The sequence below is a fragment of the Rutidosis leptorrhynchoides genome, chromosome 3 (genome assembly GCF_046630445.1).
Source record: "Rutidosis leptorrhynchoides isolate AG116_Rl617_1_P2 chromosome 3, CSIRO_AGI_Rlap_v1, whole genome shotgun sequence".
NCBI classification, from domain to species: Eukaryota; Viridiplantae; Streptophyta; class Magnoliopsida; order Asterales; family Asteraceae; genus Rutidosis; species Rutidosis leptorrhynchoides.
In genome coordinates, this window is record NC_092335.1 from 129,369,277 (window position 1) to 129,441,365 (window position 72,089).

The 72,089-nt window shown below is 34.4% G+C and overlaps 3 protein-coding genes and 2 pseudogenes across 3 annotated transcripts; 2 read left to right on the forward strand and 3 right to left on the reverse strand.

Annotated features, from left to right (window-relative positions):
- Positions 1 to 27,579: 27,579 nt before the first annotated feature.
- On the reverse strand, positions 27,580 to 27,703 carry LOC139903723 (U6 spliceosomal RNA; annotated as a pseudogene).
- A 476-nt stretch (positions 27,704 to 28,179) lies between these two features.
- On the forward strand, positions 28,180 to 45,178 carry LOC139900377 (putative HVA22-like protein g; annotated as a pseudogene).
- Positions 45,179 to 46,747: 1,569 nt separating this feature from the next.
- On the reverse strand, positions 46,748 to 47,164 carry LOC139900378 (uncharacterized). The gene has a single exon (XM_071883152.1). The coding sequence runs from the start codon at positions 47,162 to 47,164 to the stop codon at positions 46,748 to 46,750; it is 417 nt and encodes a 138-aa protein (XP_071739253.1).
- Positions 47,165 to 48,905: 1,741 nt separating this feature from the next.
- Positions 48,906 to 49,884, reverse strand: LOC139896808 (NDR1/HIN1-like protein 3). The gene has a single exon (XM_071879449.1). The coding sequence runs from the start codon at positions 49,838 to 49,840 to the stop codon at positions 49,133 to 49,135; it is 708 nt and encodes a 235-aa protein (XP_071735550.1). The 5' UTR covers positions 49,841 to 49,884; the 3' UTR covers positions 48,906 to 49,132.
- A 1,572-nt stretch (positions 49,885 to 51,456) lies between these two features.
- Positions 51,457 to 54,333, forward strand: LOC139900379 (uncharacterized). The gene is made up of 6 exons (XM_071883153.1): positions 51,457 to 52,300; positions 52,460 to 52,603; positions 52,704 to 52,849; positions 52,931 to 53,005; positions 53,532 to 53,794; positions 53,997 to 54,333. Exons 1-6 carry the CDS (start codon positions 51,457 to 51,459, stop codon positions 54,331 to 54,333), a joined length of 1,809 nt encoding a protein of 602 aa, XP_071739254.1.
- The last annotated feature ends 17,756 nt before the right edge of the window (positions 54,334 to 72,089 follow it).

Genomic DNA, 72,089 nt, shown 5'->3' on the forward strand with positions numbered 1-72,089 from the left:
ATCCCTTCCATCCACCACATTGCCCTCTTGACGAAGAACCTGAAGCACTTACCGGCGAACCTGTCCGAAACACCATTTTCTCGCTCATTTCCAGAGTATCTCGTCACGATTATATATTACATCAAATTTTAGATTTTATTTATTCGCTCGTCCGAACCGACAATCACCCCGGTGTAATAGAAGAAGTCAACGAGCTCGCGCTCGGGTAGTGGCTTTGGAGAATATGGTGCAGAGATTACAAACACTAGCAGCAGCATCAGCAGCATAACCAGTACCACCATCATCAACGCCAACAGTACCATTACCACCTCCAACCACAACCGCGTCGTAAACCTCAACTTCACAATCTGTCCCACGAGCATCAACGTCATACGCACCATAGATACCAAGGAGTACCAACAACAATAACTGACGAAGTATTAATTCATAACTTCATTGGAGAAACATTCCGCGGCGATTATGTAATCTCTAAAGTCTTAGAGATTTCTAATCTAGCCCTAACCATAAATCAGTTAAGCGAACCAAAATGATAGAAGGAAGAGTAGAAACCCTGACAAAAATGGTGTGTGATTAACAAGCTAAACTTGCTTTACCAACAGCATCAACAGTACAGTCAGCGTTACCAGCATCGTCAGTGCAGTCAACATCCGAATCAACAACACCGATAACATCACAAACTCCGTCAGTTCAAGAATCACTGTTGGCATCATTACGAATCAATAACGTGTATATTGTATCAACGAGTTATGAAGAATTAACTCATTCCCTCTGAAGAAATTATATGTATATTATATATATATATATATATATATATATATATATATATATATATATATATATATATATATATATATATATATATATATATATATATATATATATATATATTGAAATAAATCTTTCTGTGCTAAGCTATTGTGTGTGAATCTTAACTACTCGGTTAATTTATATTACAAATATGCAATAATGTACGTCCTTCGGCCGCAACTTAACCAGCGTTAACTACATTCTCTGTCGCAATTCAACAAATTCCAATTCATAATAAATCAAGTATATATTTGATTTTACACTTTCATCATCGATGTACCCGAAAATTTTCAGATAATATCATTCGTACTTTGCGAAATTCATAAGAATTCCATGAACCGAACATCATACATCAACAAATAACGAAGTATTGATTCATAATTTCAATGTCATTAAAGAAATACTGCGTAAAAGTTATGTACTTTTTAAAGCCTTTAGGAATTATTCAATTCTAGTTTCAACCGTAAATCAAATGAGTTTAATTTAACATTAACTCATTAAATCTATGTTACATCTGAAGAAAATATACATATATATATTTTCATAAAGACTGTAATAAAATTCTTTTGTACAAAATATTAATTGTGAAATTTTTTTTAACGGGTAGGTAATACCCGAGAGATATATAAATTCACAATTAATATGTTACATTCTTCGAATCTGATTCAGAAAATCATCCATTATACTCCCTACTTTCACAACAATATACATTTTTTTATAGAAATCAAAACAACTATACTCATTCAAAATTTAATTACATATTCTGATTTTGAAATCTCAAAATTCAACTTGAGATATGACCAAAATCATCACTCTTAGATCCTTACATCTTTCACAAGCTATATTTTGACTTCAAAAATGTGTTAGAACATCAAATGTATGTTAACGATTACAATCTGTGTTCAAACCCTTTGAAAATTTTTGAAGACACTTCGAATGATGAGCAATCGAGATAATGATCCAACCACATGATACCCACAGTTATGTACCCGAAAAACTCTTGAAACCAAAGTAAAAGTTTAAACAACGTATCCGCGTCAGATTCTTTGGCATTTATTAGCAAAAATAACTTTGCGACTCCTATTCAAAGTAGCCAGTTTTGTCACGGCTCCAGCAAGTCAACTTCAACTTTTCAATCAGACTAACCTTATTATAACCTTGAGATATACACCATCGTTACCAGGGAACCTTTTACATTCCACCACATTATTAGCAGATGTACCAACAACTTCATTACCCTTTGACTTTAGCCTCTCCAAAAAGTCATTATAATTATTCATTGAAACCCCATCATTTACTCATTCGCATCTTGTAATGAGAATTGCCATACGAATCATTGGGAATTAGCAATCAGTATTTTAAAATCTCGCAGGATGTCTACGCCAACAGTTATATGTTTATATATAAAGTCTATCTTCTGGACTTAATTTGAATGTCAAGTTTCTGAAAAACACTCCGAACTACGAATTGGTTCTCCGAAAATAAAAATAAAAAAAAATGCTGATGAAGCAGTAAAAACTATAAACGACTTTAAACGGTAAAAGCTGGATGATAATGATGAAGTGTGCTGGCAAAGCGCAGAAAAAGAGAAGTTTTGGAACTGGAAAACGGATTGAGCAAAGTAGGAAGGAGGCTGTGGACAAATTACAAAGACTGAACCTGACTTCAAAGGATCCAAATGATTCAGTACCTGCTGAAGTCATTAACGAATACCTTGCTCCTGACTCTAAACCCCTGCGGACAATATTCTTCATCATCCTCTGATATTAGAAATTCTAAAATATCATCATATCTTTCATTATAAATATCCTCCATATTTCTGAAGATATTTTCTTAATTTTTCTTATTTGAAATCATTTACCTCTTCGCGCTATCTGTATTACATCATAAAAGAAACTATTTTAGTGTCTAAATTCTGAAACATTCAAGTTTAAAATAGGAATATTTTGAAGTAGTGTTGGGAACTGAAGCATGAATTAGTATAATATAATGACACTTGATCAATGTGATTATATTACAGTAAGTCATGCTGAGTTTCTAAATGGAACGTGATGATTCACAGATCATAACATCATCATGTGCCATGTTATACGACTCTTGTATTCTATTTAACCTCTAAAATATCAAGAAAATATTTCTTGATGATTCGGCCTTTTCCAAGGTATTCTAGTAATTTGACAAGTCAAGATCGTGCCATCACAATTTCCTTTCTAGAACATTAACAATGTTCATTCCGAAATTCATATCTGTGAATTCTGGACCATTACAAGCGGTGCTTAATCGCAAGAAGAAGAAACGAAAGGACAAAACTCCGAAATAGAAATTGAGGTATAAATTGCAGCAAATAAAAGAGAGCATTAACTGTGAATGATAATAATTATAAAAGACAGAAGCAGAGACTTTGAAATATAAAGGAACATATAAACCCCAACGACAAACCAGAAATTATAAACCATATATATCGATGCATATAGCAATATAAAGACACGGAAGAACTAGAAACACTATAAACCCAAGAGTATAGTAGAAGTAAATAGATTCTTTTGGCGGTAGATGAAAAAGAAGAATGACCGATATGAAAGTTAGAAGTATATCGAGAATCAGAACTGGATGGAGCATGTTGATGAATACTTTAAAATATGAGTTGAGGGGGAAAGAATAGAAGGTGATGAAACATGACTAGGAACTTAGAAATCAACAGATTTAACTCACACAATGGCGGAATAAGTGAATCAAACCCTCTAGTGAATAGGTTAAGTTTTTTTGATTAATTTAGTCAAACCACAACTAAATCAAGTGTGATTAGATCAACACCTAGAGCTATTATTCACCACCTGGGTGATTTGGACTGAGAGAGAATCGGAGAAGCTCACTAGATCTGAGTGTAAGACCCGAATATTTATTTTGTATACTTGTTTATAAAAGACATACGAGAACGGGCTTCGTTTAATATTTATATTTAGTTAAAAAGCAAAAGAACCTGAAACTGACTACTTGCGCGCCGCGCGGGTCTGGTGCGCGCCGCGCCGAATCGCGCTGACAGAATCCTTTGTTTTAAATTGGTTTAAATGAAGGGTATTTGGGTAATTTCACTTGGGGCCGGATTTGTGAGCCACATTAGCTGGTTTGGATCAGTTTTGGATCATTTTCACATCCATTCATCACTCCCAACTATCTAGAGAGAGAGAGAGAGATTCTAGAGAGAGATTTAGGGTTTTGGTGAAGAAGGAGGCCGAATTGATCAAAAGCTCGAGTTCTAAAGTTGTTCCTTTCGTTCCTAGCTACGTTATGGTATTATTGGTAAGCTCAAACTCCGAATTTCATTTATTGGATTTGTTATTCAAGTTAGGGTTTTGAGTTAGTTTGATGAAAAACCCTTTTAGATGATGAAATGGGTTTAGTGATGCTAGTAATTGGGTTTATTGTTAATTGTTGGTGGATTTTGGGTTGGTGAACTAATTGGCCATGTTTAGGACTTGAAATTGAGTTTAATCACTTAAGTTAGTGATTAAGGAAGTATTGAAACCCATTTAAGGTTAATTGGTTGACTAATTGTGACTTTGGGTCAAATTAGGGTTTGGTGGTGATTATGACCCATTTGGCGATTTAATGAGGTTTATAAACTTGAAATGGATTAAGTTGAAGGATAAAACCAAGTTAAATGTGTTTTGGTGTCAAAACTTGTAAATGGTGAGATTTTGACTTAATGGGTCAAAATTAGGGTTTAAGTGTCAAAATGGGTATGACACGTGTTTAACACTTGAGTTCGGGTTTAATTAGCGTATTAGGACCATTCTCACTTGTGTTAGTGATTATTGGTTAGTTTTGGGCACGGTTTGTGCTTGGAAGTGCATTTGGGTCGAAATTGCACTAAGTGACGAATTGGGTTGATTTGTAAATCCACTCTAAGTGTATTGTTGTAATTGTGATAATGGAATAGGTACTTTCCATTGGCGAGTTGCGGATTACTTGGAAGCATTCTTCAAGACTTCAAGGTGAGTGATAATATCCTATGTGCATATGTATGTGTAGGATGGGTGCGGGTCGGGTGAAGTGGTTCTCGGTTATAGAGCCCCCTTCACATATAGGTGGATTTGATAGACTTGCGTTTAGATCCAATTGGCACGGTTGTGCGTTTTGGTTGACCATATTTGGCGAGGTACACGTTTTGTGTGTACACTATCACACGTGATTGTGATGTGGATGATATAACCCCAATGGCGAAGGGTTTTGAGTTGGAGAAGTGAATCGCGTGTAGTTCGGATTCACGATGACGCGTGTAGTTCGGTCATCTTATCAAATGAATCTCGTGTAGTTCGGATTCATGGTGACTCGTGTAGTTCGGTCATCTTATCAAAATGAATCTCGTGTAGTTCGGATTCATGGTGACTCGTGTAGTTCGGTCATCTTATTGAGGTAGTAATCTCGTGTGGTTTCGGATTACTAAGGCTCGTGTAGTTCGGCCAACCTCGATGTTGTGAAGATAGTAATCTCGTGTGGTTTCGGATTACTAAGGCTCGTGTAGTTCGGCCAATCTTCATTGTGGTATTTGGTTCTCGGTATTGGGTTAAGGTGTTAACCTTGTTCGTTTATATTGTTATATATTAATGTATTGTTGTGTTGTATCTAACCCTCCGGGTGTAGCTATTTGGCGTTGTTCACATCGTCGTTGGTGAACTTATATTGTTGTTGTATCTTTAGCTCGTTGCTTAGAGATCGTATGGTATGCTTAGTGTAGTGCCTTATATGGATTCTTCGGTATGCGGTATTTGATATTTGTGTGGCGTGTCCATTTTATACATATATATGTATGTAGTATATTATCATTCACTAAGCGTTAGCTTACCCTCTCGTTGTTGACTCTTTTTATAGATTGCATGCGGATGGTGGCTCGGGTAAGCGTGAGGATTAGAGGACTTGCATAGTTTGCGTAGAAGGCTTGCTTTTGGATTTATTAGGATTGGGTAGCGTATCCCCAATCGCCATGCTCGGCTTTGTTTTGTATTAAAAGTCTTATAATCGAAAATTGTATTTTGATACTTAAAGGGTAATTTGGGTCGATGTGGGCCCCGCTTCGTAAACATAATTTTATTAATAGAACGTGCTAGTTTTTATATATAGAACATGGGGTTAAAAGCGTTACGCCTAAATATGTCGGAAACTAGTCAAACATTTTCGCATTTAAAGACTTTCCGGACAGTCAGGTTTGGCGCGCTGCGCGGCCTATATGGCGCGCCGCGCCAGGTGTCAGTTCAGCAAAAAAAAAATTATTTTGTAAATTTAACGCGGTTTAATGCGGGTTGGTTTGGGTTGTTACAAGTGGTATCAGAGCATGGTCTAAGGGATTTAGGTGACTTGAGATAGGTGCCTAGACTTAGACTTGTGTGTGCTTAAATTGTTGCGGGACTTGTAGGATTACGGGTCAGAATGGGTTTGGTTAGTGCCTTGGCTATAGGTTGACTAACGTTTATATTAGTAATGCGGATATTATTAATATGTTGTTGTGTAGTGATAACAATTCTCGCGTGTGTTTGTACCGCGTAGAATTTTGGTTGTGTTTGTGTATATCATCGAGCGAGACGGTCGTTGTACTAACGAGTCGATGCGGCATGTGTGCGTAATAAGAACTTGCAAACCTTATTACGGGTGCAAATCGTGTCTAACAAGTGATGTACGATGAGTGTTTAGCAAGATGGGGCTGTGTCGTGCTTACGGTTTTACACGTTCGTGGACTAATTGTTTTGCATTCTTTAGAATGACGACGCGAAACGAGACCGAGGCGAACGACGTGGAGTTTAACGCTAGGGTTGCGGCCGCCGTTGCGGAGCAAATGGGTGCGTTAGAAGAAAGAATGGAAAGGAGGTATTCCGAACTTCAAAGCAGTGGTGAAATGGAGCGTTATCTTAAGAGCTTCATGAGGACTAAACCCCCGATGTATGACGGAAAGCCGGATCCTTTGGTAAGCACAACTTGGATTTCGGACGTCGAAGGGTGTTTCTGTACTATTGATTGCCCTCCCGAGAGAAAGACGAGACTCGCTACGAGTTTGTTGCGGGGTAGGGCAAGGGATTGGTTGGATGGTAAGATTGATCTTGTCGGTGGCGAGACGTTTATGGCTTTATCGTGGGACGACTTTAAGGAGGAATTCTTCGAGGAGTTCCGGACTTCGGCCGATTTGTGGGAATTGCGTAATGAGTTGCGAAATTTGCGACAAGGATCTATGGATTTGAGTACTCTCAAGACGACCTTTATGGCGAAGGCTCGTTTTTGTCCGGAGTATTTGGGGAATGATCGTTTGTTGATGGGAGATTTCTATCGGACCTTGAATGATGACTTGAAAAGTAAAATTAGCCGGGGTCAAGCGAAATCGTTTTCGGACTTATTCGACTTGGCTAGAGGTTTCGAGTCGTATTCACGATCTAAAAAGGGTGAACCTTCAAGTGAGCGAAGGGTCGTTTCTTATGGTGCTCCGAGTAAGAGGGCTAAGGGTCCGAGTGTGAGCACGGGTGGTACGCGCATGGGTATGTCAGATTCTAGTGCGGCTAGATGTTACAATTGTGGCGTGAGGGGTCACAAGTCTTGGGAATGTTCGGTACCAAAGGGTGATGGTATGGTGTGCTTCAATTGCCAAAAAGAAGGACATCGTAAGTCGGAATGTCCCAAGTTAGCGGGGACGGGTGCGGCCAGGAGACGTTAAGGTACGTTTAATTTTGATAAATATGTCTTTTGATTATTTATTAAATGCCGTTTGAGTTTGAGTTGCGTGCCTTTGTTGTGCATGTTATGCTATGGGTGACGTTCCTAATGGAAGTACCCTATGTTGATGATTGATTGACGGGCGAAGGGCGTAAGACTTGGTGCAACCAAGCATTCCTTAGTATTTGGGAAACGTTTCTACCAAGCCACGGAAATGGTTTTGGTGTTTGGTTGTTAAGCGCGTGTTCGCTTTGATGTTGAAGTGACGAATCATGAGGTTCGTCGGTTGGTTGGAACCCTTGAGATCGAGTGTTTTAAATCTCGATGTGTTTTGGTAATGGAGTCTTTATGACGCGACATTAGGTGCCTCTTTTATACCTACTAGCGTGGTGTTCGACTCCGATTGTATTGCGGTGCACTTTTCGTACAAAGTGTTTAAGGGTTGGTTAAAATCCTTCGTGTGCTCAAGGTTGGAGCAAGATGTGGTAATGGGTCGTGTGAGCCCAATTGTTGGTAAAGTCTACCTGTGGTAGCATTGTGCGGTTGTACGAGTTGTGGATATGGAACGTGGTTCTAAGTGGGAGAGTTACACTCCCGCACGAGGAAGTTTTAGTGTGAGATTTCGGATGATGCTATTGGTAGATCCGGAAAATGTTGTCGAGACCTGGTTGGGTCGATTTGTGGTAGAGTACAATTTCGGATAAATTGTACTTATGGTTTGGATTTGAATCATCACCGAGGTGGTAACGTGGTAAATCTCGTTGAGAGATAATGGACGTGTTTGGCGAGCAAGGTGAAATCCTCCGATTAAGGGAGGTGTGTGTCGGGTTCTTTTGTGGAGAATTATTATTTGGTACCTATGTTTGGTATAGGTGGTTCTTGCTCGATTATGGTATGGTTGTTTGATGAAGCATGATCTTTAGGGTCCGCTGACTTCATCATAGGAATACGTGATTGGTGGAGCATGACCTTCGGGGTCCGCTGACTTCATCATGAGCGTGGTGTTATATCGGTGAAGCATGATCTTCGGGTTCGCTGACTTCATTCGGTGTTGTGATTGGTGGAGCATGACCTTCGGGGTCCGCTGACTTCATCATGAGCGTGATGTTATATCGGTGAAGCATGATCTTCGGGTCCGCTGACTTCATCCGGTGTTGTGATTGGTGGAGCATGACCTTCGGGGTCCGCTGACTTCATCAAGGGAGTAGTGTTATGTCGGTATGGTGTAACACTATCGGGAAATGCAAAGTACCGGTGGGAAATGCGAGTACCATTCCTATGTTGAGATTGTGAATCGTGTGTGGTTTCGGATTCACGATGACGCGTGTGGTTTCGGTCATCTTAACTAAATGAATCTCGTGTAGTTCAGATTCATGGTGACTCGTGTAGTTCGGTCATCTTATTGAGGTAGTAATCTCGTGTGGTTTCGGATTACTAAGGCTCGTGTAGTTCGACCGACCTCGATGTTGTGGAAGTGAATCTCGTGTAGTTCGGATTCACAAATGACTCGTGTGGTTTCGGTCATTGTATTGAGGAGTGAGTCTCGTGTAGTTCGGATTCACAAATGACTCGTGTAGTTCGGTCATTCCTCCGGGATAGTGACTCTCGTGTAGTTCGGATTCACTATGGCTCGTGTAGTTCGGCCATTCCCGATTTGTTGTTGTGGTGAAGGTAGTGAGTCGCGTGTAGTTCGGATTCACTAGGGCGCGTGTGTTTTCGGCCAGCCTTCGTGTCGTGTGATCTATTGGTTGTTTGATACACCAATGGTAGGGTCGTAAGGACCATGTTGCGGGAACTATCGATCGTTTTATACGTCGATGGTGGGGTCGTGAGGACCATGTTGTGGGATTAGTGAGGCGATAGCCGTGTTTCGCTCACATGTTTGTTACGGGTGTGACGATAGTCGATTTTGTACACCTTGGGTTTTGCGTTTCCATAGTCGTTTGGGCGTTATCGGTTTTTAACCGTTAGATTATGATGTTACGGTAGTTGCGTATTGGTCGTATTGCGCACTACAAGGGATGTCTATTGAGTGGTGTTATCCGTAAGGATTCGTTTGGATCGGTCTTCATCGGTTCGGGTTGTTGACCTTAGGTTGGGACTTGGGTGATTTTAGCGTTGTACTCGGTAATAGTACGCTAAGGGATTTATATCTCGGTACGAGATTGGTTGAGTTTTCCCGATGTTAGGGAAGGAGCATGGTTTTAGTGCTCGGATTGTGGATTTGAGAAAATCGCGGATGACGATTTTAGTGTTAAAGGTGCTTCAATGAGAATAGTTGCCTAGGAAAGTCGGGTTGGAACTTATGTTTAGGACCGTAAGTGGGGTCCGTTTGGTTAAGTGACGAGGATCACGAGGACGTGATCGAGTTTAAGTGGGGGAGAGTTGTAAGACCCGAATATTTATTTTGTATACTTGTTTATAAAAGACATACGAGAACGGGCTTCGTTTAATATTTATATTTAGTTAAAAAGCAAAAGAACCTGAAACTGACTACTTGCGCGCCGCGCGGTTCTGGTGCGCGCCGCGCCGAATCGCGCTGACAGAATCCTTTGTTTTAAATTGGTTTAAATGAAGGGTATTTGGGTAATTTCACTTGGGGCCGGATTTGTGAGCCACATTAGCTGGTTTGGATTAGTTTTGGATCATTTTCACATCCATTCATCACTCCCAACTATCTAGAGAGAGAGAGAGAGATTCTAGAGAGAGATTTAGGGTTTTGGTGAAGAAGGAGGCCGAATTGATCAAAAGCTCGAGTTCTAAAGTTGTTCCTTTCGTTCCTAGCTACGTTGTGGTAGTATTGGTAAGCTCAAACTCCGAATTTCATTTATTGGATTTGTTATTCAAGTTAGGGTTTTGAGTTAGTTTGATGAAAAACCCTTTTAGATGATGAAATGGGTTTAGTGATGCTAGTAATTGGGTTTATTGTTAATTGTTGGTGGATTTTGGGTTGGTGAACTAATTGGCCATGTTTAGGACTTGAAATTGAGTTTAATCACTTAAGTTAGTGATTAAGGAAGTATTGAAACCCATTTAAGGTTAATTGGTTGACTAATTGTGACTTTGGGTCAAATTAGGGTTTAGTGGTGATTATGACCCATTTGGCGATTTAATGAGGTTTATAAACTTGAAATGGATTAAGTTGAAGGATAAAACCAAGTTAAATGTGTTTTGGTATCAAAACTTGTAAATGGTGAGATTTTGACTTAATGGGTCAAAATTAGGGTTTAAGTGTCAAAATGGGTATGACACGTGTTTAACACTTGAGTTCGGGTTTAATTGGCGTATTAGGACCATTGATGATGTAGCGTGAGGGTACGAAATAGTATTATTTTTAATACAAAATACTACAAAATATGACACAAGTTTTATTAATTTACGGATGGGATATACCTAAACCTTGCTACAACACTATAGGCAGTGTACCTAATCGTAGAGTAGTGTAGTTTTTAGTAAGTCCAGTTCGTTCCACAGGGAGCTGGTGATACTTACTATATTTTTAACAACTATATTTATACAAAATATATATAATTATATAAGTAGTAATATTATTATAAAAGGGGGGTTTTACCGTTTAATGACTGGTTTGTCGATTCTATATTTTAAGCGCAAAGATAAATGACGATAATTAAAGTGCGTAAAATAATGACAATAAATAAAATGACAGTAAATAAAATTGCGAGTAATAAAATGACAGTAAATAAAGATACGATGAGAAATACAATAAAAGAATTATGCTTATTTAAACTTCCGTAATCATGATGTTTGACGTGTTGATTTTAATTTATTACCATGGGTTAATTGTCCTTTGTCCTGGTTTATTTGATACGTCTATCTGGTTTTTGTCCATAATAGTCCATTGGTCATAAATATAAAGTGCGAGTATCCTCGTCAAATTACCCTTATACCCGAAGTCAAATATTCCAACTGATTAAGGATTTAAACTGTGACGCAGTTATCACTTCTGTCAACAATTACACCAGTTATCACTGTATGTAATCCACCCCTGTTTTAATTAGTTTATGAATATTAATTCATCCACTTGATCAGAATGAATAATCAATTACCCAACCCAATTGATTAATTAAATGATTATAACAGATTCCATATGAACGTCACTAAATAGGACAACCATAATCATTATTAATTATTAGGTTAATTAATTTGAAGATAGGTTCGACAGACTCCAATGAGTTGTCACTCAATTAGACAATACCCCCCATCTATTAATAGTCAATAGTCCAATTTCCACAAGTGTCGTTCTTTTGTCCAAACCCCAATTATGGTACAAAGCCCAATTACCCAATTTTAGTAATTAGCCCAACATCATGATTACTTCGTTTTAAATAAGCATAATAATAACTTAGCTACGAGACATTAATGTAAAAAGGTTGAACATAACTTACAATGATTAAAAATAGCGTAGCGTTACACGGACAGAATTTCGACTTACACACTCAAACGATCTCTATCATAAATCTTATTATTATCATAATTTAAAATTAAAATTAAGATTATTGTTATATCTTATTAAGTTAACATTATGATAGAGATATAGAATATAGATATTGATAATAGATAGATGGATCGATATATAGATTTAGGATAGAAAAAATGTATATTTCAATTGATCGTTACATAGCCTTTTATAGGCGAAATTAGAAATTGAATTTTCATTTACGACCCCTGAACTATGCTCAATTAACAACTTTTTATTATTTAATATTATTCTTATTATGAATTATTTAAATATTATATTTTATTCTTGTGCATAGTTGACTCGTAATTTTTACACCGTTGCGTCGAGCGTTGAGAGTTGGTTCATGTCCTGGTTCCGGATTTTCGAACGTCCTTTCGTACAATTTTATATCGTGTACTTTGCGTTTTGTAACTTGTACTCTTGTCATTTTTAGACGTTCTTCATCAATAATTTGAACCTTTTTGATTGTATCTTGTACTTTTGAGCTTTTTGGACCTTTTTGTCTTCAAATCTTCGTTTTCGCCTTTTGTCTTCGCACTTATTAAATATAAACGAATATTACTTGAAAATGGAACAATTGCAACTAAAATCTTATCTTTCTTGGGGGATTTTGCTATGAAATATATGTTCCTTTTTAGCCTTATCAATATCCCCACACTTGAGCGTTGCTTGTCCTCAAGCAATACAGTCTTGAAATAATATAATACATCACACGAATCACTTCTTTATTCTTCACACTTTGTACATCAGTGATTTTGATAGAGCGGTATAAACAATGATATTAACAATAGAACCATGGTTAAAGGTGGGTGTGTCATCCACAGTTGCCTCGGGTTTAGGTCAACGACACTTGCAATCAAATAGCCGATTTACTTTCGGTTTCCAAAGCAAAGTGCACATTTGAAAGGCGGTTTACAGTCCCACATGACTATAAAAATTTAGATCCTTTAGGAAATAGGATCTTTATGAAAACATTTGATCTTTTGAAAATTCAATCTAGCTTTTACCCTAGATAAGTTTTCTGATTTGATCCACCATTGGTGTTGCAAAATATATTTGTGGATCAATATTTTGGCTAAAACTTTTAGGTTCGTGTAATCCACTGCTATCCCGGTATCGGAAAGCACACATCCAGTTTACTTGTTTCGTATATTACCTTTCGGTAAACTACCGTCCGGTTGTAAAGGAAAGCGATGAATAAGAAACTGTTAAGGCAATGTCCCGTGACATGCAGATGATTATGGTCTTATTAACGTGTCGGATGCTAGAACTATCCTTGGTAGGAGCGATAGTAAAGATCATCCTATAATTTTTTGGTCTGGCACAAGGTCCTGTCTCCGACCATGCTATGCAACCACCGTTCTTACGGTTGACACCCGATTTGGTTCAGGTGACCTAATGAATTCCAGGTGAATTTCTTAGGATTTTACGTTCAATGGTAATGAACGCATTGAAAATGGTTTTTCAGAAAACAAATCGGTTTGTATTTTTGATCAAAATATTTTCTCGTTCATGCTCGAGTTTAGATATCATCGAATTCCATGAGTTTGAATTCTCAATCTTTAAGGTCAATCTCTAGGATTGAGTATTATCAGTCTTAAAAGCTGATTTTTAATCTTTAAGGAGATTATCCTTTTCTGGGGATCTGATTCATTAGTCTTATCAAGCTAATTTGCACGGTGCCTCCCCATTGTACGAGATAAATCCTTCTCATGGTTAGGATAAATCTGACCACTTGGCGACCCTGTTTGATGCTGAGGTCCATGGATTTCCTGCTGATTTTAGTGATGACTTTTCTAGATTTTTCGTCAACCTACAGCTGGTCTGGACGACAACTTCATGACCTAAATCAAGAAGCGCGTGTCTTTTTCGGAAGACTTTACTTCCTTTTAATGATGGAATTGATTCATCGTGTAGATCCATCTCTTTTTTCAAAAGTATTACAATAAATCGGGTAAAACAGTTAATTTAGTCCAAAACCAAAAGCACCTGCAATAAACTTTACACAAACATGTGATAGATAGTTTTTAATTGAATAACTTGGTATATTCTCCCCACACTTAGTTTCTTTCTTTGCCTTTTTATTCTCCTTTATTCCATTTTAAATGAATTCAAGCATTTTGGGTTGTTTCTCAATTTATGTCCTTTTTGAGGTAACAATAATTTCAGTATTAACACCTAGTTTTCATCGTTCATAAATATATATAAACATGATTTTGATTTCATTTAATTGAAAATTTTTCAAATTTTCGCAAAATTTGGCAAATAAACCAAGTGTAAACCCGAGAGAATTTATAACCCTTCCCCACACTTAAGATCATGCAATGCCCTCATTTGCATGAAATCAGACTCTAATTATAAATTCATGAGGGTGATTAGTGTAGAAAAGTTATTGGAAATACCGAGTTTGCAAACATGTTGTTTTATATCACATTTGATATTTTGCGTCTTGTCGTCAAAATTAGAAGCTTTTGCTGAACTTAATGACATTCTTTGAAAGTGCGCTGTTTTACCCTGTTTTGTACATAACATAAAATACAAACATATATATACATATTTTTAAAGTTTGATATATTATCTCACGTTTAAAAATTTATAAAATATAATATATATATATATATATATATATTTTTTTTGCATACTTTAGATCAATAAAATTAAAAAAATAATGATAACAAAATTTATCGCCCCGTCCTTGGGTAAAGCAATTTCGGTTCAACGACCTAGTCTTCAACTTACGATGAATTTTAGAAATCAATTTTTTAAACTTAATGAAATAAAGTAAATTTTGTTTTTAAAATCACACAAAACTTAAATTTAAAAGGCATATTAATTAAAACCTAAAAAATAAAAATTCAGAATGGTGGGAGAAAACTAGTTCTTTAGTGTCTGCTAGCGGAAAAGACCAATCGGATTCCATTTTCGGAACTACACGAGAACAGAACAATTAACTCTAGACAGCATTTTCTTTTTAGAACATTTAAATCTCCCCACACTTAGGTAGCTGTGGTGTCGAAATTGTGATTAACTTCATCGTCAATTTCTCTTGGTCCATAATCAACTTGCATATCCGTGACTTTTTCTTTAAGCCATTGGTCGGATTCCTGTGTAATATCCACAATTTCAACTAGCTTCACCTTTTCTTTAGGCGATAGATTGGATACTAATCGGTTACATAACTTAAAGTTCCCCTTACTTCTAGCATCGCGAATCCGTTTAATAAGTTTCTTCATTGAACTATTAATAACGGGATCATTTAATTTCGTATCAACAACGGGGTTCTTTGTTATCAAGTCATCATTAGGCGTTACTTCATTTTCCCCACACTTAGGCGTTTTAATATTGCTAAGTACAACCGTTGGAGTTGGTAAAACAACATGGTTCTTACCAATCGTTTTTACTGGTTCAACGGTTTTGGTTGATGGAGATTTAGACTTTCGAATCATAAAGGTGATCGATTTGTCACCACTTTTAAGTGTCATTCTTCCATTTCCTACATCAAAGAACGCCCCGGTGGACGCTAAGAATGGTCGACCTAAAATTAGAGGAATGTTTGGGTCCTCTTCTATGTCAATGACAATGAATTCGACTAGAAAGGTTAAATTGCCTACTTGAATGGGTAGGTTGTCGGCAATTCCAACTGGGTGCTTAATGGTTTGATCAAAGAGTCGAACACTCATATCCGTTGGACTTAACTTACCTACACCTAATCTCTTATATAAGGAAAGAGGCATAACACTTACACTTGCACCTAAATCTGCTAGTGCATCATACATGATACAATCACTAAGTAGACAAGGAACAATAAATTCACCCGGATCACCTACCCTAGGTGGAGGTTTTGGTGGAACTGTCTTCACCGGGTTTATATTTATGGCTTTTGTTTCTTGCACTTTCTTATTCTTTTTCTTCTTCTTCTTTCCAGAGGTATCACAATCTTTATTACCTATCACTTGCTCATACTCAACTCCTTTTCTTGGAAACGGGATGGGTGGTTTGTATTGTGCCACCACTGGCTTTACATACTCGGGTGGTGGTGGTGTAACTTCTTCATTGTTACTCTCATCTAAAACCTTCCCATCTTCTGGTGCTGGTTTTTCAGAATTCGTTGAAACCATATTAACATTCTCATTCCGAGGATTTACTTCATTATTACTCGGTAGCTTTCCTTGTTCCCTCTCACTCATCATGCTAGCAAGAGTACCTACTTGTTTTTCTAGATTCAAAATGGAAGCTTGTTGAGTTCTTAATGACTGATCAAACCTCTCGTTCGTTTGGGTTTGAGTTTCAATAAATTGTGTTTGAGATTCAACTAGCTTGAATACCACGTCTTCCATATTTGACTTTTTCTCTTCAGTTTGTTGTTGTGGTTTATATAAGCCAGGTCTTTGTTGATTGAAAGTGTTGTTTTGAGTTGGTTGGTTATTCGGACCTTGTTGGTTATACCAGTTATTTTCGGGTCCTTTTGGATTGTAAAGAATGTTTTGATTTCGATTGAAGTTTAGCTTTGGCGGTTGAAAATTATTTTGATAATTATTTCCAGGCCTTTGGTTCATATAGGAAACATTCTCTCGTTGTTCCAATGTTGGTTCAATGTGACAATCTTTCAATAAGTGTGGTCCACCGCATAGCTCACAACTGATTCGTATTGCGTGAATATCTTTATTCATCTTTTCCATTCGTCTTTCGAAAGCATCTATTTTTGCTGAAACGGAATCAAAGTCATGGCTAGAATCGGCTCTAGCCACTTTAGATGAACGAAAAATATCTTTTTCTTGGTGCCACTCATGCGAGTGGGAGGCTGTGTTATCAATAATTTTGTAAGCTTCAGTTGCGGTTTTCTTCATAATGGAACCACCAGCTGTTATGTCGATGTCTTTTCGTGTAGCAACGTTGACACCTTGGTAGAATATTTGTACTATTTGAAAAGTATCTAATCCGTGTTGAGGACATCCTCTCAACATCCTTCCGAATCTTGTCCACGCCTCATATAATGTTTCATTTGGCTTTTGCGCGAACGTAACAATTTCTCCTTGAAGTCTCACGGCTTTAGATGCCGGAAAGAATTGTTTAAGAAATTTTTCAACTAAAACATCCCATGTGTCAATCGCCCCTTCAGGTAACGATTCTAACCAATCTTTGGCTTCTCCCTTTAAAGTCCAGGGAAACAACATGAGATAGATCTGCTCATCTTCCACTTCTCGGATTTTGAATAGTGTACAAATTCTTTTAAACGTACGAAGGTGTTCGTTAGGATCTTCATTCGGTGCACCACTGAATTGGCTTTGGTTAGTTACCATGTGTAGAATTTGTCCTTTGATTTCATAATCTGGCGCATTAACTTCTGGCTTAATAATGGCGTGACCTTGGCCCGTGCGTGTGGCTCTCATTCGATCTTCCATACTTAGAGGTTCCGTTACTTCCATAATTGAATTTGTTGAATACGAATCACTAGAGGATTCTGATTTAATGGTTTGTGGCTCAGGAGGAATAATTAGTGGTTCAAGATCTTGGAATTGTCCTTGAATATGCTCCGGGTTCTTAATTGTGAAGTCGGGTTCAAAAGATGGATTATCGGAAATTTGAGTTGGAGTTCTTGTTCGACTAGATGACGATTCTAAAGAAAAATCAACGGCGACAATATTTGCTAGATGTCTTGATCGAGTTACAGGTGGTGAACGTATGACAGGTGCATTCACAGAATATCCTATTAGTTATAAAAAAAAAAAATTAAGAAAAATTATATAAGTTATCCAATCAATAGACTTTTCTGATTTTGCCCACGTTTCGAATAGCCAAAAGATGCAGCAGAGGGGCAGGATTCGTTTGGTCTCAATATAATTGAGTACTGTTTGGCTCCAATAACCCGGTCCACGTACAAATCCAACTATTACTACGAACCAGAAAATTTTGATGTCTATCAATTTAACCACTTAAAATAAATTTTTGTAATTTTAAGAAATTTAGAGAAGAAGTAGAAAAAAATCTAAGTCCTAAAAACTAGAATGGCGAGAAATAAGAGAGAAAAAGATTGCGCGTCGAAAAATGTCGAAAAATAAAAGGTCGAAAAATAGGCGTCGAAAAATAAAAATAAGAAAGTAGCGCGAAAAACGGCGTCGCAAAATTCTAAAGCACCTAAATCTTAGTCTAAGGAATAAGCACTTAAGGGATTTTACGGCAAAGCCTAAAAATTCTAGAAATAAAAATAACTATGGCAAAACTAAACTTAATACTAAAAATTGTAACTATAGTCTAAAAATATAAAGGTAATAAAACTTAAAAAAAAATTATAATTTATTATATTTTAAAAAAAAAAAAAAAAATTTTAAATTTTTTTTTTAAAATTTTTTTTTTTTTTTTTTTAAAACGAATTTTTTTTTTTCTTAAAAAAAACGTTTTTTTTTTACAATTTTTTTTTTTTTTTTTAAATTTTTTTTTTTTTTTTAAAACGAATTTTTTTTTTCTTAAAAAAAAAAACGTTTTTTTTACAATTTTTTTTAAAAAAAAAAAAAAAACGAATTTTTTTTTTACAAATTAATACTTTTTTTATAATTATTATTTTTTTTTAAAACTTTTTTTTTTAATTCATTTACTATTCATGAATAGTAAATGAAAAGAAATTAATTAATTTACTATTCACATGAAAGCGACATGATAGAAATTATTAATTACAAGTTACATAATATACCCCTAAAGTATTTAATAAATACGACTTTTTAAAACTTTTACGATTCAAAATATATTCTAAAATATTATTATATTATTATATTCTATTTCAATATTATTATATTATTAAATTCTATTTCAATATTATTATATTATTATATTTTATTAAATTATTATTATAATTAAAAATATAGCGTTTTAGCGCTCCCCGGCAGCGGCGCCAAAAACTTGATGATGTAGCGTGAGGGTACGAAATAGTATTATTTTTAATACAAAATACTACAAAATATGACACAAGTTTTATTAATTTACGGATGGGATATACCTAAACCTTGCTACAACACTATAGGCAGTGTACCTAATCGTAGAGTAGTGTAGTTTTTAGTAAGTCCGGTTCGTTCCACAGGGAGCTGGTGATACTTACTATATTTTTAACAACTATATTTATACAAAATATATATAATTATATAAGTAGTAATATTATTATAAAAGGGGGGTTTTACCGTTTAATGACTGGTTTGTCGATTCTATATTTTAAGCGCAAAGATAAATGACGATAATTAAAGTGCGTAAAATAATGACAATAAATAAAATGACAGTAAATAAAATTGCGAGTAATAAAATGACAGTAAATAAAGATACGATGAGAAATACAATAAAAGAATTATGCTTATTTAAACTTCCGTAATCATGATGTTTGACGTGTTGATTTTAATTTATTACCATGGGTTAATTGTCCTTTGTCCTGGTTTATTTGATACGTCTATCTGGTTTTTGTCCATAATAGTCCATTGGTCATAAATATAAAGTGCGAGTATCCTCGTCAAATTACCCTTATACCCGAAGTCAAATATTCCAACTGATTAAGGATTTAAACTGTGACGCAGTTATCACTTCTGTCAACAATTACACCAGTTATCACTGTATGTAATCCACCCCTGTTTTAATTAGTTTATGAATATTAATTCATCCACTTGATCAGAATGAATAATCAATTACCCAACCCAATTGATTAATTAAATGATTATAATAGATTCCATATGAACGTCACTAAATAGGACAACCATAATCATTATTAATTATTAGGTTAATTAATTTGAAGATAGGTTCGACAGACTCCAATGAGTTGTCACTCAATTAGACAATACCCCCCATCTATTAATAGTCAATAGTCCAATTTCCACAAGTGTCGTTCTTTTGTTCAAACCCCAACTATGGTACAAAGCCCAATTACCCAATTTTAGTAATTAGCCCAACATCATGATTACTTCGTTTTAAATAAGCATAATAATAACTTAGCTACGAGACATTAATGTAAAAAGGTTGAACATAACTTACAATGATTAAAAATAGCGTAGCGTTACACGGACAGAATTTCGACTTACACACTCAAACGATCTCTATCATAAATCTTATTATTATCATAATTTAAAATTAAAATTAAGATTATTGTTATATCTTATTAAGTTAACATTATGATAGAGATATAGAATATAGATATTGATAATAGATAGATGGATCGATATATAGATTTAGGATAGAAAAAATGTATATTTCAATTGATCGTTACATAGCCTTTTATAGGCGAAATTAGAAATTGAATTTTCATTTACGACCCCTGAACTATGCTCAATTAACAACTTTTTATTATTTAATATTATTCTTATTATGAATTATTTAAATATTATATTTTATTCTTGTGCATAGTTGACTCGTAATTTTTACACCGTTGCGTCGAGCGTTGAGAGTTGGTTCATGTCCTGGTTCCGGATTTTCGAACGTCCTTTCGTACCATTTTATATCGTGTACTTTGCGTTTTGTAACTTGTACTCTTGTCATTTTTAGACGTTCTTCATCAATAATTTGAACCTTTTTGATTGTATCTTGTACTTTTGAGCTTTTTGGACCTTTTTGTCTTCAAATCTTCGTTTTCGCCTTTTGTCTTCGCACTTATTAAATATAAACGAATATTACTTGAAAATGGAACAATTGCAACTAAAATCTTATCTTTCTTGGGGGATTTTGCTATGAAATATATGTTCCTTTTTAGCCTTATCAACCATTCTCACTTGTGTTAGTGATTATTGGTTAGTTTTGGGCACGGTTTGTGCTTGGAAGTGCATTTGGGTCGAAATTGCACTAAGTGACGAATTGGGTTGATTTGTAAATCCACTCTAAGTGTATTGTTGTAATTGTGATAATGGAATAGGTACTTTCCATTGGCGAGTTGCGGATTACTTGGAAGCATTCTTCAAGACTTCAAGGTGAGTGATAATATCCTATGTGCATATGTATGTGTAGGATGGGTGCGGGTCGGGTGAAGTGGTTCTCGGTTATAGAGCCCCCTTCACATATAGGTGGATTTGATAGACTTGCGTTTAGATCCAATTGGCACGGTTGTGCGTTTTGGTTGACCATATTTGGCGAGGTACACGTTTTGTGTGTACACTATCACACGTGATTGTGATGTGGATGATATAACCCCAATGGCGAAGGGTTTTGAGTTGGAGAAGTGAATCGTGTGTAGTTCGGATTCACGATGACGCGTGTAGTTCGGTCATCTTATCAAATGAATCTCGTGTAGTTCGGATTCATGGTGACTCTTGTAGTTCGGTCATCTTATCAAAATGAATCTCGTGTAGTTCGGATTCATGGTGACTCGTGTAGTTCGGTCATCTTATTGAGGTAGTAATCTCGTGTGGTTTCGGATTACTAAGGCTCGTGTAGTTCGGCTAACCTCGATGTTGTGAAGATAGTAATCTCGTATGGTTTCGGATTACTAAGGCTCGTGTAGTTCGGCCAATCTTCATTGTGGCATTTGGTTCTCGGTATTGGGTTAAGGTGTTAACCTTGTTCGTTTATATTGTTATATATTAATGTATTATTGTGTTGTAGCTAACCCTCCGGGTGTAGCTATTTGGCGTTGTTCACATCGTCGTTGGTGAACTTATATTGTTGTTGTATCTTTAGCTCGTTGCTTAGAGATCGTATGGTATGCTTAGTGTAGTGCCTTATATGGATGCTTCGGTATGCGGTATTTGATATTTGTGTGGCGTGTCCATTTCATACATATATATGTATGTAGTATATTATCATTCACTAAGCGTTAGCTTACCCTCTCGTTGTTGACTCTTTTTATAGATTGCATGCGGATGGTGGCTCGGGTAAGCGTGAGGATTAGAGGACTTGCATAGTTTGCGTAGAAGGCTTGCTTTTGGATTTATTAGGATTGGGTAGCGTATCCCCAATCGCCATGCTCGGCTTTGTTTTGTATTAAAAGTCTTATGATCGAAAATTGTATTTTGATACTTAAAGGGTAATTTGGGTCGATGTGGGCCCTGCTTCGTAAACATAATTTTATTAATAGAACGTGCTAGTTTTTATATATAGAACATGGGGTTAAAAGCGTTACGCCTAAATATGTCGGAAACTAGTCAAACATTTTCGCATTTAAAGACTTTCCGGACAGTCAGGTTTGGCGCGCCGCGCCAGGTGGCAGTTCAGCAAAAAAAAAATTATTTTGTAAATTTAACGCGGTTTAATGCGGGTTGGTTTGGGTTGTTACACTGAGTGTGTGTAACAAATGAGAGGCTTAACCTAAAATGAAGAACATAAGACTTTATATACCCCTGCTGTTGACTCACCCATACGATTCATTCATCACACATACGAGTTGGCTTCATCAGCCGTACGGGTGATCACTCACTCGTGTCTTCTCATTTAGGTTGTAATTGTGACTTAGCTCATCATCAACCGTGCGTATGAGCCTGTCAGCTGTACTAGTGAGGCTTCACTCGTACGTCTGACTCAGTCTAACATAGTCAAACATCTAAACCTCGTTCCTGCAGTTCCTGTAACCACATACAAATAAGGATAGGATAATAACAAGCAATCATGGTGGCCTGTAAACTGTTGTACCTGCAATGAACGTGGGTAGATGTCTAGGGACTTGCATAAAATGCATCAACAGAAGGTGTGAGTTGTAAGGAAACGAAGGAGGTGAATTTATAAGAAAATCTCCGACAGAACAATTAAAATGGACGATCGCATTTAAAGCGGATCCTAATTCCCTTGATTACAGGAGAGTCAAATCTTATTAAGAAGATTTTCTTCAAATCCCTTGAAATCTGGGAATCAATCATATCTACGTTAAATGATAAGATGAATCCACACTTACTCATTTCACTCTTCTATGTTAGCTTCATTCGTACACTTCATATAAATGGATTGTTTATCCAAATTATTCGTTGATGATAAAACTCTAATTTTCAGCCCGTATGCATCATGAAAACATACTTATTATCATTCACAACCTTTCCACTCAAATTTCGGGACGAAATTTCTTTAACGGGTAGGTACTGTGACAACCCGGAAATTTCCAACCAAATTTAAACTTTAATCTTTATATGTTTCCGACACGATAAGCAATATTTGTTAAGTTAAATTGCAAGAATTTTAAACTATGTTCATACATTCATTCAACCTCGACCAAGTTCCAACGATTCACGAACCATTAAACGAAAATGATTATATATGTATATGTGTGTATATATTATAACTTGAAACGTAAATAAAATATTAGATTAAATACTTTATATGATTGTATCTGTTTCAAAATGTTTATCAATAGAATTAGAAGATAAGATCAAATGATTGAATTATCAGATATATTGAATTATGATTACAAGTCTCTGTTGAAAGGCCCACGTTGATTTGAGAAATCTTTTCATTTTAACAATATTCGGAAAATGGTAAAGTGATTTATAAATAAGAACAAATTGTCAATCATTGAGAACTAGACAAAGGATAGTGGAAGATTGAATCTCATAAAGACTCGATTGATCTATTTAGTTTCAAACGTACAAAAACGTTTTCAGTTTAAAAAGAACTTTATTATTAAAACATATATAACTTTTATAAATATCTAGAACCACTTTTGACAACTCATTACTTAACTAGTATGATAAAGATAACGATATTTATATTTTATTTTATTAAATATATAAAACGATTAAATTAATATTATATATATTTATACGCGTATTATACGTACATAGTTTTATACTTTTACTATACTTAAACTTTACCTTTACTTTATTTTTACTTTACTTTAACTTTAATAATTCACTTTAATAATTCATACTTTAATAATTCACTTTAATAATTCATACTTTAATAATTCACTTTAATAATTCATACTTTAATAATTCACTTTAATAATTCATACTTTAATAATTTACTTTAATAATTCAAAAATCTATTATAAATAGAATTCAATAGGTTTCATTATTTCATAGAAACTTGAAAATATTTTTCTCTAAACTCTCTCAATCGATTTACATATATATATTTACTCCGTATTATTTCAAGATATTATTAGTATACATAAAATATTACGACGGAGTGCTGTCCGAGTGATTTCGAAATTGTTTTTCGAGTAGGATAGGATTAAGGAAATTTTGGGTTATAGCTATGGAGGTGATTGAGTATGGTTCATGGGTATGCTCGTGAGGTCAATATAGTGTTTATCATTTCCGTTGCGTCTACGTACCTTTCCTGCAATATTGAATCTCAATATTGATACGTGAGTACTCATAATTTAACTTTTACATACTAATAGTGTATCCCTGACTAGTGCTCGAGTATTTAGGATTATGCATGCTTGTACTTTTGATATTGCCCTTAGACAAGTTAGGTTGAATATTGAATTAGTTACACTTGCGGTTGAGATAAGGTATAAGATATGCATGTCCTTGGAAAGCTAGCAAAAAATTAAGGACTTTTCCTTTAGATATCGAATGGTTTCGATGAACGAATTAGAAGTTATAATCAATTGAATTTTCGATATTTTTATTAAAAATGATTATTATTATCGTCGTTTTTATCGTCGTTCTAGTTTTATCTGATTATTATCATTATTATTATCTTTATCAATAAAAGGGATTTATCATTAAAAAATTGTTATTTTTTTTTATTATTACTATCGTTATTATCGTTAAAGTTATAATTAGTATTATTATTATTATCCAATTATTACTATTATTATTATTATTAGTATTATTATTATTATTATCATTATTAATATATATATCATTATTTAAAAATGGTTATTGTTATTGTTATTATTATTATTACTATATTATCATTAAGATAATTATTAGTATTATCGTTAATAATGTTATAGTAACTATCATTATTAATATTAGTGTAATTAAAACAAATATTTGTAACACCTAATTATTTTGATTACTATTATTATCATTATTATGAACACAATATAAAAGACGATTAAAAACTATTAAACGAAACGATTAGGAAATAATGAGTAAGAGTATCATGATGAAATTAAAATATTATAAGATATTGATTTAGATAAAATTATCGTTCTTATTATTTTATCATTACTATTATTATTAAAAGTATCGTTAGTATTAAAACTATCATTTTAATAAAAATTATCATTTTAATAGAAGTGTCATTGTTACTATAAAATATCATTATTATTATTATTTTAAATAGAATTATTATTTTAAAGATAATATTAAAAATTATCGTAAATATTAAAGTTATCATAATTAGAATTATCGTTTTATCATAATGTCATCTTAGTAATTATAAATATTGATATTTTTATAATAATAATTATTATTACAAAATAATACAACTTTTACTTACTATCATTATAGATATTATTTTATCAAATAAATATGTGATACAAACATATTATACTACGTGTAATAACTTACTTTAATAATACCAATCATATTATCTTTATGATATTAAATGAACCCTATAAATTTTATTACTTAAAATATATAAAAGTATATTATATTATATAAATTAAATATAAAATTTTATTTATTAATAAATAAATTATATTATTTACTCTAATAAATCTTTTAAAAATATTTAAAAATATAAAACGACGATATTTAAACTATATATTAATCATGTATAGATTTTTGGAAATTATTTTGAGTCAAATTTACTTTTGTTGACTTTTGCATATTAGTCTCGAGCATTAGGATTGTGGTACACTATGACTTGACCTAATTTGTTAGACAAATATTGACCAACACATAATTATATATAATTAATTTAGGTTCGTGAATCCGAGGCCAACCTTGCACTTGTTCAATGACGTTATATGTATTTTTACTACGAAATACAGTATGGTGAGTTTCATTTGCCTTTTTACCCTTTATATTTTTGGGACTGAGAATACATGCGCTTTTATAAATGTTTGATGAAATAGACACAAGTAATTGAAACTACATTCTATGGTTGAATTATCAAAATCGAATATGCCCCTTTTTATTAAAGTCTGGTAATCTAAGAATTAGGGAACAGACACCCTAATTGACGCGAATCCTAAAGATAGATCTATTGAGCCTAACAAACCCCATCCAAAGTACCGGATGCTTTAGTACTTCGAAATTTATATCATGTCCGAAGGAGGATCCCGGAATGATAGGGGATATTCTTATATGTATCCAGCTAATGTCGGTTACCAGGTGTTCACCATATGAATGATTATTTTTGTCTCTATGCATGGGACGTATATTTCTGAGAACTGGAAATGAAATTCTTGTGGTCTATTAAAATGATGGAAATAAATGATTATGATAAACTAATGAACTCACCAACCTTTTGGTTGACACTTTAAAGCATGTTTATTCTCAGGTGTTAAAGAAATCTTCCGCTGTGCATTTGCTCATTTTAAAGATATTACTTGGAGTCTTTCATAGCATATTTCGAAAAACGTTGCATTCGAGTCATTGAGTTCATCAAAGATTATTATTAAATCAATTTATAGTTGGATAGTGGATATTATGAAATGGTATGCATGCCTGTCAATTTTCGATGTAAAGAAAGTTTGTCTTTTAAAAACGAATGCAATGTTTGTAAAATGTATCATATAGAGGTCAAATACCTCGCAATGTAATCAACTATCGTGAATCGTTTATAATGTATATGAACGGGTCCTTTCAAATCAAACAACTAAATGACGTCTAAATAACAACAACACCAATTGTTTAACGAAATGTTTTTAAGAAATAACGAAAGAAAAAGCGAATTTTATTTGATAGTTAGATATTGTCGAAGATGTGTAATTTTCCAATTGCTTAATCAACAACTTTTATACCCGAATTTGTTGAATATCCATTCGAAAACGCGTTAGTAGATCTTTTTGTGCTTAACGTGCTTGGTATAATAATGGGTAAACGGGTTTACGTGTGCTTCTATGTTGAAGGGATTACGGAATCAAGTAGGATCAAACAAATAAATTGATGAATCAGCTCGAAATTCGTCAAATTGCACGTTGGCGCATATTTTTTTTTTTTTGCGACGTGCGTTCAAAAATATACCTACCCGCCCTTTTAATAGAGCAACATGCACGGTGATTTTGCTTGTATTCTGGTGTGAGGTGCGTGTAAAATAAAATGCTTTGGATAAATGATCTGCAACACACACCACACATGGTTCAGCACGTACCGTACGTAGTGTGTGGTCAGGAGACATTTGAACAATTTTAATTTTACAAGGGTATGTCGTTAAAAGTTTCGAGATTTAGGACTATGTTCACTTTAAGTTATGAGAAAAGACGGCCCACTCACAAATAACATTAAATCTTTGAATCTTTGATTCGTTAGAGATCTAACGGGCTCATCACGGCTTAAAGCCCATGATAGAGTCAATAGTAACCACCTTATATGATCGCGATAATCCATCTATATTTAATCCATCCATATTTAATCTATGATCACAATCACAATAGTAACCACCATAGTCATTGCACCGATGATGCAATGATTAAACATCAATCCTCATTTAATCATATCCAATAATCCATCCATATTATACTAATATGCTCATCAAAATATTAAGATTGAATAATTCTGGTTTAGTACACTTTTTAATTTTTGGTTTTTTATTTCGATCATTTCTTCGAATTGTGTGTGTCATTCTTGCGTAGAGGTCATGCTAATTTTCTCTGTATCATTTCAATTTTCTCTGTGTCATTTCAATTTTATCAGATGTCACCGAAGGGGCTTATTATTATTATTATTATTATTATTATTATTATTATTATTATTATTATTATTATTATTATTATTATTATTATTATTTTGTTTGTCATTATTCCAATAATATCTTCCATCTGTGGTTGACCTTGTTGAGATTCTTTGGAAGCTGCCATTTGTTATGCATACACTTTTCAAACTACTCTCCATCAAGGTGAAAGTTTCAGTCCAATGGACATTTACATTTACTTTTAAATATTAATATACTTAACTACCTAATATATAATCATAATCATAATTAAATTGTACACCATACATAAACATACACAATCAAATTATCCATTTTCTTTCAATTTTTATGTTTCCCATATTCAATAGCACAATTTCTTACTGTTTCCCAGAAATAGTCAACATAAAGATCATGTTATATTTGAGTTCAGTTCATTCAGTTTAATATTCATACCAAAACCATCATTCATAAATTAATTCTTTTGTACACAGTGAAATTGGTATATAGTTTTTTGCCGCACAGGAAATAATTTTGGCGATGTTAGGAGAATTAATCACAAATAGTCTTGTGTAAGTTTATTATTTCTTCCGATCTATAATAATAGGTGTGTTTGGTTATAGCTAGCTATAGCTTATAAGTTATAAAATTGTTGTTTTGTTACTTTTTAGTTACAATTGAATAAATTGTATTTGATCATGGTTGCAGGTTGGTTATCGGGTACGCGTATCCAGCTTTCGAATGTTTTAAAACCATAGAGAAGCAAAATGTAGGAAATGCAGAATTAAGATTTTGGTGTCAATATTGGTAAGTTATTTATCAACAACTTATCAATACAATTTTTTGCATCTTTGATAGTAGTTTATGTTATCTTACTATTGCATAACGAACTTCAATCATTTGATTGGTGCAAATGTCCATAAATAATTATTAGGTCCCAAGAACTTGGTGCTAAAAAGTTGTGTTTGCCAATAGCCATGCCCCTTTGTTGTATAGATATTGGATGTTGACTTGTAATATCATTACTAGTGAGTCAAATTTAGGAAGGAAAACTAACTCAACTTTTTAGATGATGGTCACTATCTAATGTTATTTAAAAATAATGAATGGAAGTTTGTGGGATATTGTTGGGTGAGCATCATGTCAAAAAAGATAAAATTGGGATTTATAAGACCACTTGCAATGGTTCTCAATTTTACCACAAGTTTTTCCCTCCACATCAGCATCACATCAATACAAAGACTTTAACATTCTTTTCACTAAACACTCACTATCATATACTCCATTTCAAACTTTAACCAATTTAAAATTATTATTTAAATACAATAAATAAATATAAATAACATTTTATTAAATAAAATAAAAACACTAGATTATTAAAAATTAAAAACATTACATAATTAAAAAATAAAAGACAATACATAAATAAAAAAAACACAATAAATAACGCTAATTGTTTCGAACAATATAATCATCCGGGAGTGTCCAAATGTGTTTGATCAAATTGTTGTGAAGGAAATGATGCGCTCTTCGATCTCGCATCTCTCAATCCACCCGATCTTGGAGCTCAACTCTCTCCGCCCAAGTACGTCGCGACATGTTTTCTCGATTTCGGATATAATCCTCTTTGAGGTCGCATATGTTGCGCGCGTTGTCTTCGGTGATCATGTTGTGAAGTATAACACAATTGTACATGATTCGACGTATTTTATTGATACTAAAAGGTCTTGCTGTGTGTTTTATTATTGCCCAACGACCTTGAAGAACACCGAAAGCTCGTTCCACGTCTTTTTAAAAACCTTCAAACTTTAAATATTTTGGCTCAATTGGACATTTAAATGACTTGACAAGTGTTGCTCATTCTGGATTTATGCCATCTACCAAGTAATACCCTTTAGTGAATTCGTGCCCGTTGACAGTGTAATGGACCTCCGGAACTCGACCATCCAATAAATCTTCGAACAAATCTGATTCATTAAGAACATTAATATCATTGTTCGAACCCGCTGGACCAAAGAAAGCGTGCCAAATGCACATATCGTCGGACGCAACCGCCTCGAGCATTATTGTTGGTCCTTCGTTATCACCCGTGTGGTAATGCCCTTTCCACGCAACTGGACAATTTTTCCAAGCCCGGTGCATGCAATCGAGACTTCCTAACATACCCGAAAAACCGTGCATCTCCAAATGTTTGGCATGCAATCGACGAACATCTTCTTCAGTTTAAAACCCAGATTTTTTTTATAATGAATACAGCGGAAGACCTGTTTATCATATATATATAATATAAAATCTACTTGAGTATAATATCCACGTTAATATTTAAAAGTCCGAGTGTTATATTAAACATTAAACAGCTTTTAATATAAAGGACACGACATTAGAGTTTTCGGCTTTGTCAAACATATCTTCCAGCATCTCATCTTCACCCGGAGAACTATCATACAACAAATCCATAACCTGCGGGGAAGATGTGGGGGATTAGCACGAAGGTAAGTGAGTGCAACTAACTACTGGTATTATCATACAGGAACCGTTATACTAATCATGTTACATAGTCTAACACATAAACATCACCCGAGTGCCGCCTATGGAGACTCTGGCGGCTCGGCCAAACCATTAACCACCAGTTGATCGGACTGGGCTTACCAGAAGTTCCTCCACCACCGTGTTGTATATATATAATCCACACGCGACGGACGCGTCATTCACACATATATACACCACGATTGACTAGGCAACCACATGAGGAACCCAGCCCGCAGGTTGATCTCTCCTACCGAGGCAACCACACAATAGGGATGCACTGGGCTCCAGCAGACAAGCATCAACTAACATACAATCATCACAACATACTAACTAACCGTAGTAACAAGTATATCTAACAAGCATGGCAATCATAATATAACATAGTACTCTATACAATATACTCCAGTTAGTCTCACTCACCGATACCAGCATCACTCGGTAGTCTAATGTCACCAAGTCTTCTCCTCGTCTGTATCACCTGAAGACAATACTCACAAGTTAGCAAATCATATTCCAAGTACTAGCAATATCACAATCACAATGTATATGTATATATGCATACGCACACACATACACACACACAATATATATATATATATATATATATATATATATATATATATATATATATATATATATATACTAACTACATATACATATACTTCAACATTATACAAATCGGCAGCATAACGGCTACAAATCAACACTTAGTAAAATTTTCCACTGCCAAAGACACTCGGTCGACTATCAGAGACAGTCGGCCGACTGTCTACACTCACTCGGTCGAGTGTCTAGTCATTCGGTCGAAGGTCTCATGCAGACACACTCGGTCGTGTGTCTCATGCTCTCGATCGATGGTCGGGACGGTCGGTCGAGTGTCAGGAGACACTCGGCCGACTGTGTTTATCTGCAGGTGCTGAAGAACAAAGTTACGGGTTTCACACCCAATCCACCAATTCTTGATCTAGAACTCGTTTTTGACCTCCAAATTAACCACAACTCGACAACAACATAGTTTAGACTATAAACCCACAATTTTGACATCACAACAACATCAAATTTAACCATTTTGACCCAAATTACACACTTTGTAATACCTAACACAAAAACTCAATTTTCTCAAAGATTAGAGCATGAAAGCTTGTGATTCTTACCTCAAAAGATTCAGCAAATCACAAGGAACAAGAAGATGTAAAGGATTAGAGCTCTAGATCAAAGATTAGAATTTAGGGTTTGGTAGTTGGAAGGGATGAAGAACGAGTGTGTTTGGTGAATAATCTGGAAGAATGGGGAAAATGAAATAAAACACAGCACTAGTCATCTAAAGTGAGTTAATTTCCCATATTGTGCAACACACGGGTATTTATCAGTTATCTGATATCTTTCATATGTCATTTGGCAACCCAAACGAAGTCCAAATTAAATAAACAAACATGTTATGTGACCCTTGTCACAAACTGGTCCTAACCACATCATTAAATAAAAATAAAGGCATATAATAACACAACACAAATTTAAAGGCAAACTAGTAATCTTACAACTAGGCCCAGTTGAGGATGTTACAAATCTACCCCCTTAAGAAGATTCCGTCCTCGGAATCTGGTCAGTCAAAGTCAACAAAGGTCATGGGTACGACAAACCACCACACCGGCCACCACGTGACTTAAGACACATCACGTTTTGCGGTCACAAGCGCTACAAAGTTCAGTCCATTCTCATAGGGCAAATGAAAACTTACTGGTCCAAAGTCAAACACAATAGTTTGATAAGACTACTAACCCTCTAATCAAAGACCCGCTACACGCCAGTTCTGCAAGCTTTACTTACACTACACAAATACCTGAATCCTTCCCCACCCTCTAGTCTAAATCGTCATCCTCACCACTTGCAAAAAGTAATTCAATACTAAAAATCTGTCACTATCCAAAAACTAAATGAATCAAATTCCGTCCGAATCCCAAACGGGAAGGGTTAACAAGTCATCAGTCATCGTCAGTTACGTACAATTTATTTATGATCACTAAGTGATTCCCATCAATCCCCTTGTTTCGTCGTCAGTTAATTGGGTTTCTACACAAAGTCTCATAACAAGTCTAGGTTAACATACTAAAGTCACTAAATACAGCTATCGACTCACCACTTTATATCCATCCATTTCGTCTTGGGGTTATTTCCTAAGTCATTTTCATAATTTTCAGTATTAGTTAGGTTCGTGGTACAAGTCAAAAGCTAACACTAACCTCTATACACAAAGAAAATAGCCAATTCTTCAAATAATTAAACATTAGGTCAACACCGATCACAACAAAAATAACCCAACATCTGCAGTTAAATACCTAATTCAAACTCGATATTTAAGAGTTTAAAATCACTCAACCACGTCGATACTTACCTGAAATTCATAACTTAAAGTATGGCTTTATTCATATCGTCATTAGAAGAAATGCTAACAAATGCAATTTAAAACGAACTTTAATCATTCGAACATAGATTTCAAGTGAACGATATCCACTAACACAATCAATAAACATCCATATAACAATTAAGTCCATCAAATGACATCAATACACGTGTTTGACATCGTTAAAACTATCTCTACATCGTCTATATTTGCTTAAAACTTCATCAGAACTCGAAACTGAAACTTATTCGATCATCAATAGCCTAGGTCCAGACATTTTTCAACTAGCATTACTATGTCAGAAAAGTCAACTCTCGATCAACAGTCATCAAAAATCGCATTAATCGTCAAACAACATCCGATCCAACACTCGCTACATCTCTTCCGACTCTCGAAACTACTGTATGATTTACTACAATGTATTTTCGCTGGCCAGACGTAATACATCATTCTAAATCACACTTTTATTTCGAGTATTTTGAAACAAGATCTTAATCGAGTTCATCAATACAACACAGTCTATTTTCTCAAGTCACTGGTAGTTATAAATCTTCACTATATCTCAAACTAATAGAATCTACAATCTAAGACTATCAAAACCGCAAAAGTCTTGAAAGTAAACACCTAACTCAGTTCTAGTTTAATCTTAGTTCTACTAAGTCCTCTTTAGCAACCATATTTGTAAATATGATCCAACATTCAATAATCTATACCTACTTACTTCGTCTTATTCGCAAATATTATTATCGTCCTCGACCTTACATTCAAATCTTCAAAAGACAAAGTATTCACAACAGTCACTATTGAACTACCTAATCAATGATTCTACCTTAACAGTACTATGATCACTGTTCTAATCACGTCTCCCGACCTAGTCTAGATTCATTAAAATTTAGCTTGAACTAAATTCCTATTCCCATTAAGGTCTACTCTACTTCCAAGAAATTTTACTAAATGAACGTCTCATATACTAACATCTAACGAGTCACATCAATCTATTCAAGTGTATTATTCACTGATCACTGCCAATTATAATCCAATAATAATTCATACTTTACAAAGAACACAAAAATCTGCAACCCAAACTTAATCACTCAAGGGCACTAACTATAATCGGTCATCAATCCAGTTATATGTGATACAAATTTATGTAAACCGCGAAGAATCTCGAATGGTAAGTATCTAAATCCGTCTCTTACTTCAATTTCCCTTAATAAATCCACGTTCTAACAATATTCGACAAGTTCCAAGAACTCCCAGTTAAAGAATCACAATTAAATTCATATCTAATTTAAATCTCAAAGTTATATTAACAATATCCACTATGTTCCCCAAACTCTCGATTCAAACCATAACCAATTTCATAAAATAAACAAATAAAAAATTTCTATCTCAAAATATGTTAGATCCTCTTTCGCATACCCATTCATCAATCTGACCCAATAATCAACACACCACTTTTATCGGTTTCATAAAAATCCCCAACACACTCATTAACCTTGAAGAAGACAACGATCGTAAAAGTCTTTATAATATTACCAAAGTAATAAGTCCGACTCAAAAGCACACTGAACACAGTTACAATTATGTCTGACATTCGGTCCATTCTTAAGGTCAGCACGTATCAACTACCCATTTCTTGGTCAGATCAAAGTCCATCCCTGTCTTCCCAAAGATACTTAAAGGAAAGTCACTCATATGTACATTCTATGGATCATACAACGATCATGTCCGTCCAAAGAAGGAAGACAGTTTCCTTTAGACAACACTACGGGTCCTACACACAACAAGTCCAACAATAGGACAACGGAGCAAAACAACAATTTAAAGGACAACACCACATGTTATTACTATCTCATAGCTACAACAAGACGAAAATTTCATTCAACTTACTCCCTAAAGGTCACCACCAACTCTCATGAGTCTGTGGAAAGAAATCAAATCTTCGGGGTTCAACTACGATCTCACTCATCTAGGTTAGTCACGTACAACAGTGCAGTAAGGTCAACATTAAACGTGACACACATACCAAAAATACAAGGTAACAACATACGAGGTCTGAGTCCTTCATCAAAAGACAAGGAAACCACTATTCTATTATAATCCTTACTGGCCACTATGTGTGTCCTCGAGGGTCCAGGGAAAGGAATTGCAAATCATTCAGGTTCAACATCACATGTCCGGTCAGACTTCGCTATCCAACATGTCAGTCACACCTACTGATTCAATCACAGTCTATAATCATGAAAACTACACATCATATGAACCCAAAAAATACTTTTCAGACCATTTATCAGTAATCCAAGGGATCACTACCCAAATCAGTATCTATGGGTCACTACGTGTGTCCCATCAGTCACCGGTAAAGATAAAGACTCCATACAAGTTTTGATTAATATTAACAAATCATGCACACCAGTGCGTCAGGTCCAGACTAACAATTGACTCACAATCGGTATAATAGACCAAGTATTATTAGCATGATACAACATAATTCTAGCATATTAAACATGTAATAGACTTATAGACCATATCAAACAACCCACAAAAGCATGAAAATTATCACATGTGTCATATCTTAGAGGTTTCTCTAATCATGGCCGTCAGTCTAAGGGGGTAAAATCCCAATCATGTCAAGGGTAGTTCCGGATACAACCGTCCTAGCTGGAGTCATCAAACTATCAACCAATTCTATCTTACAAGCATAAGCGTTTAGTCACATAAAAATCCAAAATAATTACCCCAGATCATCTTTACATCCATCACAATATTCAACAAATATAAAAACACAATCTACAGGTACAATAATAAAAATTGCATTAATGTAATCAGAATGTACCTTTATGAATAAGAAGACATCTTCTGTATCTATCAACACCTCGATCGCACCCATACCCTTGACCCTCAACAATTATGCAACTGAATCCTTATCCTTGGAGCCAGAGCAACTAATACTCGTCAAATCTTTTATCCAAATCGACATCAAACATGTCCATTGAAGTTTTGTCAGCACTGAGGGTCAACGGGGCACCAGCAGGGTGGAATCGATCTTCATACCTGTCTTATCACAACATCTCACACACAAACGCTTAGTAGATAATCTATTAGTTTCTGCCAACTAACTCGTCAATACCTACTTCACTCACTTAACCCATCCCCAAGATATGTTTAACTCGACACACGGTTTGGGAATATGTCACTTACGTGTACATGCTGCCAAACCTACGCTCTGATACCTAGTTTTAAAACCCCAGATTATTTTTTTATAATGAATACAGCGGAAGACATGTTTATCATATATATAATATAAAATCCACTTGAGTATAATATCCACGTTAATATTTAAAAGTCCGCGTGTTATATTAAACATTAAACAGCTTTTAATATAAAGGACATGACATCAGAGTTTTCGGCTTTGTCAAACATATCTTCCAGCATCTCATCTTTACCCTGAGAACTATCATACAACAAATCCATAACCTGCGGGGAAGATGTGGGGGATTAGCACGAAGCTAAGTGAGTGCAACTAACTACTGGTAATAGCATACATGAACCGTTATACTAATCATGTTACATAGTCTAACACATAAACATCACCCAAGTGCCATCTACAGAGACTCTGGCGGCTCGGAGAAACCATTAACCACCAGTTGATCGGACTGGGGCTTACCAGAAGTTCCTCCACCACCGTGTTGTATATATATAATCCACACGCAATGGACGCGTCATTCACACATATATACACCACGATTGACTAGGCAACCACATGAGGAACCCAACCCGCTGGTTGATATCTCCCACCGAGGCAACCACACAATAGGGACGCACTGGGCTCTAGCAGACAAGCATCAATTAATATGCAGTCATCACAACATACTCACTAACTGTAGTAGCAAGTATATCTAACAACCATGGAAATCATAATATAACATGCTACTCTACACTATATACTCCAGTTAGTCCCACTCACCGATACCAGCATTACTTGGTAGTCTAATGTCACCAAGTCTTCTCCTCGTCTGTATCACCTGAAGACAATACTCACAAGTTAGCAAATCATATTCCAAGTACTAGCAATATCACAATCACAATGTATATGTATACACACACATACACACACACACACACACACACACATATATATATATATATATATATATATATATATATATATATATATATATATATATATATATATATATATATATATATATATATATATATATATATATACTACATATACATATACTTCAACATTATACAAACGGGCAGCATAACGGCTACAAATCAACACTTAGTAAAAAATTTCACTGCCAAAGACACTGGGTCGACTGTCAGAGATAGTCAACCGACTGTCTACACTCACTCGGTCGAGTGTCTAGTCATCCGGTCGAATGTCTCATGCAGACACACTCGGTCGTGTGTCTCATACTCTCGGTCGATGGTCTATACGGTCGGACGAGTGTCTGGAGACACTCGACCGACTGTGTTTATCTGCAGGTGTTGAAGAACAGAGTTACGGGTTTCACACCCAATCCACCAATTCTTGATCTAGAACTCGTTTTTGACCTCCAAATTAGCCACAACTCGACAACAACATAGTTTAGACTATAAACTCACAATTTTGACATCAAAACAACATCAAATTTAACCATTTTGACCCAAATTACACACTTTGTAATACCTAACACAAAAACTCAATTTTCTCAAAGATTAGAGCATGAAAGCTTGTGATTCTTACCTCAAAAAATTCAGCAAATCACAAGGAACAAGAAGATTGTGATAACCCGGAAATTTCCAACCAAATTTAAACTTTAATCTTTATATGTTTCCGACACGATAAGCAATATTTGTTAAGTTAAATTTTAAGAATTTTAAACTATGTTCATACATTCATTCAACCCCGACCAAGTTCCAACGATTCATGAACCATTAAACGAATATGATTATATATGTATATGTGTATATATATTATAACTTGAAACGTAAACAAAATATTAGATTAAATACTTTATATGATTGTATTTGTTTCAAAATGTTTATCAATGGAATTAGAAGATAAGATCAAATGATTGAATTATGAGATATATTGAATTATGATTACAAGTCTCTGTTGAAAGGCCCACGTTGATTTGAGAAATCTTTCCATTTTAACAATATTCGGAAAATGGTAAAGTGATTTATAAATAAGAACAAATTGTCAATCATTGAGAACTAGACAAAGGATAGTGGAAGATTGAATCTCATAAAGACTCGATTGATCTATTTAGTTTCAAACGTACAAAAACGTTTTCAGTTTAAAAAGAACTTTATTATTAAAACGTATATAACTTTTATAAATATCTAGAATCACTTTTGACAACTCATTACTTAACTAGTATGATAAAGATAACGATATTTATATTTTATTTTATTAAATATATATAACGATTTTAATTAATATTATATATATTTATACGCGTATTATACGTACATAGTTTTATACTTTTACTATACTTAAACTTTACCTTTACTTTATTTTTACTTTACTTTAACTTTAATAATTCACTTTAATAATTCATACTTTAATAATTCACTTTAATAATTCATACTTTAATAATTTACTTTAATAATTCAAAAATCTATTATAAATAGAATTCAATAGGTTTCATTATTTCATAGAAACTTGAAAATATTTTTCTCTAAACTCTCTCAATCGATTTACATATATATATTTACTCCGTATTATTTCAAGATATTATTAGTATACATAAAATATTACGACGGAGTGCTGTCCGAGTGATTTTGAAATTGTTTTTCGAGTAGGATAGGATTAAGGAAATTATGGGTTATAGCTATGGAGGTGATTGAGTATGGTTCATGGGTATGCTCGTGAGGTCAATATAGTGTTTATCATTTTCGTTGCGTCTACGTACCTTTCATGACGTATCAATCTCAATATTGATACGTGAGTACTCATAATTTAACTTTTACATACTAATAGTGTATCCCTGACTAGTGCTCGAGTATTTAGGATTATGCATGCTTGTACTTTTGATATTGCCCTTAGACAGGTTAGGTTGAATCTTGAATTAGTTACACTTGCGGTTGAGATAAGGTATAAGATATGCATGTCCTTGAAAAGCTAGCGAAAAGTTAAGAACTTTTCCTTTAGATATCGAATGGTTTCGATGAACGGATTAGAAGTTATAATCAATTGAATTTTCTATATTTTTATTAAAAATGATTATTATTATCGTCGTTTTTATCGTCGTTCTAGTTTTATCTTATTATTATCATTATTATTATCTTTATCAATAAAAGGGATTTATCATTAAAAATTGTTATTTTTTTTTATTATTACTATCGTTATTATCGTTAAAGTTATAATTAGTATTATTATTATTATCCAATTATTATTATTATTATTATTATTATTATTATTATTATTATTATTATTATTATTATTATTATTATTAGTATTATTATTATCATTATTAATATATATATATATATCATTATTTAAAAATGGTTATTGTTATTGTTATTGTTATTATTATTATTATTATTACTATATTATCATTAAGATAATTATTAGTATTATCGTTAATAATGTTATAGTAACTATCATTATTAATATTAGTGTAATTAAAATAAATATTTGTAACACCTAATTATTTTGATTACTATTATTATCATTATTATGAACACGATATAAAAGACGATTAAAAGCTATTAAACGAAACGATTAGGAAATAATGAGTAAGTGTATCATGATGAAATTAAAATATTATAAGATATTGATTTAGATAAAATTATCGTTCTTATTATTTTTATCATTACTATTATTATTAAAAGTATCGTTAGTATTAAAACTATCATTTTAACAAAAATTATCATTTTAATATAAATGTCATTGTTACTATAAAATATCATTATTATTATTATTTTAAATAGAATTATTATTTTAAAGATAATATTAAAAATTATCGTAAATTTTAAAGTTATCATAATTAGAATTATCGTTTTATCATAATGTCATCTTAGTAATTATAAATATTGATATTTTTATAATAATAATTATTATTACAAAATAATACAACTTTTACTTACTACCATTATAGATATTATTTTATCAAATAAATATGTGATACAAACATATTTTACTACGTGTAATAATTTACTTTAATAATACCTATCATATTATCTTTATGATATTAAATTAACCCTATAAATTTTATTACTTAATATATATAAAAGTATATTTTATTATATAAATTTAATATAAAATTTTATTTATTAATAAATAAATTATATTATTTACTCTAATAAATCTTTTAAAAATATTTAAAAATATAAAACGACGATATTTAAACTATATATTAATCATGTATAGATTTTTGGAAATTATTTTGAGTCAAATTTACTTTTGTTGACTTTTGCATATTAGTCTCGAGCATTAGGATTGTGGTACACTATGACTTGACCTAATTTGTTAGACAAATATTGACCAACACATAAATATATATAATTAATTTAGGTTCGTGGATCCGAGGCCAACCTTGCGCTTGTTCAATGACGTTATATGTATTTTTACTACGAAATACAGTATGGTGAGTTTCATTTGCCTTTTTACCCTTTATATTTTTGGGACTGAGAATACATGCGCTTTTATAAATGTTTGACGAAATAGACACAAGTAATTGAAACTACATTCTATGGTTGAATTATCGAAATCGAATATGCCCTTTTTTATTAAAGTCTGGTAATCTAAGAATTAGGGAACAGACACCCTAATTGACGCGAATCCTAAAGATAGATCTATTGGGCCTAACAAACCCCATCCAAAGTACCGGATGCTTTAGTACTTCGAAATTTATATCATGTCCGAAGGAGGATCCCGGAATGATAGGGGATATTCTTATATGTATCTAGTTAATGTCGGTTACCAGGTGTTCACCATATGAATGATCATTTTTGTCTCTATGCATGGGACGTATATTTATGAGAACTGGAAATGAAATTCTTGTGGTCTATTAAAATGATGGAAATAAATGATTATGATAAACTAATGAACTCACCAACCTTTTGGTTGACACTTTAAAGCATGTTTATTCTCAGGTGTTAAAGAAATCTTCCGCTGTGCATTTGCTCATTTTAAAGATATTACTTGGAGTCTTTCATAGCATATTTCGAAGAACGTTGCATTCGAGTCATTGAGTTCATCAAAGATTATTATTAAATCAATTTATAGTTGGATAGTAGATATTATGAAATGGTATGCATGCCTGTCAATTTTCGATGTAAAGAAAGTTTGTCTTTTAAAAACGAATGCAATGTTTGTAAAATGTATCATATAGAAGTCAAACACCTCGCAATGTAATCAACTATTGTGAATCGTTTATAATGTATATGAACGGGTCCTTTCAAAGATGTAAAGGATTCGAGCTCTAGATCAAAGATTAGAATTTAGGGTTTGGTAGTTGGAAGGGATGAAGAACGAGTGTGTTTGGTGAATAATCTGGAAGAATGGGGAAAATGAAATAAAACACAGCACTAGTCATCTAAAGTGAGTTAATTTCCCATACTGTGCAACACACGCGTATTTATCAGTTATCTGATATCTTTCGTACGTCATTTGGCAACCCAAAAGAAGTCCAAATTAAATAAACAAACATGTTATGTGACCCTTGTCACAAACTGGTCCTAACCACATCATTAAATAAAAATAAAGGCATATAATAACACAACACAAACTTAAGGGCAAACTAGTAATCTTACAACTAGGCCCAGTTGAGGATGTTACATTCAGCTGGTTTCCTTAAATATTCTCGCGAAAACATATGAATAATACATTTACAATAATTCTTAAAACAATCACGAGACGTTGATGCGCCCATGTGTAAATACTGGTCGAATGCATCAGGCGCAATGCCATACGCCAATTGACATATGGCCGATGTACACTTTTGAAAAATATTGAAACCGAGTTGACCGGTTGCATCGTAACGTTGATCAAAATATTTAAAATAATCGGGTCTCGGTTGAGAATCATATGATAGAATAGCATGACCAATACAAATAAACAATGACTTACTCATTCGGTATCGGTTTTGAAAATAATCATCCGGAAATGTTGGATTATCCGAGAAATAGTCGTTGTATAAACGATTACCGGTATCAATCCGATCTCTTTGTAACCGACGTCTTCTAATAATTGTACGAGAATTTTGAGCTTCATCTTCTTCGTCCATTGCATCAAGTGAATCGAGTAAGTTAAGCGTGTTGTAACCGTCTTGAATTATATCTTCATCGGAATCGGACTTTGCGCTATCACTATCCGTCATGCTCTCGCTCTCATTTTGAGATTTCAATAAATCATCCATATCCATTTGAATTGTTTTTATATTTGTTTGTGAAATATGAATGGAAGGTTTGATATGAGGGTGTGATTTTGTTTGTTTGAAGTGGTAATATATATATATAGTATTAAGTTGTGTATTAAAAGAAAATAAAAAAAATAATAGTAAAAATAGCAGTTTGAAATATGAAAAAGGAAAAACAAAAAAGTCTTGTGGGGCCCACCATAAAGAAGCCGTTACCTTCATTGCAGAAGCCACTGGCGGAGTCAGTGGCGGTTTGCTGGTGATGGTGGTGAGGCGGTGGCGATGGGTAACGGAGCCCGGTAACGAAACATTGCATGCGGCCTAACTCTTGTAACTTTTAAATGTTTTCTATAATCCCCCAAGTAACTTTAAGTTTTTGATTAAACATGACCTATTGGAAGACTTCCTTTTTCTAAGAGATACGGTGTTTGTGTTTCTTTGACTTTTCTTCTTGGTTTTCTCTTCCTTTCTCATATCTCCTTTCCTCTCCCTACCTTTTTTTTCTTGTGTTTACTCTTCCTTGATTTTTTTCGTCGGCCTTGAGTTTCCTTCTTTCCGGTGGCTGAAGGTTTTGATTCAGCGACCATAGCCTCTCTCCAACGCCGTAGTGGAGGGTTTAGCTATAGTTATTGGGATCTCCACTTGCCGCCTGGTTTGAGCACCTTTCCCGCAACGGGACTCGCCGAAGTTGCATTTAATGGCGATGGGCGGTGGTGCACCGCCCAGTTTGCCGGTGGTTACCAGATGCTGTGGTTGTGAGGTGGCTACATCGCTTTTATTTGTTGGCGTTTGTAGACGTGTTGACGGCGTCAGTGACCCACCTCCATGTTGTTGGTTGCCACCGACGGCCGGTTGGATGGTTGACGGCTGACAATTCTTCATGGCGGCCACCATGGCCGGCTAACGGGTGTGAGGATCTGACTTCCGTTGGCTGGTGGGTGACCCACCTCCGTGTTGGTGGTGGTTGCCCGATGTTAAAGGGTCGGGGGAGGTGGTACTTGGTGGTCGTGGTTTTGGTCGATGGTTTGGTTTTGCTTGTTGTCGTCGGCTTCTTTTCCAGGTCGATTCTTTTCCAGTTGCACCTTTGAGTTCGGATCAGTTGACGATCTTCATGTTAGAGATCTGGTTTCAGAATGAGGACATATTTTTTGCAGATGGGATATCTTTCGTGACGTCTAAAGAAATCTCATGGCGATCGGGGTTCTTTTTCCGTTTTCTGACTTTCGGTGGTTCAGCACCTTCGGCGTTCTCCCGAGGGTTCAGTGTTTTGTCTAGAATGGTTTAAGTGCTTTCGGGTTTTAGATTTTAGTCTTATTTGTTTAAGTTTGCTTTGTTGTTTTCTGCGGACGGGATATCTTTCGTGGCGTCTAAAGAAATCTCATGGCGATCGGGGTTCTTTTTCCGTTCTCTGACTTTCGGTAGTTCAGCACCTTCGGCGTTCTCCCGAGGGTTCGGTGTTTTATCTAGAATGGTTTAAGTGCTTTCGGGTTTAGGGTTTTAGATTTTAGTCTTATTTGTTTAAGTTTGCTTTGTCAAGTGTTTACCCACCATGTTGGTGGTTAGTTGTTTGTTTGGTTTATCTTGCTAGTTCTGCTTTTTGCTGTTTGTTTTAGGCTACAGTTTTAGTTCCAGATGATTTGGCTTTGTAACATGTTGATCAACGGATCCGTCATTTATATTATTGTTTTTTCATTAAAAAAAACCTATTGGAAGACTTGTGTTGAGAAATAGGCCCAAGAGAATAAAATAACAATAACAATGAAGCAAGACTATTAACTATTTGGAACCATTTATTATCAAGGAGACTTTCAAAGGAACAACTTACTATTACACATAATAAATACTCAAATACTTGAATTTGAAGGGTTACAGATTACCACTTACCACTAACTTCAGTAAGTTAAAAAGGTCACATTTACCTTTAACTTCATTGCCTGGTATAAACTATTCAGATCACTATTTAGCCTACAACAAGCAGAGCACGTCACATAAGCTTATATTAGGTTCTACCAAATTTAATCGGCGACAATGTAATTTACACGGTGCGTAAAATTATACAGGGCTTCTTGTAACAATTGTTGCTTAATTGGTTTTGGTTTCTTGTTCGCAGGGTGATAGTTGCAATACTCAGTGTCTTTGAAAGAGTTGGTGATATATTCATCTCATGGCAAGCATATACATTCAACCATCTCTATAAATGTGTTTTTGGTGTGACTATTTTGGGCTAAAAAGGCAAAATCTTCTACTTACAGGGTGCCAAAGTATGGGGAAATGAAGCTGGCCTTCATTATATACTTGTGGTATCCTAAAACTAAGGTAAAGAATTAAAAGCAGCATATATTGGTTATTTCATGGAGTATGTTTTGTGGCTGTTATAAGAAGAAAGTTATGGATGATTGCAGGGTACAGAATTTGTATATGATGCAATGTTGAGGCCATTTATAGTAAGACATGAAACAGATATTGAAAGCAGTTTAAAGCGATTTAGAGACAAAGCATGGGATGTGGCGATTTATTATTGGCAAGAATTCTACAGAATTAGGCCAAACAAAGTTCTTTGACATCCTTCAGTATATGTTCTCTAAGCCTTCTCCCTCAAGGCCAACATCTCAGGTATCAAATGTTTGGTTCAAAAAGGATCAACCAAATGAAAATCTTTGAAGCTATGTTTGTATTACTAAAGATTAACCAATTAAAATATCAATTTGTATTAAATGTCTCTTCGCAACTATTTGGAAACAATATGAAGAGACTTTCATTGAATCCAAATTATGGAATATCAGTTGATCACATTTAGATCATCACAATTAGAAAGCATCACCACTAGTCTTGTTGGACCAATTTGAATTTAATAATTCCCAACACAATCACATGATTGAGAAACAAAATCCTCTTTGATCTCATTAATGAATGATGGATGATCTTAATTAAAATTAGAATTTAAAATTAAGTATTAAAGAATGTGCTCAAATGATATTCATGCAGGGCTTGCAAAATCATAAAAACTCCGGTGAAAGAAGACCTCCACCACCGCCAATGAATCCAGCTCCAGCCATATTCGGATTAGATCGGGGTGACGGCAGATGGGCACCAACTGCACCTTCAGTTCAAACAACCAGCACCCACCACCACCATCATGAATCTAACTCGGGGGATAAAGAACGAGTTTGGCAAAGATCTAGACGCTCTAGGGGACATTGATTAAATTAAGTATCCACCTTTAAAGCTACAAGATTGTAAAGAAACAAGAACAAGAACAATATTGTATCCCAAATTTTCATTTTTTAATTTGTTTCGTCTGTTTATATGCAATTAACCCAAACCTATTATTCCAATCCTTCATAAGTGTCCATCTTTAGAAATGCTAGATTGTAAGAAAACAAGAACAAACAACAATATTTGTATCTCAAAAATTCATGTATTCAATTGTTACATTTGTTTCTACACAAACCCATTATTCTGATTGTTTCAAAGTTTCCACCTTTAGTACTACAAGATTGTAATAAACAAAGAAAAATGCAACAACTTTTCAGTTGTTCAATTATTTCATATGTTTCAACATTCAAGTATTGGTCCTTTTATTGTAAATATAAGTGTTAATAGTAAATAGTAATCATACAATTCATCTATACTAGATCTTAAAGTTCTTGGGATGTCACCTGCTGTTAATAGGGGTGATCAATTTTTTTGTTAGTTATGCTCCCAGTCACACATTCATATTCACTACATCTTGTAGAAAGTGGTGTCCTCTGTAGTTTTTTTTTTTTTAATTTTAATATACATATGTATTTTAAAAATAAATAACACCACCACATTATTCCAATTGAATATTATCCATTTTCATACTAGAAGATGGTAAAGAATCAATAAAAAGTAACAATATATGCGTTCGACAAGGTTGTAAAAGTCACTAGTTGGAAACTAGTCGGTTAGGATCTTGTAAGGACTAATCAACTAAATCAGAGACCAGTAAGGTTGACCCACTTGACTTTGACATAATTTTGAGCAAATAAATCCGACCTTGAGCTAATAAATCCGACTTTAACCGACTAAAATGGACTTTTGCCAACTTTGACTTGATAAATTGTTGGAGACTAGTCGCACTACTTCAAAATCCCGACCGGTACGCGATTAGTCGGCTGAGTACCTTGCCCCTGGACCTGCGATCACTAGGCTCAAGTAGTATACTGCCAACAAGCGTCTACTATTGAATATACCTGACCCGACAATACCCGCATGGAAAACATCGAGTGCCAAACGGACTATGTAATGTTATGCAATGTACTTTATGTGTTGAGTTACTGGCGGTCATTTTACTAGAGGTTTATAGGACTTGTACAAAGATGGTGTTCACAACTACCAATTATTGATTTTAAGCAATTGTTTCATCTACTTCAATGAAATTAGCACAACCCATTATTCAGATTAAATTAAGTAACCATCTTTAGACTGCTTGATTGCAAAGAAATATGAACCACCACAATTTCTAATCGAATTTTTCATTTGTGAATCATTTTATCAGTTTTTATGAAATTAACACAAAACCATTATCCCCAATTCATTAAAGTATCCACCTTTAAGTACTAGAAGACTGTAAAAAATACATATATGCACAAACATAATTTGAGATCCAACTTTTTCTATTCATCCAACGCTTTTCATCAGTTTCTACAGTTGCAATTGCAAAGAAATAAAAACAAACCCATTATTGGGTTTTGTTTTTCATACAATATTATATTAATTTATTATTTAAATACCTGTTTACGTGGGTCATAATCGGTGGCTTGTAGCATAAACAGACCGGAGCAAGCAACCATAAACACGACTTACAAACCGGAAAAAAGCATCAGAAAACCGGGTCCACAGACGATGAAAGACAGTGGGTCCGCCGGAGTCAGGTGACGTAGACATGGGTTGAAGGTAAGCCCAAGCAGCTTGTTTAACAAGTCGGTTTCGGATCGGAATTTCATAACCCGAATGAGAAGTAAATGACGGAGCTTTTGGAGACATGACGGCGCCGGCGGCGGTTGGGAGGATGTCTCGGAGAGAAGTGTAAGAAGCTGGTTTTAAGGAGATTAATTCAAAATCGGCCGATGATGGTGGGGTTTGAAGGGTGGGTATTTCAATGGAGTTGCGGCGGCGGAGGGTTGAGATGGGTGTTGCGGCGGAATCGGCGGCGGCGTCCATGGCCGGAGTAAAAGGAAGAATGAAGCAGTGTGTGTGTATGCTGTTTTTGTATTTTTATAATAATAAATAAATAAAAAATTATAGAGGCAATATGGTGGCCACTGGTCAAATTGGTTTGTTTTGATGTGGGAGTGTGATTAAAAAGAAATTAGTCTAGTAAGCCCAACCCAATTATTGGCTGTTTATGCACGTCTAACTTTAAATGACGTAAGTTACCAGTATAATATAATGGTTTAAATATTACAGTAGTTTTTTAAATGTTTTTGTCTATAAAATGAAAACTAAACTTAAGATAGATGTCTAAAAATCTTAGTAAAAGCTTCAAAACTATTACTAGTATTAAGATATTCATTCATACAAATTCATAAAAAGAGAGTGAATTATGAAGATTGAAAAATGACCAAGTTTAGACGTTTTAGTGGGACCAACGTGGGAACTAATGTAGTGGAGGAAATTGGGAAAACGTTAGAGAAACTATATGTGACAAGATCACAGGACCGAGTCCGTTTCCAATTTAAACAATATTATAACTCCATGATTTTAGGAATATTGATTTGATATTAGTTAATTAAAGCTCTTGTTCTCATGACGCGTAATTTCCAATTACTTAAAACTTAAACCACATCAAGTTGTTTTTTCTAAGGTATGATCATAGCTCATAATGCATGTGTTTTTTAATGGGTGATTATATATACATAACCACTTTTTACACATACACAAACAAATATGTTTTACAGTGTTATACAGTACAACACTGTAAAGCGTGTTTGGTTGTGTATGTGTAAAAAGTGGTTGTGTACATATCACTTCCCTTTTTTAATTAGTACAATACTTGATACGTATAAGATTTTTACATTTTTAAAAAATACAATATAGTATATAGTATGAAACTTAAATTCAAGAATTTAATTTCAAGTGTGAAAGTACAGTGATGATGTATGCCCAATGTCTAACAGAAAGCGTCCCTATGAATGAGTACATTGACTACGCCATAGAGGGTAAACCTCGGGTGATAAAGTCCCCTGAGCGCGAGACCTGATACCGGGTGAATTGCGCACAAAGGGCATCCTCTAGTCACACTCTCTTTTTGAACAAAATGGCTTTGCCAAGGTTCGAACCCGGGTGGTGTGCTTTATCGGGCAAGCTCAGAGGACAGCAACCCTGCGTGATTTTGTATTAGCAATATTTAACCACACTTTTAATTTAGAGAACCCTATAGGAAGCAATAGTAATTACTTTTTGTTTTCGTCTTCTTCGCTCAAATCTCTTATATTTTCCCCCTGCATTTCTTTGCAACAGTCACAAAATCAGCCAAATCAGATTGTTCTAAGTTTAATATATTATATATAACTACGTATAAAAAAATCAGATGTAATAGATCAAAAAATCAGTGGTGGAGTTTGAACAAAATAGTTCAAAAAAATCAAGGCCTCTAGATAGCTAAATAAAAAAGATCATGTAAATTATGATGGATGTATAGCTAATCACTAAGTTTCATAACTTTCATCTATCATTAATTGTCGAAACTCTGCAGAGATTGTTTGTAATGTAGCATTAAACTTTTATCAATTGTTTCAATCACCATTTAGTGTATATTTGGTCAGTTGGTTTTGATTGGGTTTGGGTCACAAGAAACTCGGATCTAAACGGGCTTAGATTGAAACGGACTTGATCCAAAATGGTTCAAAGGGGCAGATTTTGAAAAATACAATAAGCCTAAACATCTTAGAATGTTATACAATTCACACATATAAAACATCCTCTTTATTTATAAACACCAGTCATGATCAATCAAAATACATAGAATCAAAATTACAATCTACAAACATGCATAAACTGCAATCTCAACAAGTCAACTATAAGTAATCCCGAAAAATAAATAAATGCATACATACATAAGAATATAATCATATAATCAATGGATCAAAAGAATCAAAACATCCTATCCAAGAATCATGAGCAATATATCTACCAATCGAAATCGCATTTGGTCCTCTGAAATCCACCAGAGGCAACCCTACCATCAGTAGTAATCGGAACCTTCAAATCACACTCAAATTTGGGTTTAAATTTAGGTTTAGCCCATCCAGCTTTCAACCTAATCCTAAGTTTCAGCTTCAAATCAATATTATAAACACCATCATTCCTTTCACTATCATATTTCGACCGATCACCATTTCCTAAAACCACTAACTGCTGACCACTAAACACCGTACTTAAATCGCGCTCCTGTTTATGTCCCAAATAAAATGTCTCCAAATCCCTAGTCGAAAACCTCTTACCATAATACTCAGCCCTAGCTTCAACTTTGTCATAGTAAATTCCAATACGCTTGTTAGGGTTTCTAAACGTCATGTTAACCGCAAGGTTGTAGTAAAGAGTGTTGTTGTTTGAGGACAAAGTGAATTCGGTTAAAGTCGCTTCGTTGACATGGAACTTTGGCGCATTTGGGCGGTAAATGAGCCATAATACTAAGACTGCAATACCCAATGCGACTAAAATTGCGATTAGAATTTGACAAAAGAGGTTGAAAATGCAACCGCAAAGGCATGATAAAGGGTTGCAGCTGCTGCGTTGACCATGGCGGTGGTATGATTGGGTGTTTTTAGCCGGAGGTGGGATCGAAGGACCGTAGTAAGCTCCGTTTAGATGAGTATTTTGATCAGGGCTAGACATTGTGTTTGAGTTGGTTTGTAATATGTGAAGAAAGATAATGAGGTGTTTGTGTATTATTTACAGTTAGAGATGTTGTAAAGTTGGTATTTAATGGTTACGTGGTATTTAATGGTTACGTAACGCGTAGGAATTTGGTAGTGAAAACACGGCGAGTATGCGTGTAATGGACGACTTTATATTGTTTGTGTTGCGTTGTTGTTAATATCAACTTCCTGGTAAGTTCTATATATTGACTTTGTCGCATTAGTCGGTTTCTAGATTTTTATGGGTTTATACGAAGCTCGATAAAGTAGTTATATCGATAAAAGTATGATCGTTGTTTAGTGCAATTGGTTAATAAGTATGATCGTTGTTTAGTGCAATTGGAAGTCCTTATGTATCGATTATATAGTAGTACTTTATTGATTTTCAGAATAGTTTTAATGTTATAATGTTTTTACGCCAGAAAAGGTAAATAGATACACGAAAAAAAATTGTTTGTGGGCTTCATTATTTGTTTTATTTGCATTGAGATTGTTTTGTAATCTTTGGGGTTGTTTTGGTTTATGGTTGTAATGTTGTTTTGATTGTTATAAGCTAGTTTTGTTTTCGGTTCGATGTTGCATTTATGTTGGTGTGTTGTTTGCGAGGCTCGTAATTAGATAGTTGTGGTAAAATTAGTTTTGTTTAGGAATTCTAGGTCCTAAGCTCTCTGGCTTATTGTTAAATTTATTAACAATCAAACTTATTTTTAGTATGTTTATGTTATTTTGCCTTATTTGTGATGTTTTCTAGTATTTTATGCAGGCTTTTACATTCTTATGATTCTCAAGGGACCAATTTTGACATTATCAAAAGTAGAGGGACTGTTGAGGTTGTGCAAAGAAGATTCAAGGATGTATCAGCTATTTTCTCCATTATAAAAGAGAATATGATCTAGGGTTTCAGTAGTTTTTACGATTTCATCATCTGCTTCATTATTTCTCTCTCAAAGGAAAACCCTAGTTCATACTTTGTGAAGAATCAGTTCTTTTGATTCTTCTGTTTTAGTTTTACTTCATTCTTATCAGTCTTTGATTGTGTATTCTTAAATCTCAATCATCTTGAGATTTATTTTGATTTGTTCTCTGATTAAGGATTGTGTAATTTTGACTAATAGTTGAAGTTTTTTGCTATTCCAGAAGTTTATTGTATTCTGCATATGAATTTTGACATGGTATCAGAGCGGAATACGATCGATTGGTGATTTTGTTCTTCATTCTAGGGTTTGACGGGTTTCTTCTAGAGCGGTTCTTGTTTCTGTTGATATTGTGTTTTCACAATTGTTAAAGGTTTTGTGAAGGTTTATTGTTGCTGTATTGAAGATTCCCTAATTTTTAGGGTTAGGGTTTTCTGGTTTAAAAGTGGTGATCTGTTGGCGCTTGAATGTTCTTGTATCTTCTTCGGCTGCAATTCTTCTTGTCTTCCGCTGAATTTCTCTTGTGTTCTCAACTCTGGTTGATCTACAAAGGGGAGTCTCGAATTTATTCGTGTTATTCCTTGTGTGTTTATTTGTTTTCTTCTTTGAATTTTTATCTTGTCTTGCTGTTACTTGGTTTCTTGTTGATTATTTGTGTGTTTCTATTATTGTTTTCATTATGGGTGATGAAACTGCTCTTACTCTTATTAATAAACTTGATTTTAGTGATCCACTTTATTTGCATCCTAGTGATACTACTGGTGCACCACTTGTTTCTGTCAAATTAAAAGGAACTGAAAATTATAATATCTGGAGTAGATCTGTTTTACTTGCTTTAGGTACTAAAAATAAAGTTGAATTTATTGATGGTACATGTATAAAAAATACTATTGATGATGTACTTGCTAGACAGTGGGATAGATGTAATTCTGTTGTGTTAACATGGTTACTTGGATCTTTAAGTGAAGAATTGTATTCTGTTTCTATTTTTTCTGTGGATGCTGCTACTGTGTGGAAGGATTTAAAAGATACTTATGATAAAATAGATGGATCTGTTATCTTTAATCTGTATCAAAATATAAATACTGTTAAACAAGGTAATAGTACATTAGCTGAATACTATCATAAGTTGAGTTCTTTATGGGTTCAGTATGATGCCATGATCAAATTGACTAAATGCACTTGTGATGCAGCTCAAACTAATCAAACTCATAATAATATGTTAAGATTGATGCAGTTTCTTATGGGATTAAATGACTGTTATATGGCTGTTAGGAGTAATTTACTTCTTAGAGATCCTTTGCCTGATGTTAAAACTGTTTATTCTGTGATTTCTAGAGAAGAGTCTCATAGAAGTGTTATTAATGGTGAATCTAGTAAACCTCAGAATTCTGTGTTTTTATCTCAATCTAATACTAATAGTACTGTTGTTAACTATAGTAACACTAATAGAAATAATAACTTTAACAGAGGAAATGCAGGCACAAATACTTTTAATAGAAATGTCAACTCTAATTTAAAATGTACAAAGTGTAATAGGGTTGGTCATACTATTGATAGGTGTTTTGAAGTTTTGGGTTACCCATCTAATTAGAAGAGAAAACCCTTTGTTAATAAGTTCAATAATAATAATAAAAGTGTTACTAACAACAATGCTGTTAGTAGTAGTTATGATGTTTCAGGTTCAAGCAATATGAATCTTACAAATGATCAAATGATGAGACTCCTATCTCTAATAAATGAAAAGAATCCTGTAAATGAAATTGCTAATGATAATGTGGCAGGTACTGTTTTTAATGGGAGTAAGAAGTTTAATGAAAATTTTGGTACATTTTTTTAATGCAAATGGATGTTAAAAAAATAATAAAAGTAAAAGTTGGATTGTAGATTCTGGTGCAAATCAACATATGACTTATTCTATTCAAGGTTTAACTAATGTTTTTGATGTAACTCATTTAAATCTAACTGTTGGACATCCTAATGGTATAAAAGCTCTTATTAGAAAAATCGGTGATTTAAACTTAACCAAAAATATTGTTTTGCACAATGTGTTACTTATACCTGAATATTGTGTAAGTCTGCTTTCTGTGTATAAACTTTCTAAGGATAATGATTTATTTGTTGGTTTTGATAAGTCTAAGTGTTACATTCAGGACTTGAAGCTAGGGACAATTGTAGGGACTGGTGATATGTATGATGGTCTCTATGTATTTGATGTAAGCAATTCTGTATGTATGAATGTTTGTTTCTCTGAAAATAAAAGTTATATATCTAAACAATTATGGCATTCTAGATTTGGTCATCCTTCTGATCATGTTCTAGATATTTTGAAAAAGAAAATTGCTATAACTAATTGTGATAAAAAGTTAATTGAACCTTGTGATATTTGCCATAAGGCAAAGCAGACAAGGGATTCTTTTCCTCTTAGTGATCATAAAACTACAAGTCTAGGTGAATTGGTTCATCTTGATTTGTGGGGACCTTTCAAAGTTCAAAGTAGAGATGGATTTAAATATTTTTTAACTGTGGTTGATGATTTTTCTAGATGTGTTTGGATATATTTAATTAAACATAAAGATGAAGTTATTCATCAAATTAAAAGTTTTGTTTCTTTCTTAGAAACACAATTTTCTAAACAAGTTAAAACATTTAGGTCTGATAATGGATCTAAATTTGTTAATAATCAAACTAATGAGTTTTTTTAATTCTAAAGGAATTTTACATCAAACATCATGTGTTTACACTCCTCAACAGAATGGTATTGTAGAGAGGAAACATAGACACTTGCTTAATGTTGCAAGAGCTCTTATGTTTCAAGGGGGGATACCTCTTAATATGTGGAGTGATTGTGTTCTAACTGCATGTTACTTAATTAACAGGACTCCTTCATCTGTTCTCTCTGGTCTGTCTCCTTATGAAGTAATTTTTAAGAAAACTCTTAGTCTCTCTCAATTAAGAGTTTTTGGTTGTCTTTGTTATGCTGTTGATTTAAAACCTAAACATAAATTTAGTAGCAGGTCTGTGCAGTGTGTTTTTATTGGCTATTCAAATAAAAAAAAAGGGTTATAAACTTTTTAATCTTGAAAATAAAAGTGTGTTGTTTTCTGGAGATGTTAAGTTTTATGAAATAGTTTTTCCTTTCAAAATTAAAAAGTTTTCTGATAATTGTGATAGTAGTAGTGATTTGAATCAAATTAATTTTTTTGATTATGTTTTAAGTCAATCAAATTCCCTAAGTCCCAATGATGAGGAGAGAGACATCAGTGATGGTGAGGGTAGTAGTGGTACTTGTCCTTTAAGAGATGAGTGTCCTACTGATGCTAATGCTAGTGACACTTGTCCTTCAAGTGATGAGTACCCTATGACAACACTTTTGGACAATTCTACATCTCCTGAGGGCACAAGTCATTCTGAACCTGTTGTTGATCAAAACTTAAGGAGATCAACCAGAGAGACTAATATTCCTAAGAAATTTGATGATTATGTTATTGAAGGAAAAGTTAAATATGGTGTTGAAAGAGTTGTGAATTATTCTATGCTTAATTCTGATAATTGATGTTTTGTATCTAATGAAATGTCCCGTTCTTATTGATTAAAAACGTTCCATATTAATTGATTTCGTTGCGAGGTTTTGACCTCTATATGAGACGTTTTTCAAAGACTGCATTCATTTTTAAAACAAACCATAACCTTTATTTCATAAATAAAGGTTTAAAAAGCTTTACGTAGATTATCAAATAATGATAATCTAAAATATCCTGTTTACACACAACCATTACATAATGGTTTACAATACAAATATGTTACATCGAAACCAGTTTCTTGAATGCAGTTTTTACACAATATCATACAAACATGGACTCCAAATCTTGTCCTTATTTTAGTATGCAACAGCGGAAGCTCTTAGTATTCACCTGAGAATAAACATGCTTTAAACGTCAACAAAAATGTTGGTGAGTTATAGGTTTAACCTATATATATCAAATCGTAACAATAGACCACAAGATTTCATATTTCAATACACATCCCATACATAGAGATAAAAATCATTCATATGGTGAACACCTGGTAACCGACATTAACAAGATGCATATATAAGAATATCCCCATCATTCCGGGACACCCTTCGGATATGATATAAATTTTGAAGTACTAAAGCATCCTGTACTTTGGATGGGATTTGTTAGGCCCAATAGATCTATCTTTAGGATTCGCGTCAATTAGGGTGTCTGTTCCCTAATTCTTAGATTACCAGACTTAATAAAAAGGGGCATATTCGATTTCGATAATTCAACCATAGAATGTAGTTTCACGTACTTGTGTCTATTTTGTAAATCATTTATAAAACCTGCATGTATTCTCATCCCAAAAATATTAGATTTTAAAAGTGGGACTATAACTCACTTTCACAGATTTTTACTTCGTCGGGAAGTAAGACTTGGCCACTGGTTGATTCACAAACCTATAACAATATATACATATATATCAAAGTATGTTCAAAATATATTTACAAAACTTTTAATACATTTTGATGTTTTAAGTTTATTAAGTCAGATGTCCTCGTTAGTAACCTAAAACTAGTTGTCCACAGTTAGATGTACAGAAATAAATCGATAAATATTATCTTGAATCAATCCACGACCCAGTGTATACGTATCTCAGTATTGATCACAACTCAAACTATATATATATTTTGGAATCAACCTCAACCCTGTATAGCTAACTCAAACATTCACATACAGAGTGTCTATGGTTGTTCCGCAATATATATATAGATGGGTCGACTTGATAGGTCGAAACATTGTATACGTGTCTATGGTATCTCAAGATTACATAATATACAATATAAGTTGATTAGGTTATAGTTGGAATAGATTTATTACTAACTTTCACATAGGTAAAATGAGTAGTTTTTATCAATCTTATTTTACTCGCCATTTCTTCGTTTCTAATCCGTTTTGAGTGATTCCAGTGGCCACGGTTTCGTATTGAACTTAACTTTATGAATCTAAACAGAAAAAGTATAAGTTTATAGTCGGAAATACAAGTTACAAGTCGTTTTTGAAAGAGGTAGTCATTTCCGTCGAAAGAACAACATCTTGATGACCATTTTGAAAAACATACTTTCACTTTGAGTTTAACCATGATTTTTGTATATAGTTTCATGTTCATAAGAAAAATCATTTTTCCAGAAGTATAGCTTTTAAATCAAAGTTCTTCTTAGCTTTTAATTATCCCAACCAAAACAGCCCCCGAATTTACTACGACGGCGTATATCCAGTTTTATGGTGTTTATCGTGTTTCTGAGTTTTAAATCATTAAGTTAGCATATCATATAGATATAGAACATGTGTTTAGTTGATTTTAAAAGTCTAGTTAGAAGGATTAACTTTATTTGCGAACAAGTTTAGAATTAACTAAACTATGTTCTAGTGATTACAAGTTTATAACGTTGAATAAGACAGCTTTTTATGTATGAATTGAATTATGTTATGAACATCATTACTACCTCAAGTTCCTTGGATAAACCTACTGGAAATGAGAAAAATGGATCTAGCTTCAAAGGATCCTTGGATGGCTTGAAAGTTCTTGAAGCAGAATCATGACACGAAAACAATTTCAAGTAAGATTTCCACTCGAAATAAGATTGTTATAGTTATAGAAATTGAATTAAAGTTTGAATATGATTACTTGGAATGGATTTAGAACACTTGGAAGTAAACTTGCAATCTTGGAAGTATTCTTGATTTTATGAAACTAGAACTTTTGAAATTTATGAAGAACACTTAGAACTTGAAGATAGAACTTGAGAGAGATCAATTAGATGAAGAAAATTGAAGAATGAAAGTGTTTGTAGGTGTTTTTATTCGTTGGTGTATGGATTAGATATAAAGGATATGTAATTTTATTTTCATGTAAATAAGTCATGAATGATTACTCATATTTTTGTAATTTTATGAGATATTTCATGCTAGTTGCCAAATGATGGCTCCCACATGTGTTAGGTGACTCAAATGGGCTGCTAAAAGCTGATCATTGGAGTGTATATACTAATAGTACATACATCTAAAAGCTGTGTATTGTACGAGTACGAATACGGGTGCATACGAGTAGAATTGTTGATGAAACTGAACGAGGATATAATTGTAAGCATTTTTGTTAAGTAGAAGTATTTTGATAAGTGTCTTGAAGTCTTTCAAAAGTGTATGAATACATATTAAAACACTACATGTATATACATTTTAACTGAGTCGTTAAGTCATCGTTAGTCGTTACATGTAAGTGTTGTTTTGAAACCTTTAGGTTAACGATCTTGTTAAATGTTGTTAACCCAATGTTTATAATATCAAAAGAGATTTTAAATTATTATATTATCATGATATTATGATGTACGAATATCTCTTAATATGATATATATACATTAAATGTCGTTACAACGATAATCGTTACATATATGTCTCGTTTCAAAATCATTAAGTTAGTAGTCTTGTTTTTACATATGTAGTTCATTGTTAATATACTTAATGATATGTTTACTTATCATAATATCATGTTAACTATATATATAACCATATATATGTCATCATATAGTTTTTACAAGTTTTAACGTTCGTGAATCACCGGTCAACTTGGGTGGTCAATTGTCTATATGAAACCTATTTCAATTAATCAAGTGTTAATAAGTTTGATTGCTTAACATGTTGGAAACACTTAATCATGTAAATAACAATTTCATTTAATATATATAAACATGGAAAAGTTCGGGTCACTACAGTACCTACCCGTTAAATAAATTTCGTCCTGAAATTTTAAGCAGTTGGAGGTGTTGACGTATCTTCTGGAAATAAGTGCGGGTATTTATTCTTTATCTGATCTTCTCGTTCCCAGGTGAACTCGGGTCCTCTACGATCATTCCATCGAACCTTAACAATTGGTATCTTGTTTTGCTTAAGTCTTTTAACCTCACGATCCATTATTTCGACGGGTTCTTCGATAAATTGAAGTTTTTCGTTGATTTGGATTTCATCTAACGGAATAGTGAGATTTTCTTTAGCAAAACATTTCTTCAAATTCGAGACGTGGAAAGTGTTATGTACAGCCGCGAGTTTTTGAGGTAACTCAAGTCGGTAAGTGTAAAGACCCGTCCTTATCCCCTGGACGAAGTCATCAACATTTGGTCCCATTGCGATGATCGACTCCAAGTAATGTCCTTAAAATGAGCAAATGCACAGCGGAAGACTTAATTCGTACCTGAGAATAAACATGCTTAAAAGTGTCAACCAAAAGGTTGGTGAGTTCATAGGTTTATCATAATAATCATTTCAATATTTTAATAGCCAATAAGATTTCATAATCATAAACATAATACACTCGCAAGTGTATGTAAAGCATTCTAAGTGGTTGAGCACTTGGTAACCATACTTAACATTTAATCAAAGTCGCATATTCCCTTTATTATGAAATCTCACTACACCGTACCAAGTGTAGTCACGAAAACGAAGTACTGTGCAACCGTTGAATACTGGTCGTCCAGTCCAGTTGGGGTTGTCAGGCCCGATAGATCTATCAACAGGATTCGCGTTTACAATACCCATGTAAATAATAGTTACCAAGCTACAGGGAAGTATGCCAGTGGTACAACTCAACGTAGAATATATTTTTAAGTACTTGTGTCTATTTCGTAAACATTTATAAAAGCAGCGCATGTATTCTCAGCCCAAAAATATATATATTGCAAACGCAATTAAAAAGAGAGCAAATGAAACTCACCATACTGTATTTTGTAGTAAAAATACATATAACGACATTGAACAAAATGTAGGGTTGGCCTCGAATTCACGAACCTCAAAGGAGTGTTCCTAGTAAAATGCCCAAGTCCGGGTTTGAACCCGCGACGTCCCGCTAACCCGATAACATCCTTAACCACTCCTCTGATTTTGCTTAACCAACAACACCCTTAACCAACCATCTATCTATGCTTTTCTATTTTTAAATTCGCACCCTTATTACTTGAACCCATATCATCGTGATCATTACTCCACCACAATCATCATCAATTCATTTTCGTAACATCATCATTATCATATTATCATTTAACAATCATATCATCATCTTAATTATCTATCATCATATTATTATCGTTATCTTATCTAACATCTTATTTCATCACCATTATAACCAACGATCATCATCATAATCGTGGATCATTATGAACCCTTATCATCTTCCCTTCATAACCCGTCATCATTATCATAACAATATTACTAACGAGCCTTTATCCTAATCATCTTCATCATCTTAATCTATTGTTACCGTATTATCATTCATAATCATAATACCGTCATCATCAATATCAACATCGTAAATCATGTTTGTACCAACATCATAAAATCATGTATCAAATCATCCATCTCATCATCACCCATAATCATCATCATACCCTATCAATATCATCTTCGTTCCCTAAACTTCGAGTTTCGATTGAAACATAAAACAGTTAAGCTTGTGTTATGTCCCAAGTGTAGTACACACTAATTCAGCAACCCGTAACATTTCTGTCCTAAATTCCCACGACCCACTAACAATTTCTAACGGGTTCAAGGGTCACGACCCAATCACTAATCACGGCCCAAAAGTAAAAACTAAATTGGCTAACATGTCTAGTTCAAAAGAAAAATAATAATACTGCCCCAATTGCATTTTTAGTTTTCGATCCAAAAGCTGGAAACAAAAAGAGTTTAACGGGTCTACGTGTTTCCCACTCATTCATTACCATCATCATCATTATTGATCATCATGATCATATGTCATCATCATAAAATAAAATAACGAGAACGTAGTAGTAATAGCATCTCGACAAACAACATATGGTTGTGTTTTTGTGACTTCGGCCTACAACAGATAAAGAAGATCCAGCTGTATTTTAATTTCGTTTTCAATATACATTCCCTACCATCATACGTTTGTCACCCTTTATTAACAACTCAGATTTATTATTTATCATTATTCACATAGCTTCTACCGTTAACCCTCACTTTTCATTATTCATCATCATCAAAGACTTCAAGTGGTAGTAGCAGTTCATGGTTTAAAGAGTGTTTGTTAATGATGATTTAAACAACAACAAAAAAAAAATATAGTAATTATCGCTGTTGGGTTGGAAACAAATCGAGTTGCAGCAGTAGTTAAACGGTTTTAATGGGTGTTGTTTAGGATTAGGAGAGAGAGGAGATGAGAGAGAGAGAGAGGAAAAAGGTTATGGTAATGGTGAAGGTTGTGGCGGTTTGAAGGTGTCAAGGTGGTGATTTATGTGATTGTTGATGATCTTGTTTTGTCTCGAACAGTAAACAGGAAATAAGTTGTAGTAGCAGTAGGTGTGCATTTGAAAAGGAATGAAGCAACATATAAACGGTGTTTCATGGTGGAAGTGGTGGGTGATCAAACGAAGAGGGTGATTGCGATTGTCAGGTGTAGTGAGGGTTTAGGTGGTTGGGTATTACGATCGTGTTTGTGTTTGGGTTGTCACAAAGAAGAAGAAGATGTGATCGAAGGTAGTTGCAATGAAGTGGGTTTATGAATGAAAACAGGAACACACCAAAGTGGGAACGGGTTGTAGTTTGATGATGGTTTAAAAGGTGATGGTGATGAGGGTTCGGTGAAGGTGGTAAAGTGGGTTTCACGAAGAAGGATGATGGGTTTTGTGGGTGTTCGGGTTTAAACAGGAAAATAGAAATAATAAATCTTGTTGTTTGATAATGGTTTTGTGTATGTGTTTTGGAATAAAAGAAACAAGATTATAAGTACTAGTTTTTGGGATTGAATGGTACGTGGATTTTAAATAGGAAATAATAGTAGCACACAAGTGGTGATGTAGGTTGTCGACGATTATTTCAAGGTTTAGCGATGGTGATCGAAGAACATAATTGAAAACGAGATTCATCGGTGATGGGGTTCAAATGATGAAGAATAAGGGTGGTTTGGATAGGTTGTAGCAACAAAACTAAATTGTTGGGTTAAGTAAGTGATGATGGGAGGTTGTATGATAGTTCATTGATTATAGAGGAAAGGAAATAATAAAGAAGAAGAAAGAAGATTGATGATAGATGATGCATTCCTTTTCCGTGTGAATTATATGTGTATGTGTTATATATAATATTAGATAGATTAGATAGATAGATGGTTGTGAGAAAAAAAAAATATAAAAAACTGAAAACACAGAAACTTGATCAATCATTCAATCAATATTCATTTAGTGAATCATTATCCAATTAGTGGCAGTGAAAGATTTGTTTGGTTTGTTGGCAACAATTTCAATGTTTACATAAGTCAAGATACAGACAATAAATTCACCTTGGATATTTTAAATTCACGGATCAGAAAGGAAATCAAGATAGTGACACACAACAGAAAAATGTATCAAATAATAATAATTATATAATAATAATAATAAATTAAAATATAAACGAGTAAATTGTTAGCCGTCGCCTTTCACGGGCTGAATTTTGTACTCCGTCGATAATCAGTGGTGGACGAAAGTCTTTGGAAAAATCTCAAACTTTTTGAGACTCAACCTTACAGACTTTGGTTATCGTGTCAAAAATATTAAATCATATCGAGAGTTTCGTTTAAAATTAGTCGGAATTTTCCGGGTCGTGACAGTACCTACCCGTTAAAGAAATTTCGTCCCCTAAATTTGATGGAGATCGTCATGGTTGACAATAAGTATGTTATCATGACGAATATGAGTGGATAAATAGAGTTTTATCATCATTGAGTAATATAGATAAAACGATTTTATTATGTGAGCCGTACGAGTGAAGCTATCACAAAAGAGTGAAAAGTTTCGTCTTAACTTTTGATGTAGTCATGGTGGATTTCCGGAATTCAAGGAATTTAAGGAAATCTTGTAATCAGAAAGAAATGTAATAGCACGATTTATTAGTAAACTGTTGGAATTACGGAAGAACAGAAATATCAAAGGACATATTTTCGTGATATGCTTAGAGCTTAAGTAGAATGAAAGAGTCGTGTAACATGACACATGATGAGGATAAGGTCTGTGAATCATCATCACGTTACATTAGAAATTTAGCTTGACTTACTGTAATATAATCACGTTGGCCAGACGCATTATATTATACTAACTCATGCTTCAGTTCCCAACACTTCTCCACAATTCATTCATAATTTATACTTAGACTTTACAGAAGTTTCCAATATAATGGAATTCAGAAATACAAAGAGGTAAATAATTTCGGACAAGAATATTTATGAGAATATCCTCAAAAATACCGAAGATATTTATGATGATTTTTTTTTTTTTTGAATTTCTAAGTTCGAAGGTTGATGAAGAAAGATTTTCCGCAAGATTTTAATACGACTTTGGAACAAGATATTCTCTAAAGATTTCGGTGGATCCAGAATTACCTGGATTCTTTGAATATAGGGTTTAGTCCTTGTATTTATCCTTGGTTTCTTTCATGGTGTGCTCAATTAAATTTTCAGTACCAAATTTTCTATCGAGCGTTCCTAACACTTTCTTCTTTATCATCAACTTTTGACCATTAAGACCATCTACGACATACTGCTTCATCAGCTTTTTCAAAGTTAACGGATCTGGATCATCGGTTATCAAACCGAGGTGGTTTCAGGAGAATTGTGTTTTTAGATGATTAAACGCTAGTGGTATTATGGTGGAATATAAAAGGTTCTTGGTAACGATCAGGAAAACCAATCACATATATCAAAGTTATAATAAGACTTATTCGAATGAAAGGTCGAAGTTGCTCTGCTGGAGCTTGTGACAAAATTGGCTAATTTGAAAGGGATTACCCAAATTATTTTGGGTAATAATAATACTAAAAGAATTAGCACTGCTACGTTTTAAACGATTACTCAGTTTCCGAGAGTTTTTCAGGTGCATAACTATATGCATCAATCTTTTCTTCTGTAGATAAAGTAAGGTTGGCTCATCCTCTCGATTAAGGTGTTTTCAAAAATCACGAAAAGTTTGAACGCAAATTGTAATCATCAAGATACGAATGAGGTTTAAGATGAAATCAAGTGGCAAACTTGAAGAATTATTTAGTTTCATATGTTATAATCGATATTTTAATTCATTTTAATTGTCCAAAGTTAGTAGTCCAATAGTCCAATAGTTCATATATAGTTTAATATATAACATTCGAATTAATTAATACGGATCGTGACCCGTGTACCGGTCTCAGTATTGATCACAACTCAAACTATATATATATATTTTGGAATCAACCTCAACCCTGTATAGCTAACTCCGTCATTTGCATATAGAGTGTCTATGGTTGTTCCAAGATAGATATATAGATGGGTCAATACGATATGTCGAGACCTTGTATATGTGTCCCGTTATTTAAAGTGCGCAAAAGTAAATAACAGAAATTAAATGACGATAAATAAAATTGCAAGAATGTAAATTGCGATAATTAAATTGCGATAAATAAAATGTAATCAGTTAGCTAGGAACAGTTAGCTGGAATAGTTAGCGTGAATTCTTAACAAAATTTTTCTCATAGTTAAATCGTTTGATTCTAATAAATTTTATTTTGTCAAATGTTTTCTTCATTATGCCACTTGTTGGATTTTGATAGGTCAAAATCCAAATATAAAATTGAATGGAAATGGTTATTCTGCGGTGAACAGATACGTATATTGGTGGTTGTAAGTAGGATAGTAAATGACTGTTGAATCAGATTCGAAGAATTGACAATGTAACTTATTAATGTGAAATCTAAATATTCCTCGGGTATTACCTACCCGTTAAAATATTTTCACCATTAACAGTTTGTACAAAAGAATTTTTAACTACAATCTTTATGAAAACATATATACATATATATTTTTTTTAGATGTAATCATGGATTTAATGAGTCAATTATGATATTAAACTCATTTGATTTATCGTTAATACTAGATTACATAATCTCTAGAACTTTAGAAATTACATAATCGCCATGTTGAGGAGAGATAAATGATGTAGAACGATACGTAGAACGATGATTATACTCGAGGTACAGAATGAGATGTTGAGGCATGAATTGTTGACGATACTGGTGCTGTTATTGATGGTACTGTTGGTGCCGGTGATGTTGCTGAAGCTGATAAATTTTTACACCATATTCTCCAGATTGATTACTCGAGCGCGAAGTTCGTTGACTTCTTCTATTATTCCGGGATGATTGTCAGTCGGAACGAGCGGATGAATAAGGTTTAGAATCTGAGTTATGATATAGTCGTGGCAGGATATTCGGGAAAGGATGGTGAAAATGGTGTTACGAATAGGTTCACCGGTAAGTGCTTCAGGTTCTTCGCCGAGGGTGCAGGTTGGTGGTTGGAAAAGATCACCTTCTTCTTGTCTTCATTGGTTAAGTCGACTACGAACCCATCAGATTAATTGGGGATGGCTGATTGATTGATTCATTCTGGTGACGCTGCTTCTGGAGCTGGAGTGGGACTCCATATCAGAATCCGTGGTACTTGATCTAATGGTGAGTTCCATTGCGTACGATTGAATAAGGGATTTTTTGATATGAAATGATTTTCGGATATCGGATGATATTCTAATTATATATAATACCTATACATAGTACAGATACGCTAAAATATGAATTTATCTGTACACTATCTATCAAATAAGTGTAGTAAGTCGTGTCTAGACTTAGGAATAATAAGCAAGTAACTTTCCACTAGGAATGATAAACAATACGTATAATATGCAGCGAAGGTCGAAGTCCAGACTCGCTAATGCATCCTAAAAACTATCAGTTAGACACACTAATGCAAGACCTGGTTCACTAGGACCATCGCTCTGATACCACCTGTAAAGACCCGTCCTTATCCCCCTGGACGAAGTCATCAACATTTGGTCCCATTGCGATGATCGACTCCAAGTAATGTCCTTAAAATGAGCAAATGCACAGCAGAAGACTTAATTCGTACCTGAGAATAAACATGCTTAAAAGTGTCAACCAAAAGGTTGGTGAGTTCATAGGTTTATCATAATAATCATTTCAATATTTTAATAGCCCATAAGATTTCATAATCATAAACATAATACACTCGCAAGTGTATGTAAAGCATTCTAAGTGGTTGAGCACTTGGTAACCATACTTAACATTTAATCAACGTTGCATATTCCCTTTATTACGAAATCTCACTACACCGTACCAAGTGTAGTCACGAAAATGAAGTACTGTGCAACCGTTGAATACTGGTCGTCCAGTCCGGTTGGGGTTGTCAGGCCCGATAGATCTATCAACAGGATTCGCGTTTACAATACCCATGTAAATAATAGTTACCAAGCTACAGGGAAGTATGCCAGTGGTACAACTCAACGAAGAATATATTTTTAAGTACTTGTGTCTATTTAGTAAACATTTATAAAAGCAGCGCATGTATTCTCAGCCCAAAAATATATATATTGCAAAAGCAATTAAAAAGGGAGCAAATGAAACTCACCATACTGTATTTTGTAGTAAAAATACATATAACGACATTGAACAAAATGTAGGGTTAGCCTCGAATTCACGAACCTCAAAGGAGTGTTCCTAGTAAAATGCCCAAGTCCGGGTTTGAACCCGCGACGTCCCGCTAACCCGATAACATCCTTAACCACTCCTCTGATTTTGCTTAACCAACAACACCCTTAACCAACCATCTATCTATGCTTTTCTATTTTTAAATTCGCACCCTTATTACTTGAACCCATATCATCGTGATCATTACTCCACCACAATCATCATCAATTCATTTTCGTAACATCATCATTATCATATTATCATTTAACAATCATATCATCATCTTAATTATCTATCATCATATTATTATCGTTATCTTATCTAACATCTTATTTCATCACCATTATAACCAACGATCATCATCATAATCGTGGATCATTATGAACCCTTATCATCTTCCCTTCATAACCCGTCATCATTATCATAACAATATTACTAACGAGCCTTTATCCTAATCATCTTCATCATCTTAATCTATTGTTACCGTATTATCATTCATAATCATAATACCGTCATCATCAATATCATCATCGTAAATCATGTTTGTACCAACATCATAAAATCATGTATCAAATCATCCATCTCATCATCACCCATAATCATCATCATACCCCATCAATATCATCTTCATTCCCTAAACTTCGAGTTTAGATTGAAACATAAAACAGTTAAGCTTGTGTTATGTCCCAAGGGTAGTACACACTAATTCAGCAACCCGTAACATTTCTGTCCTAAATTCCCATGACCCACTAACAATTTCTAATCGTTCAAGGGTCACGACCCAATCACTAATCATGGCCCAAAAGTAAAAACTAAATTGGCTAACATGTCTAGTTCAAAAGAAAAATAATAATACTGCCCCAATTGCATTTTTAGTTTTCGATCCAAAAGCTGGAAACAAAAAGAGTTTAACGGGTCTACGTGTTTCCCACTCATTCATTACCATCATCATCATTATTGATCATCATGATCATATGTCATCATCATAAAATAAAATAACGAGAACATAGTAGTAATAGCATCTCGACAAACAACATATGGTTGTGTTTTTGTGACTTCGGCCCACAACAGATAAAGAAGATCCAGCTGTATTTTAATTTCGTTTTCAATATACATTCCCTACCATCATACGTTTGTCACCCTTTATTAACAACTCAGATTTATTATTTATCATTATTCACATAGCTTCTACCGTTAACCCTCACTTTTCATTATTCATCATCATCAAAGACTTCAAGTGGTAGTAGCAGTTCATGGTTTAAAGAGTGTTTGTTAATGATGATTTAAACAACAACAAAAAAAAATATAGTAATTATCGTTGTTGGGTTGGAAACAAATCGAGTTGCAGCAGAAGTTACACGGTTTTAATGGGTGTTGTTTAGGATTAGGAGAGAGAGGAGATGAGAGAGAGAGAGAGGAAAAAGGTTATGGTAATGGTGAAGGTTGTGGCGGTTTGAAGGTGTCAAGGTGGTGATTTATGTGATTGTTGATGATCTTGTTTTGTCTCGAACAGTAAACAGGAAATAAGTTGTAGTAGCAGTAGGTGTGCATTTGAAAAGGAACGAAGCAACATATAAACGGTGTTTCATGGTGGAAGTGGTGGGTGATCAAACGAAGAGGGTGATTGCGGTTGTCGGGTGTAGTGAGGGTTTAGGTGGTTGGGTATTACGATCGTGTTTGTGTTCGGGTTGTCACAAAGAAGAAGAAGATGTGATCGAAGGTAGTTGCAACGAAGTGGGTTTATGAATGAAAATAGGAACACACCAAAGTGGGAACAGGTTGTAGTTTGATGATGGTTTAAAAGGTGATGGTGATGAGGGTTCGGTGAAGGTGGTAAAGTGGGTTTCACGAAGAAGGATGATGGGTTTTGTGGGTGTTCGGGTTTAAACAGGAAAATAGAAATAATAAATCTTGTTGTTTGATAATGGTTTTGTGTATGTGTTTTGGAATAAAAGAAACAAGATTATAAGTACTAGTTTTTGGGATTGAATGGTACGTGGATTTTAAACAGGAAATAATAGTAGCACACAAGTGGTGATGTAGGTTGTCGACGATTATTTCAAGGTTTAGCGATGGTGATCGAAGAACATAATTGAAAACGAGATTCATCGGTGATGGGGTTCAAATGATGAAGAATAAGGGTGGTTTGGATAGGTTGTAGCAACAAAACTAAATTGTTGGGTTAAGTAAGTGATGATGGGAGGTTGTATGATAGTTCATTGATTATAGAGGAAAGGAAATAATAAAGAAGAAGAAAGAATATTGATGATAGATGATGCATTCCTTTTCCGTGTGAATTGTATGTGTATGTGTTATATATAATATTAGATAGATTAGATAGATAGATGGTTGTGAGAAAAAAAAATATAAAAAACTGAAAACACGGAAACTTGATCAATCATTCAATCAATATTCATTTAGTGAATCATTATCCAGTTAGTGGCAGTGAAAGATTCGTTTGGTTTGTTGGCAAGAATTTCAATGTTTACATAAGTCAAGAAACAGACAATAAATTCACCTTGGATATTTTAAATTCACAGATCAGAAAGGGAATCAAGATAGTGACACACAACAGAAAAATGTATCAAATAATAATAATTATATAATAATAATAATAATTTAAAATATAAACAAGTAAATTGTTAGCCGTCGCCTTTCACGGGCTGAGTTTCGTACTCCGTCGATAATCATTGGTGGACGAAAGTCTTTGGAAAAATCTCAAACTGTTTGAGACTCAACCTTACAGACTTTGGTTATCGTGTCAAAAATATTAAATCATATCGAGAGTTTCGTTTAAAATTAGTCGGAATTTTCCGGGTCGTGACAGTAAGCTACTGGTCCGACACGATCAATAAACTTGAATGGTCCAATATACCTTGGATTTAATTTCCCTCGTTTACCAAATCGAACAACGCCTTTCCAAGGTGCAACTTTAAGCATGACCATTTCTCCAATTTCAAATTCTATATCTTTTCTTTTAATGTCAGCGTAGCTCTTTTGTCGACTTTGGGCGGTTTTCAACCGTTGTTGAATTTGGAAGATCTTCTCGGTAGTTTCTTGTATTATCTCCGGACCCGTAATCTGTCTATCCCCTACTTCACTCCAACAAATCGGAGACCTGCACTTTCTACCATAAAGTGCTTCAAACGGCGCCATCTCAATGCTTGAATGGTAGCTATTGTTGTAGAAAAATTCTGCTAACGGTAGATGTCGATCCCAACTGTTTCCGAGTTCCTAATGCTTTCTGTAATGTCTGCCAGAATTTTGAAATAAATCAGCCATCCCTATCAGAGATAATAGAGATTGGTATTCCATGTCTGGAGACGACTTCCTTCAAATACAGTCGTGCTAACTTCTCCATCTTGTCATCTTCTCTTATTGGCAGGAAGTGTGCTGATTTGGTGATACGATCAACTATTACCCAAATAGTATCAAAACCACTTGCAGTCCTTGGCAATTTAGTGATGAAATCCATGGTAATGTTTTCCCATTTCCATTCCGGGATTTCGGGTTGTTGAAGTAGACCTGATGGTTTTTGATGCTCAGCTTTGACCTTAGAACATGTCAAACATTCTCCTACGTATTTAGCAACATCGGCTTTCATACCCGGCCACCAAAAATGTTTCTTGAGATCCTTGTACATCTTCCCCGTTCCAGGATGTATTGAGTATCTGGTTTTATGAGCTTCTCTAAGTACCATTTCTCTCATATCTCTAAATTTTGGTACCCAAATCCTTTCAGCCCTATACCGGGTTCCGTCTTCCCGAATATTAAGATGCTTCTCCGATCCTTTGGGTATTTCATCCTTTAAATTTCCCTCTTTAAAAACTCCTTGTTGCGCCTCCTGTATTTGAGTAGTAAGGTGATTGTGAATCATTATATTCATAGATTTTACTCGAATGGGTTCTCTGTCCTTCCTGCTCAAGGCGTCGGCTACCACATTTGCCTTCCCCGGGTGGTAACGAATCTCAAAGTCATAATCATTCAACAATTCAATCCACCTACGCTGCCTCATATTCAGTTGTTTCTGATTAAATATGTGTTGAAGACTTTTGTGGTCGGTATATATAATACTTTTGACCCCATATAAGTAGTGCCTCCAAGTCTTTAATGCAAAAACAACCGCGCCTAATTCCAAATCATGCGTCGTATAATTTTGTTCGTGAATATTCAATTGTCTAGACGCATAAGCAATCACCTTTGTTCGTTGCATTAATACACAACCGAGACCTTGCTTTGATGCGTCACAATAAATCACAAAATCATCATTCCCTTCAGGCAATGACAATATAGGTGATGTAGTTAGCTTTTTCTTCAATAACTAGAACGCTTTCTCTTGTTCATCCTTCCATTCAAATTTCTTCCCTTTATGCGAAAAGTCTTGGATGAACCTTCTGTAGTAACCAGCTAGTCCTAAAAACTGGCGTATGTGTTTCGGAGTTTTCGGGGTTTCCCACTTTTCAACAGTTTCTATCTTTGCCGGATCCACCTTAATACCTTCTTTGTTCACTATGTGACCGAGGAATTGAACTTCTTCCAACCAAAATGCACACTTTGAAAACTTAGCGTACAATTCTTTCTTCCTCAATACTTCTAACACCTTTCTCAAATGTTCACCGTGTTCTTGGTCATTCTTTGAGTAAATAAGTATGTCATCAATGAAAATAATGACAAACTTGTCAAGGTATGGTCCACACACTCGGTTCATATGGTCCATGAACACAGCTGGTGCGTTAGTCAATCCAAATGGCATAACCATAAACTCGTAATGACCATAACGCGTCCTAAAAGTAGTCTTTGGAGTATCATCTTCTTTCACCCGCATTTGATGATACCCGGAACGTAAGTCAATCTTTGAATAAACAGACGAGCCTTGTAGTTGATCAAATAAGTCGTCAATTCTCGGTAGTGGGTAGCGGTTCTTGATGGTAAGTTTGTTCAACTCTCGGTAGTCGATACACAACCTGAATGTACCATCTTTCTTCTTGACAAACAAAACAGGAGCTCCCCATGGTGATGTGCTTAGTCGAATGAAACCACGTTCTAAAAGTTCTTGTAATTGACTTTGCAGTTCTTTCATCTCGCTGGGTGCGAGTCTGTAAGGAGCACGAGCTATTGGTGCAGCTCCTGGTACAAGATCTATTTGAAATTCAACGGATCGATGTGGGGGTAATCCAGGTAATTCATTCGGAAATACATCGGGAAATTCTTTTGCGACGGGAACATCATTGATGCTCTTTTCTTCAGTTTCTACTTTCTCGACGTGTGCTAGAACAGTATAGCAACCTTTTCTTATTAGTTTTTGTGCCTTCAAATTACTAATAAGATGTAGCTTCGTGTTGCCCTTGTCTCCGTACACCATTAAGGGTTTTCCTTTTTCTCGTATAATGCGAATTGCATTTTTGTAACAAACGATCTCTGCTTTCACTTCTTTCAACCAGTCCATACCGATTATCACATCAAAACTCCCTAACTCTACTGGTATCAAGTTAATCTTAAATGTTTCGCTAACCAGTTTAATTTCTCGATTCCGACATATATTATCTGCTGAAATTAATTTACCATTTGCTAATTCGAGTAAAAATTTACTATCCAAAGGCGTCAATGGGCAACTTAATTTAGCACAAAAATCTCTACTCATATAGCTTCTATCCGCACCCGAATCAAATAAAACGTAAGCAGATTTATTGTCAATAAGAAATGTACCCATAACAAGCTCCGGGTCTTCCTGTACCTCTGCCGCATTAATATTGAAAACTCTTCCGCGGACTTGTCCATTCGTGTTCTCCTGGTTCGGGTAATTTCTAATAATGTGGCCCGATTTTCCACATTTATAATAAACTACATTGGCATAACTTGCTCCGACACTACTTGCTCTGCCATTACTCGTTCCGACACCATTTGTTCCTTTCGTTCTGTTAACCCCTGGTCCGTAGACCTCACACTTCGCCGCGCTATGACCATTTCTTTTACACTTGTTGCAAAATTTGGTGCAGAACCCCGAGTGATACTTTTCACACCTTTGGCATAGCTGCTTCTGATTGTTGTTGTTGTTGCGGTTATTATTGTTGTTGGGATGATTGTTGTAGTTGCAGTTGTTGTTGTTGTTGTTGTTGTTGTTGTTGGGCCGTTTGTTGTAGTTGCGATTGATGTTGCGATTGTTGGGATAGTTGTTGCGATTATTGTTGTAATTGCTGTTGTTGTTGTATTGGTGATTCTTATCACCGTTTTCCTCCCACTTTCTTTTGACTTGCTTCACATTGGCCTCTTCAGCAGTCTGTTCTTTTATTCTTTCTTCAATCTGGTTCACTAGTTTATGAGCCATTCTACATGCCTGTTGTATGGAGGCGGGCTCGTGTGAACTTATATCTTCTTGGATTCTTTCCGGTAATCCTTTCAAAAACGCGTCGATCTTCTCTTCCTCATCTTCGAACGCTCCCGGACACAATAAGCACAATTCTGTGAATCGTCTTTCGTACGTGGTAATATCAAATCCTTGGGTTCGTAACCCTCTAAGTTCTGTCTTGAGCTTATTGACCTCAGTTCTGGGACGGTACTTCTCGTTCATCAAGTGCTTGAAAGCTGACCACGGTAGTGCGTAAGCATCATCTTGTCCCACTTGCTCTAGATAGGTATTCCACCATGTTAACGCAGAACCTGTGAAGGTATGCGTAGCGTACTTCACTTTGTCCTCTTCAGTACACTTACTTATGGCAAACACCGATTCGACCTTCTCGGTCCACCGTTTCAATCCGATCGG

Excerpts from the sequence above, each read along its gene's own strand:
- LOC139900378 (XM_071883152.1), bottom strand. The coding sequence starts at position 47,164 with ATGGACGCCGCCGCCGATTCCGCCGCAACACCCATCTCAACCCTCCGC.
- LOC139896808 (XM_071879449.1), bottom strand. The coding sequence starts at position 49,840 with ATGTCTAGCCCTGATCAAAATACTCATCTAAACGGAGCTTACTACGGT.
- LOC139900379 (XM_071883153.1), top strand. The coding sequence starts at position 51,457 with ATGGGTGATGAAACTGCTCTTACTCTTATTAATAAACTTGATTTTAGT. Across the intron at positions 52,301-52,459 it reads TGTCAACTCTAATTTAAAAT|GTTCAAGCAATATGAATCTT; the intron begins GTACAAAGTGTA and ends ATGATGTTTCAG. Across the intron at positions 53,006-53,531 it reads TATTTGATGTAAGCAATTCT|AATGGTATTGTAGAGAGGAA; the intron begins GTATGTATGAAT and ends ACTCCTCAACAG.